At 46.6% G+C, this 69,785-nt stretch overlaps 5 protein-coding genes and 1 long non-coding RNA gene across 6 annotated transcripts; 2 read left to right on the top strand and 4 right to left on the bottom strand.

The window, feature by feature from the left end:
- Positions 1-16,838: 16,838 nt before the first annotated feature.
- Positions 16,839-32,580, bottom strand: LOC309873747 (protein spire homolog 1-like; the record flags this gene model as incomplete). The annotated part of the gene is made up of 16 exons (XM_082751445.1): positions 16,839-17,649; positions 18,485-18,627; positions 19,022-19,049; positions 19,855-19,919; positions 21,245-21,376; positions 21,913-22,064; positions 22,635-22,707; positions 23,989-24,113; positions 24,555-24,684; positions 25,174-25,242; positions 26,877-27,038; positions 29,693-29,758; positions 30,041-30,166; positions 30,941-31,105; positions 31,571-31,602; positions 32,340-32,580. 16 exons carry the CDS (start codon positions 32,578-32,580, stop codon positions 17,463-17,465), a joined length of 1,896 nt encoding a protein of 631 aa, XP_082607571.1. The 3' UTR covers positions 16,839-17,462.
- Positions 32,581-32,944: 364 nt separating this feature from the next.
- RMP64 (ribonuclease MRP subunit p64) lies at positions 32,945-38,037 on the top strand. Its single transcript, XM_082784931.1, has 9 exons — positions 32,945-33,050; positions 33,140-33,294; positions 34,014-34,090; positions 34,197-34,328; positions 34,668-34,745; positions 35,306-35,655; positions 35,930-35,991; positions 36,096-36,346; positions 36,813-38,037. Exons 1-9 carry the CDS (start codon positions 32,960-32,962, stop codon positions 37,177-37,179), a joined length of 1,563 nt encoding a protein of 520 aa, XP_082641057.1. The 5' UTR covers positions 32,945-32,959; the 3' UTR covers positions 37,180-38,037.
- A 117-nt stretch (positions 38,038-38,154) lies between these two features.
- TAF13 (TATA-box binding protein associated factor 13) lies at positions 38,155-40,005 on the bottom strand. The gene is made up of 4 exons (XM_082784932.1): positions 39,940-40,005; positions 39,756-39,834; positions 39,575-39,672; positions 38,155-38,774 (listed from the first exon to the last, which is right to left on the bottom strand). The coding sequence occupies exons 1-4, from the start codon at positions 39,964-39,966 to the stop codon at positions 38,604-38,606; spliced, it is 375 nt and encodes a 124-aa protein (XP_082641058.1). The 5' UTR covers positions 39,967-40,005; the 3' UTR covers positions 38,155-38,603.
- A 272-nt stretch (positions 40,006-40,277) lies between these two features.
- GTPBP8 (GTP binding protein 8) lies at positions 40,278-44,791 on the bottom strand (the record flags this gene model as incomplete). Its single annotated transcript, XM_082751435.1, has 7 exons — positions 40,278-41,556; positions 42,165-42,289; positions 42,715-42,833; positions 43,255-43,354; positions 43,619-43,749; positions 44,229-44,327; positions 44,420-44,791. 6 exons carry the CDS (start codon positions 44,789-44,791, stop codon positions 42,205-42,207), a joined length of 906 nt encoding a protein of 301 aa, XP_082607561.1. The 3' UTR covers positions 40,278-41,556; positions 42,165-42,204.
- A 3,792-nt stretch (positions 44,792-48,583) lies between these two features.
- Positions 48,584-50,020, top strand: LOC309873734 (cell surface glycoprotein CD200 receptor 1-B-like; the record flags this gene model as incomplete). The annotated part of the gene is made up of 2 exons (XM_082751424.1): positions 48,584-48,884; positions 49,656-50,020. The coding sequence occupies exons 1-2, from the start codon at positions 48,587-48,589 to the stop codon at positions 50,018-50,020; spliced, it is 663 nt and encodes a 220-aa protein (XP_082607550.1). The 5' UTR covers positions 48,584-48,586.
- Positions 50,021-50,452: 432 nt separating this feature from the next.
- Positions 50,453-64,302, bottom strand: LOC309874685. The gene is made up of 3 exons (XR_014316885.1): positions 64,070-64,302; positions 51,424-51,522; positions 50,453-51,337 (listed from the first exon to the last, which is right to left on the bottom strand). It is a non-coding gene; the product is annotated as an uncharacterized lncRNA (long non-coding RNA).
- Between the last annotated feature and the right edge of the window lie 5,483 nt (positions 64,303-69,785).

The raw sequence follows: 69,785 nt of genomic DNA, 5'->3' as shown, positions 1-69,785 counted from the left end.
GTGAGCAATGTTCATCATCTTTTCCAAGTGTATCACCAACAGGGTCAGGAGACCCAGCTCAGCACCTCCAGGAACCAGCAGGTAACACACTGACAGGAGTTTCTTGCTGCAGGTAATGCTGGGGAGACAGCGAGGAAAAGGTAAAAGTGGTCTCCGGGATGAAATCCTCCCAAAGTAACCCCACTGAACGGCTGGCTCTCTTCCATCTTGCATGCTAATGTAGAAACATGAGTTTCTCGAGCAGGGATGAAAGGAAAACACATGTCTCATATCGCACGGGACCCCTGGGACTGGGACGTGGGGTAGGAGGATTGGAGGCAAGAAAGGAGATCTTTCTTCTCCTTTCCATTCCCATTAGCACTGAGCACCACACAGGAGGCAGGAGGTTTGATGTCTGAGGAGCCAAGTGCTCTCTCTGTTTTTGCTGATGGAGATACGGGCCTGGTGGAAATACCCCACCAGTCGGCACACCAGTGGGGACAGAGAGCCTCAGTCAGCTCGCTTGGGTGGCTTGAAGAGACTTTTTCAATTAGCTTTAATTTGCAGCAGGTAGAGGCCCAACTGGAGGTCACACAGAGCCTGTAGAGAAAGGCAAGATTTCCAAAAGATGAATTTTAATCCATCTTTGGAGAAAAGTTTGGCAGCCTGCATTTACCAGGGGTTGGACTATATTGTGTCGGTGCTCCCCCCAGGACACCCCATGGCTTTACCTCCTGAGTTCAGAAGATGGGGAATAAAGGTCTGCTTTGCCCTCGCCTTGAGACTTGTAGTTCTGCATAAAACACACTGTGAGAGAGAAATCCCTGGATTTAGAGATGTCATTTAGTGGGAGGGGCTGCCCAAGCCAGTCTTCTCTCTTCCCAATCTGAAGCTCGTGAGGAATGGCTCCACCTGGGAGATGGTTCAGTGACGAGCTAGAAGAGCTCAGGTCCCCCGTACAGCTGTAGCTGGACAGCTTCCCCAGCCAGCTCCTTATACCAAGGTGGAGTTACTGCTATTTACACCAAATTCACGGAGAAAGGAATCAGACTTACTGAAACAGGACAGGGCCAGAAGCAAAGACCACATACATGAACGCTAAAAGTAGAGAACTGTTTAAAATCTGGGTGGAAACCCACACGCTGTCCTGCGTGATTCTCAAGCTTAACAAAAGTAAAGGCAATGCTGTGCTGAAAAGCTTACGAACAACAACAAAAAAGCTATAAAATGCAGTGTGTGGGGATACAACATGGCCCTCCTGTTTCAGCCAAGCTGAGCTTTCCCAGGGTCCCCTCTGGGACACAGGCATCTGCAAAGCTGTGTGGGGAGACACCTTCACACTTGGCTTCCTTGAAAAGCTGTTCTCCATTCGTGTCACACTACAATGACAAGATAAAATCTGAAAGTGTGTTGTAAACCAACAATCAAAAGAAGAAAAAGGTTCCTAAAAATAAACTTTTTTTTTGTTTGTTTTTCCAAATTTAAATTGTTGTGGCTAAACACCCTTTGACCCAAGAGATGAATCTTTTCCTCAAAGAGCGGTAGCAAAAAATGTGCTGGCCACCAGCCTCCCTTGCTTGGCGTGCCGTGACTTTCCCATTGGCAAAAAGGACAGTGAATTTCCTTTTAATTGCTCCTTTTACACTGTGGGAGCAGCCCAACCAGGGCGGGACTGCCACTGTGCCTGCCTCAGCCACAGGTGAGAGAGTAGGAGTAGGAGCAGGTGCAGATGCCACGGGATATTTAACGCTGCGCAGCTCAATTTGGAAAGGTTTCTGCTGGGGAGGTGGGACGTGACGCCCAGCCAACCTGCCCTATTGTGTGTAATTTAAAAAGCACAGGCTCCTCAGTGCGTCCAAGGAGTGATTTGATCTACCAGCACTTCAAGGGGGAGAGGGATTCCCGATATCAAAGAGCCCTTTAATCTGGCAGAAAAGGGGCATGATGAGGACCAGCTGCGGGGAGCCGAGGCCGGACAACTTCAGACTGTGAAGTCAAGGTGCACGTTTTTAACTGTGAAAGTAATTAATCCGAGGAGCACATTACCCAGAAGGGCAGCCGGTAAATCAGGACCAGATGTTTTCCTGGAAGAGATGATATCACCTAGCTGGGGACTGCACAAACTGCGAGGGGGAGAGCCCCAGCAGTCTCCGCCGATGGCCGTAAAGCCCACGCTCTGCACAGGAATGTGTTATATACGTGTGTGTGTGTGCATATTATATATCTCGATGAGCATGTGTATGTGTAGCTTTACACGCACGCACAGCCCCAGCTGGCGCAGGCCAGCATCGCCCCAGCCAAAGCTCTGTGCTGCACAGCCTATTTATTTACCCGCCTGGGTTTTACAGCGGAGCACAAGCGCAGGGACTGAGCTCGGGGGCCTCCGAGGGCGCCAAAATTTCCGCAGCATCCCACCGGCAATGGACGCTGCAGCCCCGCGGGTGCCTTTCTTTGAGCATCGCCCGGAGCCTCCATTGAGAATCACTGGGTTGGGCAAAATCCCGCATTCACCCTCCTTCCCCGCCCCCAGCTGCTCGCCCTCCTTGCCCAGACCTCACAAAAAAATAAAGAGAGAGGGAGAAAACAACCCTCCACGCTGCTGACAACAGCAGCTACCAAGCTCTGAGCCCCGTAATTGATGGCTGCAGCAGAGGGACCCCACTTTCCTAGCTGCCTCCCTTGCTCCCCATCCTCCTCCTCCCTTCTCCACTTTTATTTTTTTTACTGGTTAACAATTGTGCAGTGCTAGCCCTGCTTTGCATTTACTCCCTTTCTTGTGAAATAAGGGCATTTTTAAAAAGTTTCTTGCAATACACACACAGCTTATCTTTGGACATGCCGGCACCTTTTGGTACAGGAGCAGCAGCAGGTTGTGCTGCGGCCCTGAGCAGCACAATGGGGATGGGCTGGAAAGAGAGGGGGGTGAGCCTCACAAGGGGGAATAATGTGAAAGGGAAACGCTGGCGCGCACAGGGCGACCCAGATGGACAAAGTGCAGCGAGGCAGCTTAGTTAATGGGCTGCATTAAAATTAAACAGAGATGGTGCTCCGCTTTCCAAGCGATGAGGCGGCTACAGGAGGGCTTCCCGGCCCCCGTGTGCTCCGAGAAACAAAACCAAAGAAAACCTTTCCCACCCTCGCTGCCCCTCACGTCCCCAGCAGGCGTCAACTGGGGCGGCCCCGCCGTCATCACCCTGCTCGGGTCACCAGGAGCCAGCCCTGGGGGGATCCCAGCCTCCCTTCCTTGCCCTCAGCCCACGTTCCTGTGAAACAGAGGATGATCTCGCCAAAATTTCTGTAAATGTGGGTGTGTAGCAGGTCACTGCTCCTCTCAGAGAGGTGAAGACTACCCAGCAGCTGGGGAGTGGAGAGAGGAATGCAGCAGGCAGCCTTCAGGAGCAAGGCCAGCTTTGGGGAGGGGGTGATGATAACAGCACACATCCATCCCCACTCCCAGCCCTGTCACCAGGAGGATTTATGCTGCTCTCACAAAGGACCTAAGGAGTCATTAGGCTCTGCTCCGGCCACGCACCTGCTTCATTGCTCGCTGTACTGCAGGGTGACTCACGCCTGGGGTTGAGGGCATGCTCAAGGGCTCTGCTCCATCCTAGGCTTAAAGAGGTGTTTAAACACCTTGCTAAATTAGGGCCTCGCACCTGAGAGCGAATGGAAAAAGTTAGCAAAGTGGGACAGAAGAGCAGCTCTTTGAACAGCGATCCCTTTAGGAGGCTGGTCATGAGTCTGCCTTTAACAGCAATAAATGAAAATCTGCAAGACTTGGTGTCCCCATCAGGATGTGGGTACTTGTTCCAAACAGAGTCTACAAGACACAGAATCGACCTCTCTTTATTCCCTTTGAATTGCCAGGGAATGGCAATTGTGGAAACACAACCAATGTGTTTCTGAGAACCGCACTTACTTTGAAATGGCGGTCCTGCAAAGACAACAGGCAAGCTATAAACACTGCCCTCAGACATATGAATCCCCTGAGCATCATATGAGCAGTTATGCAAAGGAATGTCATACCTAAATCAAAAGCATTAACAGGTGTAGAGGATGCTGTTGCAATTGAACTTGAAACAGGTGGGTCCCACTGTGGGACCAGCAGGGGCCCGGGGGATTCACAGAATCACAAAACGGATGGGGTTGGAAGGGACCTCTGAAGATCATCTAGTCCAAGTGCTTCAGGTATTCACAGTGCCTGAACCTTCCAGTATGCCCACCTGCCTCCAAGTTGCCTCTGTTTTTTTCTTTTCCCCACAGTTCAGATCCTCACAGCTGTGAACTGCAAGGTAGCTTTTGGGGCTGGTCCTTTGCAATGCTTCTCCCAGCAGACCAAGCACCAGCAAGGTACGGTGCCCACCAGCGTGCAGAACCAGCTCAGAAACCACCAGGTGAAACCACCCTGGAGGAAGGTGTGCAGCTCCCCGTAAGGCTGCCCTCAGAGTTTAGCCACTGCCTTTGCTGCAAGCAGGGCTCTGCCCCAGGCCCCATGCGGTTCAACAGCTTGGCTGGCTGCAGGAGAAGGGATCATGGGGACAGCAACTGCAGGGATGCTGTAGAGAAAGCAGGGCAGCATTCACGAGCACCGCTGAGCTGGGAGGAGTTGAAGCCGTGGGGTGTGCGGAGGGGAAGGCAGCAACAGATTTCAAAACAATCCGCATAAATTGGAGAGCTGGTCTCAAATCAGCGGGATGGAAATCACACCAGAGCAAGCACAGAATGCCTCAGCGAGGTGCTGGGACTGCGGCGCAAAGCGGGGACTAATTGCACAAAGAGCACGGCTGCAGGACAGGCTCCCGGCACCACAGACAAAAATCTAGTCAATGCTGTCATGCTGTTTCAAAACAGACAAGTCTCTCGATGGGACGCATGAATACGAGATTCATAAGCCAGGCATGGGAGAAAACAACCGTGCTGCAGTTGGCAGCGGGGACGCCGTGGCAGCAATCTCCAGTGGGGTAAACAAACTGGGAAGCGCTCCGAGGTGCAACAGCAAGCACGATAAAAGCTTTAGAAAACAATCTATGAGGGGACATTGAAAGAATTGAGTTTGTTTAGTCTAGTGAAGAGAAAACTAAGTGGGAACATAACAGGATTTCAATACATAAAGGCTCGTGCTAAAGACTAGAGTCCGAGGGAGCAGCACGAGGAGAACTGGGTTTGCAGCAAAGATTTAGGCCAGCTGAGCACTAATGGGGAGGCTTTGGAGCCTATTACAGATACTGTAGGCTCTCCTTCACCTGTACATTTTAGGTGCGGACATCTATGAGACCATTACCAAGTGCCCAGTAGCGTAGTCCTTCCCTGTCCTGCTTTCCACGTGATCCTGCAGATTTTCTTGCAGCCCCTCTCTGATTTCCAATAGGCAAGGGAACGGGGCAACCCCCAGGAGAAAGCTGTCCCATGAAGGGATCATCCATCGCCCTCGCCTCCCCACTCTAACTCATCACCTCCCCAGGCCCCTTTGCACACCCGGGTCTCAGAGGGTTTCCAAAGCTGATGCATGCTCTGTTATTTATTTACGTGCAGTGAACTTGCAAGACCCCTGCAGAGAGATCCAGGAGGTCTCAAAAAGCCACATGCGTACCGAATAACAAGACCCATCCCAAAGACCTTACTTTAAAGACCTTAAATAGACAAGGTAGAAAAAAATTATTTCCCACTAAGAGGTCTGGGGGCTACAGCGGGCCTTGTCAGCAGAAGCTGAGAGAAATGGACCTGTCCAGCCTGGAGCAGAGAAAGCTAAGGGGGAATCTGCCTTATTTCAAGAGACTGAAATCTTCATCCTTGGAGATTTTCAAAATGCAGCTGGATGGGGGCCTGGACAACTTGATCTAGCTTTGGGAGAAGCCTTGCACTTAGTGGGGGCCAAGGCTAGGGCCCTACTGAGGCCAGGGCCCAGCTGAGGCCATGTCCCACCCAAACCATTCTGTGACAGGCACACCGTGGGTACCTCAGATGGCACCTGGGCAACTGCACCACACCACTGGCACTTCATAGAGCACCTTCTCCACCACACACAGGCGTTTCTACCCCTTTGCCCCATCCGCCTTTCCTGCCCCACGAACCTTTCTTAGGTCTTTCTGTTCTGCAAAGCTGGATCCCCGCCACTTGCATCAGGCCCCAGTCCATTGTACAGCACTATGTAATAACAACATTTCTCGATCGTGATTCACAACAATAGCTACCACCCAAGTTCTTGGCTCACGGCGCAGCCCAATATCTAACAGCGTTCAGTTCAACCCAATGTGATCCCTGTCCCCACCCCCTCCGATTCCAGCTTCGGAGCTTGGCCGGCTTCGGGCCCATGCTGCTCCTGCTCGCAAACCCCAGGCATGCTGACTGCTGCTCACAACGAAGGGGGAGCACTCGGAGATGAACTTTTGGCAGTGCAAGCTCTAGGGAAGGCTGAAGTCCCTGCTTGCCTGTCACTGATTTATTGACGCCTCCCTAATTGTGGAATGCCAACCATACATGGAGATCTGCAGAAAGAAAGGACTTGGCTCGAAGGAAAGAGAGGTCATCGCAGGCAAATCAGATGCAGGCACCAAGAAATATTTTTGTTTTGTTTTGTTTTTTCTTTGCTGCTGCAGTGAATGTAATAAATAAATGTGCATCTGCTGAGCTGTTTCTACTCAGAGTTCTCCCTTGTTCCAGATTTGGCCTTAACTTTTGTTAGTAACCTTGATCAGCAGTGGTCTGCCCACCAAGGCTATGTGTGCATATGAATTAGAGAGGGAGAGACAGTGTTCATTTCCAAAGCAGACTTCTTTTCATCCTCTGCCAGCCATTTTTTTGGATGGAGGTATCTTTTTCCTTCATTTTTATTTTTTTGGTCATAATGTAAGCATAAATTTGAAAATGATCTGCAGAAGTAAGATTTAATAAGCTTACTCACAGAGCAATAAGCCAAGAAAAAAAAAGAAAAAAAAAAGAGAGCAAAAATCACAGACCTTTTCTACAAATGGGGGGGGGGTCGTTTAAAAGAAAATTTAATCTTAAGCAAATGCTAGCGAACAACATTTGTTCATTTTGGAGACTAATCTGCAACCATTCCTCACACGCCACTCTAACACATCTCTGCACAACCCTTGTCTTCACTTCCCTCTCCTGGTTCTGGTTCAGCAGCCAGCATCTGTCACTGATTATGGGGGCTTAAGGTTTCACCTCTGAGGAGCAGCGTGGGAGCACATTGAGGTCCCTGCATCTACATGTAGCTGCACACGTCTCTTTGCTGGCATTTCACTCCCACTGTCACTCCTCCCTTCTAGATTTGCTCTTCCAGACTCTCCTCACATCATCCCTGTCCCCCATTAGCCCTCTCAGTACACCATGCCCGTGAGATGGATCCTGTGTTTTCATCCCTAAACCACAGCTAAGAAGCTCAAGGCTCAGTTCTCATTCAGGGCAAGTTAGCTGACACAAATCAGATGAGGTGTAGAGAGCAGGTCACACGCACAGCTGACCAAGGCAGAGATCTGACACAACTTAGGACACTTTTGTTTGAGCATGGTCAGTGCTGAGGAGAGAATAATTCCTTGCAGAGCAGGAGTGAGGAGCTGCAGCAGGCTGTGTGTGGCAAGGTCTGCGCAGCACCTTCCTGCACCAAACCTGGACCCCACGCCTGGAAACCTCTTGCATTCCCCTGGCAACAGATTCACTTTCCAAAACAAAATGAACTCAAACAGAGTCATTTCCTATGAGCGAATTTGGGACGGAACATAAAGCACAGGCGGGAAAATATATATGTGACATACTTGCAACAGCAGGGAGAATGATTTCATCTAGCATCCAGCTGACTAGTAAAGAGAGTCAGCAGCCCCCGAGGAGAAAGCCATTAACACACAAACACATTTTATGCTGGCCAAGGTGAGAAAGGAATGGCTGTAGGTACCGAGGTGACAGCTACTTTAGGATCAAAGGAGAAGGCTGAGAGGAAACTATAAAACTAACTTCAGATCTGGCTGGGGGAGGGGGCGTGAATGGAGGAGAAAACTTAATTAAAGGTGGCAAATAATGACTATTTTTTCTGGGAAAGGGGCAGCGATGATTTCACTTCCAACATCACACCTGAGCAAACATTATGCAAAGATGGCCTGAGTTAGGACTTCATTGCCAGTAGAGCAATGCAGATCCAGCCTTCACTTCAAAGGCTAAGAAAAGTAATTGCAAGGGAGGAACTGTTTTGCCAGTGGTGCTCGCTATCGATTCCATCTCTTCCAGAGTAGCTGCCATGGATAGCTGCTGGGCATCGCTGAGGATGTGACCATCTCATTCATGCATTTCTAACAAGACCAAAAAAAAAAAAAAATAAAAAAAAAAAAAAATGAGGTGGCACAGTGCTGAGGTGGATAGCTCCGTGGTGACCCTCACCCAGATCTGCCAGGTGAAATGCTATAATTAATATAGTGCAAGGAGAAAACGTAAGTATCAACAGCATAGGATGGCCTACAGGTCACCAGATGTAGGCCTCATCACAACAACAGGTCTCCTGCAAGCCAACAAGCCAGGAAGAAACAGCAGATTGCAACCACAGCCCAGGCTTTGATAGTAACGGGAGATTTTTGCACCCAGTGAGTTCCTGGGACAGGAAGGCAGCAAGGTCTACACCACTGCAGAGAATGGAAATGGAATGGGTAACAACCAATATTAGCTTCACAGTCTAGTCTTGACAAACCCATCTAATTTGCTTTTAAAACAAGGAGACGGATCTCCTAGGCTGGTGAGAAGCAGCAGACGTCAGTATCTTTACTTGAGCTAAGTTCTTTGACACTGGCTTGCATGAAATCCTCTTAAACCAGCAAGGAATGCGTGGTCTGTCTACTGCAGAGCAGACGCAGCACTGGTACCCAGAAGGTCGTGAACAGGACCAAATACAGGAACACATCGAAGAGAGATCCACAGGTTTCTCCCTGGGTCTGACTCCAGTCAGTCAGTGACTTGGACTTTGAACTAGAAGGAAGATGATTAAATTTGCAGGATGTCCAAAGCTGGAAAGCTCTGCAAGCACACTGAAGGCAGGAACAGAGTTTTTAAAAAACAGCTTGATGAATTAGAGAAACAGGGGAAAAAAGAACGGGCACAGTAGGAATCCATGCAAGGCTCCACACTGAGGCTGCACAAATATGGATGTGGAACCACTGGAGCTGAGGTTTAGAGCAGATTGAAAACCAAACTGTTTGTCATCAGTGCCATGCTCTTGGAAGAGCCAAAAAAAAAAGATGTGGGCTAATTAGATACAGTTCAGAGGAAAGAAAAAACAAAAAAAAGAAAAAAAGAAAAAAAAAAAAAGAATCAGATGTCTAGAGAACATGATCTTGGGGAAAAATCTGAAAGAATTGTTGAAGTTTAGCTTTAAGCAAAGAAGACCAAGGAGAAGCACAACAAGTCTGCAAGTTCACAAAAGATTGCTGCAACAGGAGAAAGGCACTGGTCAGTCTTACCTGCTTATAAGGGAGAGGTTAGGATACAGTAACAGGCTTAATCTGCAGTTAGAAAGATTCAGGCCTGATGTTATGAAACTATTAGGGCAAATAGATGGAAGAAACGCATAAAGTATCCAGCTGCGAAGCCTCTGTGAGGGGAGAGCTTGAAGAACAGGCTGGAGAGCTGACAGGAATGACATAAGTGTCCTGCCTCGGGGATCTGGAGGGGGAACAGAGATCTGGCGGCCGTCAGAGCCTCCTCTGGGGGAGCTGGCTGAGGGAGAGGGCTGGGAAAGGTCCTCCTGAAACAGAGGGCCTTGCTAAGAGCATTCAGCGGGGCAGGTAGCCAAGGCGTTTCTCCTTGCCCTTCCTCAGCCTGCTCCCCTAAATCACCCTTACCCCTCTGCGCTTTCTCTACTTGCAGTCACTGATCTGCAGTGCTCAGATCTTTTTGCACGTCTGAGGAGCTGCAAGGGCCAGCCCAGACTTCCCCTGCCACAGGGAGGTGAAGGAGGCCAGGCCAGACCTGAGAGCACTGAAAACCCTGGGAAACAGGGCTTGCTGCTCCCGATGCTTTTGGTGGGGAAACAGCTCTTGCTGCTGCAAAAGGAGGCTCCCTGCAGTCACAACTGCCAGCAGTGACAGCAGCAGAGGTTGATGCCCATGGGAGGTGAGAAAACCATGGGTTGGTTTCACACTTCTTCAGCAACCAGCGCCTTCTCCTCTGGACAAAGCAGAGGGAAAGGCTGCGAGTCTGGCACCCAAGGCAAGCGCCAATGTTGTGAGCACCTTAGCGCGTGCTGCAGATCTCAGTGGGAGGCTTTTGTTTGTTTTTTTTCCCCCTCAAAACATTACATGTCGAAGCCAATTGACATCCCTAGAGTGATCTTAACAAGGTTCTGCTGCTGGTTACAGGGCAGTAATATAAACAGAAGATTACTGGTGACCACAAGCAGAAAGAGGAAGAATAAATGGAGGGCCAGAGAATTAAAAGTTATCCTGGGCTGGGTTCACCATTGTGTTACTTCTGTTCCATGAAACACCTGCACTTGGAAATGGAATTGCATTTCCAAAACAAACAGCCAAAAACAAACAAACAAAAAAAACTATCCCCAATACTGAATGAAAAACTAGCCTCTTAAATATTTAACATTAACCACAATCAACAGAAAACTTAGAATGTGCCATTATGTCAACTAAGAACAGACACATCAGCTGAGCAACCTGGCCTTATAAGCCCATCCAGTTCAATCTGAATGACTTGCCTTCAAGGAAAGATTGGTCCTAAGTGTTTTCCTGGCCTTCCAGGTGTTAATCAATCATATATTCAGCAGCAGTCTCACACTCATTGCTAATTATTACTAACAATCTTTTGGCCTTGCATTAGCAACTCAGCAGAAATGCACTTGGTAGTATGTTAGCCTTCTCTTTCCTTTTATGTTTTTACTGGCAAAAAGCATCTCTGATATTTATTTTCTTTCAACTGAACGCTGGTGATAGACGCAGACCACAATGTCCCAGAGACTTCACGACACACTATGCACAGCAGACTGTATTGGGGCCAGCAGAAAGCAGCACTGCAATTCGACAGAGGTGCAATGGTTTCATGTATGTAGGACCCAAGTCAAATACCCTGTCCCCTGCTCCTGCCTTACAGGCCATGTCCGGAGCACATCACGGTGTTGCCCTCCTGTTTCACCTTGGGCACAAGCATGGCATGCTGCATTACTGCAAGATTTGTTAGCCTTGGCTTGTGTTGGCCCACATCTCCTCCCCAAGGACGCTCTCCCCCTGCATACAAAGTGCTGGGGTAAATAAGCACGCTCAGCCAAACCCTAGAGCAGCCAGGGGGAAATGACAAATGCTTCCTTCGTGACAGAAGAGGACCCATTGTCAGGAATCAGAAGAATCATTTCCCGGTTACAGTAGCCTTCAGGTACGTTGATCCAGATTCAAGCCTCCAATAAAGGCGCCGCAAGTGATATATTGGCTATTCTGTTTCGCTGACTGACCACTCGAGGGCAAGAATGCAGCTCCCAGAGGCGCGACACAAGGGCTTGAAGAGCTTGGCTGTATTTTCTTCCACTTAAAACTGGGAGAGGTGAATAGCTGGTGAAAGTGGGGAGGAGATTGATGGCTTTGGAAACAGCAAGGCCCTCTCCCTATGTGGGACAGCTTTGGTACAGGCAGCCAGCTTCAAGCCTGACCTTGCCCTCCCTGACCTGTCAGCAGCCTCAACCCTGACCTTGGTAGGACCACCCTTCTCCTGGGGGAAGGACAGGAGAAAAACTGAGTGGAGATCAGGTTGAGATAATTTTATTCCACAGGAGTGGACAGTCTGTGAGGCGTGTAGAAGCTGGGTGTCCTCCTCAGGCTTTGGTATTCACTGCACAGCCACCTCATGGTGCTCACACATGGTCTGGGACTGCCAACTGATCACACTTCTTGGAGAAACTTCCTCCCATCCTCACTGCACTTTGGATGTCGTGAGAGCAGTCAGACCGCATTCCTGATGGAATGCTTTGAGCCCCTACCTCTTCAAAAGTCATAAAAAATCCCAAACAAACTCTTTCCAGACCCAAATCTTTTGGCAGCATGAGCCCCAAACCCTTCTTGTAGCTCTGCTTCTCCTGCAAAGAAATCAGCCCCTTCCCCAGGAGCTGCCTCCCTTCTGCTTTCCCTTTCCCATAACCAGCCATCCCTCACCCTCCTGTTTCTGTAAAACACTCAGCACACACGGCAGCTGGGGGGGGGGGACTGAGGGGCTGGTGGAAGCCACTCAGATTTCACATTTATTTAATAGCCGTGGCTGTGCTTGTTTGATTTATCTTCACACATACGTTTGACAGATATGGTCTCATAAAAACTCCACAGAGTAAAAACACCAAAAAGGCCTGCAGCCATTCTGTGCTAGCGTGCAGTCTGGCTCCAGCTCTAGAGCTACAGAGAGATCGAGCTTGCTGCGGCTGGCAGCAATGCTCAAATGGAAAAACCTCTTAGTCTGCAGCACCCAAAAATGCAGGGTGCTTGGCTGAAACGGACCAAGGTTCCCCAGGTGGCAGTGTCTGGTCAGGAAATAAAAAAGGCCCTGATTTCCTCTTCCCATGAAATATCCCACTGCGCTTTATATAAATTACTTCATTCAAATAACTTATATTTGGGAGACTAATCTCATCCTACCCCCAAATCCTGGAAGACAGCAGTGTTCAGAATACCTCAAGAAAGTTTATGAATTTTATAGCACTTTAAAAAAAAAAAAAAAAAAAAAAAAGCTTTAAAAAGCTCTAGCAAGCCACAGCAGAATACGCTTGCTTCACCCTTAACTCATGAGGAACTTAGGAGCTTGATGTATTTGTTCCTAAAAGTACCTTAAGATTTGAGGTCTCAGAAAGTCTGCTTCAAACTGTCATAGTTCTGATAGTGGAACTGGCTGTACAATTTGTGCACAGAGTGGCTATTATATAGTCTGGGTAGACTCTACAAAAGCACAACCTCCTGTAAAATATGCATATTTCACAGTATTTTTTTTTTTTTTTTAAAGGAGAGCACACCTGAAGCTCTCATTCCAAAAGAGGCAAAGTGAAATAACTGTAAATGAAGTCACTGGAGTGTTAATGGTGCTCAAAGGTAGGATTCCAGCTGCATTCAGGTGGTGTTTTATTATGCATATAAATAACAAGCCCCCAAGTCTCTGAGCTGGCAACACGGTCTGGAAGAAGGTGCTCAGGGCTGAGAGTGAAAGACCCTGTGTTCCAGCCTGCTACTGCGGTGGCCACTTTGCTTCTTTGTACATTACTCCCACATATAAAATAACACTCTTAATACTTAACAGTCACAGAGAGATAGCACAGCTCTTGTCTGTTAACAAAAGAGAATGGGGAGGCTTGCATGTCTGCCCCACGATTATCTCAGCTGGTTAAAACCACTGCAGAAGATAAGTGGTAGAATCTGTGACAGCTTCTATGTGGGCAGACAAGATACTTTTGTTTCCCCCTTTTGTTAGGGGCAGTTTTTTCCAGCTATGGAAACACCATCTTTTTGCTTTAAGCAAATAACCAAAAAGTTTGCAAATACCTCTGCCTCCAAGATGCACTCACCAGCTCATCTGATTTCCAAGAACTGAGCCCACTAGACAAGGACTGCAGAGCCTTGCCATTTTCTCCCCAATCCTCACTCCATTACTAGCAGATGGAAAACTCAACTCACCTTTATTTGTAGCTTCAAGGGGTGGTAGTATATGCTCCCAGACCAAGGGCCAGCCCCACACCACAGACTCACCTTTTCTAGGCTTTGTGCCATTTGAGCAGAGATCACCTGTGGACAATGTATTAACGCCAACACCTGCTGTTACACACCTTAGCATTGTCATGCATAAGTGCCCACACATGTTGGGTAGCTTCTGGGCTTGGACACTCCCTACTTGCCCTACAACAAACCAACAGCAGGGAAGAGGCCAACCTTTGCTGGAGGTGGCTCTTTCCTCACCCTGTGACAGAGTAGGATACAAGAAGCTCCCCAGAAAGCTACAGTGGAGTGGAAAGGGAGGTTGCTGGGGTGCAGGGCAGGCACTGAAATAACTGTACGCAAGTTCAGGCCATTACAAGAAAGGGGACTGTATCTCCTACATAAAAAGGCATAAAAGGAGGCCGCCCTCCCCCTGAAGACAGCCACCCGTATTTGTTATTTCTATCCCTTCTTCTTCTTTTTGGATATTTACAGAGCCACGAGCAAGGTACTGACAGGCAGTCAAGGAATTCAGCCGCTGGTTGGCTGTGCAGGACTCAGGAGCTGGAGGGTGAAAGTGATGCATGGAAATTAAGCTAATTTTAAACCGCAGGCAAGAGAAGAGACTTGCTAGCAGTTACTTAAGAGAAGCTGCTGACTGTTTAAATACCATTAAGAAGATTAATGTTGGCCCGCAGAACCACTGAAAAATTAGGGCTGAAAGGGACCTCAAAAGGTCAGACCAGTCCATCCCTCTAACCCAAGGCAGCATCACCTAAACCTCGGGCATCCCTGACAGATGTTGCCTAACTTGATCTTAAAGCTCTCCACTCCCCAGGCAGTCTATTCTTTATTATCCCTGTCATTAGAAAGTTTTTCCTAACATCTAAATTGAGTCTTTCCTGCTGTGATTTAAGCCTTTTATTTTTTTTTTCCTTCTTTCTCTTTTTCCATCACAGACAAGGAGTAAAGATTGTGCCCTTTTATGTGCTTAAAGACTTCAGTTCTCTCCTCCTTTGGGATGGGGAATTTCAGTTCTTTCAAGCTTTCCTGGCAGGTAATAGTTTGTAGGCTTCCGGTTGTTCTCCCTGCTCTCCTCTGGGCTGGATCCAATTACTCCACATCTCTTCTCATTTTCCATCACCTCAACACCATGACATAGCCGACTTGCATTCAGCTTTTGATCCTTTTTCTGAAGAAGTGCTAGTTAACCCGCCACTCCCTCGCTGGGCTTTGTGGAGCTCGTATTGCTGCTGAAGTGTAAGACTTTCCACTCACCCGTATTGAATAGTCTCCTGTTTCTTCCAGACCCTTTCCCCGCTTTGGCTAATTTATTTTTAAAATTTAATTCTGTCCAACACTATATCCACAGTTTTACTTCAGATATAAAATGTCACCCTTGACTTTAATAAGAGAAGGAAGAAAATTAAGCAGGTCTCAATTGAACAGGGGGTGAAAGCCCACTGAAAACAACCTTTCATTTAGCTGGCACAGGCTCACCAGGTGAGGTTATTAAAGTGGGTTTGTGTCTACAAGGGTCAGTCCCTATGTTTTCCCAGCTGGCTTTTGGCATCAAACAGAGAAAGATGTTGAAATTTACGCAACGTTACTGCAGTAAGGCCTCTCCTGCTGGCTCGCCAACACCTAAAACATCCTTTTTGTTCGGCTATCTCCATCCCCGCTCCCTGGCCTTGCACACCTGTGTGTGTCGCACCCTGTCACCCCTCAGCCCAACCACCCCTCGCCTCCCGCTGCCCCACCCAGCAGTGACAAACAAAACAAAACAGAGGCCGTTTATATATGACAAATATATCCTTTATTTTTCAAAAAACGGCCAACACCGGGCCGGGGACGAAGCCAGGCGGCCGCACACCGAGCTCCGCCCGCTCCTGAGGCAGCTCCACCGGCGCCATCCCCGGGGCCAGGCCCAGCCCCGCCGCAGGCCGTGGCTGCCCCCTGCCGGGCCCGGGGCGGCTATATTCAGCGTATAATTATATTTAACCCTTAAAAAAGGGCTTCCCGCTATCGCCAGTTGTAGTAATTAGACTTCTTTGCCCCCATTTCACTCATGGTTCGCTACTGGGATTGCACTGAAGAGTGCAGCTGTGCTTTGAGGGACTGCGTGAGGGGACCTAAGGCCAGAGGCTGGGCACGAAACGCTCCCTGCAGCTGTGTGAGGATACCATGAGTCCCAAATCCCACAGGTAAGTTCCACCACTACATAACGCAAACACCTGGGATCAGTTAACTGGGAGCAGGGAAAGCTCAGGCCTGTATAGTGAGAAGAACAAGCAAAAGGCTAGAAGACGGATCAAATCCTGCTGCATCTTCACAGAGGGAATGCTTTCCTCCAACCCTGATGAATCACCTACATCAGCACAATACAGACACCTTTTTCCCCATACTACTGCACCTAGGCCCTGAGAGGCTCTTTGGGCTTGCAGATTACTCAAGACAGGCTGATCTCAGCTCATTTCTTGCTCTGTCTGTACTACCTCACTCAGCAGGAATCCAAGAGCACCTCATGCCCCTGGCCCCACGCTGTGTGCCCATCTCGCCAGCAAGCGCAGCTGTGGCTTGGCTGCCATTCCCTGCAGCCTGCAAGGAGCCCACCTGCCTGATATGGATGTGCCTCCCAGCAGCACCAGCAATTAGCACATGCAGGAGAGGACCCAGGCAGGCAGGCAGGCTGCACCCTTCCTAATTGACTGAAGGAAGAACACTTGAACTTGCTCCAAAAGGAAGCAAAAGCTTCAGCCTCCCTGCATTCACTGACTTGCAGAGCTTGCCCAAACGTGCATGTAGGCATCAGCTTGCAGACAGGCAATTTAGAGGAAGCAGAGTTAGGCTAGCACAAGTCAGTTGGAGATATTGACCCTTCTGGCAGTTTGGAGGCACACCTTGAGCTCAGCTTAAACATGCCTTTATTCCTTTCTCCCCTCTCTGGGGAAACTGGCTCTTCACTTCCCTTTGCAGTCATTATTTTCTTCAGCATGACTCATTCCAACTGCAAATCCATTGTATCCTTCAGCGCTGTCTATCCAGGCCCCATGAGCCACACCACAGAAAGTCCTGTGGAAAACAAATCAGAGCACCTACACCCCTTCCATATAGGCAATTCCTGGGGAGAAAGAGGCAAAGAATTTACCAAAGTGTTCTTTATTGTTCCAGTGTCACACAGGTTGCAATAGTCCAGTTTAGCTTAGGGCAAAGCTGTAGACCAATACAAAAAGCAAGATCCCCTAGAAAACAGCCACCCTCCCTCAGGTGATGATGGCACTGAGATCGATTAGTGCCATGAAGAGCTCTGCTGGCAAAGCACAGCTAGCACACACACACAAAAGAAATCAAGAGCAATTCCTGAGCAAACAGCTGGAGCAGGCTGCCTGACAGCCTTCACTAGTGTTACATTCATCACAGCAGTGAGTTCGGGTGCTTTGCAGTGAGTTATCGGGGAAGAATAAGTGTTTGCAAAATGAAATAGAGGTTTTAGCTTAAAAGCCTGCCCTATGCCATGAATATAGGGAAAGTCAGCTTAGCAAGGAATGCAAACAGTGCCACAAAATGACAACTGCAGGTGCAAACGAGGAAATGCTAGAGGCGTGATAGTGCTTCAACATTTATTTTCCCCAAAGACACATAAAAGAATTAAAACAGTTCTAAAAACCACAATGTTTTATAACACTTCACAATACATAAATACTAACTGTGCTTCCTGCTTAGACTAAGCAGCAGGGAAGTCTTTTATTCAGGCCTTTATGTCAGAAAGTGCATAAAGCTGTTTAAATTATTCAGGTACAGAACAAGTGACAGGAGAAATGTATGGCAGAGTCATTCCAGTTTAGTCCAAGACTGGGAAATTCTCCTGAGTGGGATGTTCTGCTGTTGGTTGGAAGCCACGCTCAGCAGATACTGCTCACACTGGGTGCAGAGGTCTGCAGTCAGCCAGTCCGCCATGGTCCTTGAGTAAGAGCACAGAGGCCGTGCTAGGCAATGGGGCTCCAAAATAACAGGCACGCTGGAGCAGGAGAGGGGAAAAAAAACAACAGGAAAACTGACCTGGGTATCTGTTAGAGGGTATAGAGCTTTTCCACCCTTCCCCCAGGCCTGATCCAACATTAAGTGATTTAGGTAAATGCAGGAGTTCAGTGGGGCTGTCAGCTCCACCTGGGGAAGCTACTAAGCATCAGAGCAGCTTCATTTACTGACACCTCTGTTGACTAAGACAGCATTTCAGCTAAAGGGCTAATGGATATCTGATTGATCCAAGGTTATGACTGAATCCTTAGAGCATGTGCTGTAGGATGTTTCTTTGACATCTGGAAGGATGGCAATAATGCCATTACTCAGATCTCCTCTACAGCATCTGCAAAGGACTGTCCGTGATGATGTCAGTAGTGAACACTGAGGTAAGAGCATTTGAACCAGAAACCACTGTGGCTATTTACTTACATTAAAGAACAGTTTCAGAGAGAAAATATATCTGTTCACCCAGTAGAATATGTACAAACATGTATTTGGAAAGAAGAGAACAGAACATATGTTTCCAGTCCTAGATATTACACTTACACTCACAAGGTCTGCCTTTTCCACTCAGAAGCTTATTTTGCAAAAATTCCCTTTCCATGGACAAAAAGGAAAGGGTATCTGTATGTGTGGGGGAGGACTCTCAGGAAACCAGTTGTTGCATTACTCTTCAGTTATACCTAAAGGAAGCTAAATGAATCATCCAGCATAACATGCAGTTGACCAGCACAGGACTACACAGAGCAGTTGCTATCATGTTTGTTGATTTGCATGTACAAGTAGCAGGTACCACCTTTCAAGGTGAAACCGTATCTGTCCCAGCTTACCTAGAACACTCCCAGTGCTCTACTTCATGCAGCAACTCCGAGTTCTTCCTCTCCTGTGTAGCTGGGTCTTCCTCTCTGGAGAGCCTCACAAGTTTTAAGAAGTGGAGTGGGAGATGAACACACGTTCTGAAGGGCACAGACATCTACAATCACAGCACAAGTCACTCGAGTTCTCAAGGAAAACCTCCTCCTTAGCAAGAAAATTTGCATGGCGTGTAGTTGATTTATTACCGCACTTACAAGATAAACATTAATGCAGTGAACTCCCTGACCCTTGTATAAATAGAGCACGGAGTAATCCCAACCACTTTACACAGGATCAAAGAAAGAGGAGCCAGAGCTGTTTCAGCTGAACAGCCTGTCTGTCCTGGCTGCTTTTGCACCTTGTATTTTGGCCTCTTTTCTTACAAAAAAAAAAAAAACTAGAGGGTAGATTTGAGGTATCAGTGGGGTGAAGGAAAGCTTTCTATGACTAGGTGAGGTGCAGGAAAAAAAACAGAAAACAAATAAATTTGCTGTTGTAAAGACTAGACTTGCCTTGATGCAGCAGTCACAGCAGACGACACTAAGAGAAAAAAATTCCCAGCATTATCATTTGGGTAAAGCTCAGCAGACAGCAATGCTGTAGCTAAGGGTGACTTTCCCAAAGCAGCCTTAACATGTGATCGTGGCACAATCACTTGATGGCAAAGGGAACAAGTCTAGAACACCCCGCTTGGTTTTCCAGCCCTCCTGTTTATGGTAGTTTTAGCCAGCTGAAGCACATCAGCAGTCATAGCTTGAAGGCTTTATCTGCAAGTACCCACTGCTTCTCACCCAGCACCATCAGTTACTAAATTCCCAGTGGTTTGCTTGTAACCAATTCAATGCTTTGCTGCTGCTTCAAATAGATTTAAGTGAGCCTGAATGACCTTGGAATTCTTCTCTCCCATGAGAAAAACTAACAAATAAGTGGATACTTGTGGGTCTAACTTCATTCCCAGTCACAAGGTCTGGAGTCTGCTTTTTCAGTCCTAAACAGAAGGTTCTGCTGCAAAGCCTCTCCCAGAACCTCTCAAGCCCTTGACTCAAGTAAAATGCAACCTACAGAGCAAAATGAAGGGACTAATTGCTGAGAAGAACCAATAGCACAGTAAATTTGGTTATTGCTAGCTTAATACTAGGAGTTAATATTGATACCACTTCAGAGGCAAGTTTTTCCATCTCCTCTGCAGCTGTAGACACTTCAGCCAGGCTTGTGTACTAAGGCAAAACTGAAAGGCTAAGGAACCTGTTCCCATCCAAGTGCTCCAACTGTTTGAATACTGAGTGTTTCAGCACTGTTCTTTCACTCTTCTCCCTCCTCCTTCAGTCCCTTTGTAGCAGCTCACCTGCTGCAGAGGTAACAGCTGTAAGGCCACTTCAGAAACATCTGCTTACGGCAGCTGAAACAGATCTGTGGAATGGAAAGTTATTTGTGAATGCCAACTGGAAATATCTTCCTACCAACAGCATCCACCGCCTGCCAGAGAGCAAGCACATAAACTAACCTTCCAAAGGCTTTAGATCCACATACAATAACAGAGATCCAATGAAGGATAGCAGAGAGACAGGAATTAAAGGCTAAAAAGGCAAAAAAAAAAAAAAAAAAGCCTTATTTGTAAGCCTGTGTTTTTATGATGCAGAGGTTTGGGGCAGCTGCCAGACAACAGGAGTTTAAAAAAAGGCTCTTGAACAAACAATAGCTGTATTGTGCAAGAGTGTAACAGTAGCTAGTTAAGAGAGGGAAGAAGAGAGACATTCTTTGAGGTAGACTGCAGCAATCCCAAAGAGATTAAGTCAGGGCAACTTTGAATCCAATCCTGAAGCCAAAAAAAAAAAAAAAAAAAGGCATAAGGAAGCTGATGAGTCGCTTGAACTTTATAAAAAAGAACATTCATACACAGCTGGCAGTCAGAAGTGATATTATCTTGAGAAACAGCTTGAGAAAGCTAAAAAAACTTCAGCAGCAGGAACACAAAGAGGGTAAGAAAGCTATTTTAGCATAGGCAGAGAGAGGCAAGTTAAAGCAGGGTCAGTGAGCAAGGTGAGAAGAAAACGGATCCAGGAGCACAAGATAAAGGGGGTGGGGAAGTATCAGAGCTGCACTAGCAGAACTGTCTGCTAAATAAGTGAGGGCAAGAAGCTGGTCCCCAAAACAAGCAGCATGAACTTCTTCACACCTGTGTTGCAAAGGGCTTGCACCGAAGGCATCTGCTCTAGAGGGGCTCGATGGAACAAGCCCTCTAGAGCAGACTGGGTGAGTAAACAGCCCAAAAAAAGGGGGCAGCCAGCAGGCCGGTGCTGCAGGTAGTTCCCTGCCCCTCATCTCCCCAGCCTGCGCATCCACCACTCAGCAGGGTGGTTCACATCAACACAGCTCAGTTAACTGTGGGAGTTAACAGCCTTTGCTTCACCATGTACCAAATCCCAGTCAAATATCTTTGTGATTTCAGAGCTGGCTAACAGGAACAGTTCTGCTAGCACGGAAACAACAGTCAAGAAGTATTTAGCAATGGCTGGGTTACTTCCTAGGCAACTTACACAGCTTATGTTTGATTAGAAGTCATCACAGCACAAGTATTAAAAGATTTCATGCAGCTGTGGGCCAAACTCAGAACAGCTGCATGAACAGGATAAATTGAGGCAGAGAGCACCTCAGCAGTTCAGCACTGAGGGACATGAAGGCAGCCAGCTTTAGCAAAGGCACGGACAGCACAACAACAAGGAAAAGAGACTTACCTTTCCTCTTGAAGAGGCACCATCACTGCCTCCCTGGGAGGTGCCTTCCCCTTCCAGCACTCTCACTGCGTATCTGGTTCCGATCAGTTCAGCAATGGTTGGTGATGGCCACATGTTAGGAAGGTGATGGTCCTATCCAAAGACAGGAGTCAAGCATCAGAGAAAGCTGAAGGCACACATATTTGGGGAAGTCATCCTCAAAATTGGGTCCCAGCAGGCTCAGCAGCATTTGTCTCAAAATTCAGTTCTGCTAGCGATAGGCAGTAGGCGTTGACTGACAATACTAGTAAAGAACATGCAGGGAATCCTGCTTAGTTCTTGAGCTTATAGACAAGAATGCAAGCAGCTTCCTGAAGCAGGTCCTTCAGTCCCCATAGCAGTTAATCCCATCCCCAGAGCCAGTCTCTTGGGACTCTGAACAATATGAAAGAGTTCTTCCTCATGTAAGACAAATCAAACTGAACAGTAAGAAACTCCACAAGGACACCACAGCAGCCTTGTTTTACACCACCTCCAAGGAAACAAACGTCCCAACTGAAGATTAGCATGCGATGTGGCTTAAGTAAAACCCATATAACGTGACCACTGCATGCACAAGGTTCAAGGTGCCTTCTGGAGTCACCACCAGATGTATCAGAACAGCTTGCCAGCTGGTATGCCCCACTTACACGTTCCCTGCTTTGAAGGCCACTCTCTAAAGATTTGGATCTTGCTCTGTAAGGAGGCAGCTGCTGTTGGCCAGCGTTCAAGGAACAGTCAGAGTTGATGTCTGCCAGCATGGGTGCACTCACGGGAGGACGTGTACGATCTGCAGTGAGACCTGGGCAGGAAGAGAGAGTTTCTGATTGCAGAAAGAAAAGAAGGAATATCAACTTCTAAATATTCTCCCCAAAAGCTGACTGCTCAACAGCATTACCCCTCCTTTCTGAAAGCACCAAGGCCTGCTTTCCCCACCCTCAACCTCCATCAGCCCTGATCACAAAAAGCAGAGGTTACAGTAATTACAGTTGTCAGTAGAGTGATGAGTTTTTGATAGTTAGCACCATTTAGTTTAATAAAATCACATGGTGCACTTTCTTCTTGAACATTCAAAATGTTCGTTTAGCTTTTACTGTGATTGCCACTTATGCCTTCGGGGACACGCTATCATTGCTTTGAAGCCACAGGAGCCATACAAGCTTCAGTCAACTGCAGAGGAATGGTTCCCTAAGTGCACCTCCCTAAACTCATTAATTGATGTCAGAGCTTCTCCTCCATCAAGTGTCTTTAGGTGATCGGAGTGATGTAGCACAGTTAGCCCCAGCCTAAGGCTTTGGCAGCCCAGCAGGCACTGACTCTGACTGCACTTTATCACCACCGGGTTTGGATTTGCACCAAAAAGGAGACTGACCTGTGCTCTTGCAGGACACTGATGACCTGGCTGAGGCAAGGTGGGTGCTGGAGGACAGCTTGGGAGTAGGCTCCTGTGGATCAGAGGACAAGGTATTCTTAAGCTGCACACAGGAGAGACCAAGCCCACTTGTTCAGAAGCACTGCTGCTAAACAGAACCCAGAACCCACCAGAAATAGTCCAAGGCTTAGTCAGAAGTGGAGGGGAGAAAAAAAAAACTGTGGTACATTCAGAAACTTTGTGTCCCAAGAAGCAATTACAAGTTAATTGCCCCCAGCAAGGAAGCTCTGGTCAAGCTGGTGAAATTTCAGATTCCCGTTATCTCCCTCACACAGCTCAATGCAGATTTTAGCTTCATCTGGTCAGGAACCAACTTCGCTAGATTCTCCCTTCACAGCTTTCAGAGTACCTTGCCATTTTCTTGGCTCCAGCTCACACACAGCAACACTGGAGAAGAAGAAACTATGCCCCAGTAACCCAGTTCAAACCCAATGCTGTACCTAGGCAGCATTTTCTAGCTTCTCTAGATAAGTAGGAACACAATTCAATCATATTGCAGTCTCCATAAAGAAGGTCCTTCCAGCTTACAGTAATACACCAACCACGTGCTCCTCAAACACCAAACATTCCTCCAAGTAGCACAGACTTGTGCAAATATAGCTACATTTTTCTGCTTTTATTAATTCATATCCGTTTTCCTCAGTTAAGCAATTGTATTCCAGGCTGATGTTTACAGAAAGCAGATTGCTGATTGTTTGCCAGAGCATCTGTGCTAGACACGATGTGTTAGGGCTCAAGTTCTGTCCCACAGAGTTTCCGACTAGGCTCAGACTGAATCCCAGAACCAAGCAGTGGAGCTTTTCAGTCTGTGGAGTTAAGGAACCCAGGGGCCACATATCCCAGTTTACTGAAGAATGGCACTCCTTCAGTTGCTCCACAGGCAGCAGAGTGGGAATTCACCAGTGAAGTTGCTTCCTGAAAATAAATCACGTGAAATGCAAATATTCCTAGCATCAGCTGCCTCACTGTGAGGTAAAGTGGGAGTAGTTTTGGCCCATATTGGTCAAACTTCTGAGCATATCAAGACTTCTGCAAGCCCTAATTTTAGAGACCAGATCAGAAGTTAGCTTTTATAGGCTGCAGTCATGCCACAATGAAGTGTTTAAACATCACATGAGCTTCTGTAGAGGCAAGGCCTTCAGTGAACCTAATAATGTCATGTTTATTCACTTTAGATAGACAAGATTACTCACACTAAGATTTAAACCTCATGTTCTAGGATGTGTGTGTGCACAGATCCAAAGCCCAGACCAGACTATTTACACCTCTCCAGTCCCTTCATTTAAAGCCTTACCTGAACTTCTGGTCCCAGCTGCTGTGCTACAGCACTGACAGTTTTAAACTCTGGACTGGCATCTTGAAATGTTAAGGAACGATCACTTGGAGATCTCAAGGTGATTTTAGGCATCACAGGCATTTCTGAGGGTTGGGAGAAGGGAAGAAAAATACACACACACAAGATAAGACATTGTGCTGTAGCAAGAAAATAACAAATTTTATACCCACAGAGCAGAATTTGGTATTTGGTTCGACTTTGTTCTGTTAGATAGTCTGGTTTCAGGTGATGGTTAAAATCCTGTTCTCTAACTTAGCTGACAAATTTGAACTCCCTAAAAAAGGGTAAGCTGAAACATTTTCAAGTCTTAATACGCCACAAGTAGATTTTCTAGAGAATTCTTGTGCCATATCACCTTTATCAACATAAAATTCACATTCCCACCTCTCTTGCATTATATGCTATGGGGAAAAAAAAAAAAAAAAGAAAAAAAAAAGGTGGGCTTCCATTTCAAAGGCCATCCATTATTTTTAGCCAGCCATGACTTCCCTTGCATGCTTGATGGGCCCCTTTGCAGCAGGTACCTGTGGGCCTGCCCCCGCTTTCCCTTGCTGTGGATGGCTGCGGTGTCTGTGGCCGTTTTGTTTCTGCCAGGAGCTGTTGGTGCCACCTGGACTCCTGTGGCACGCACTCTCTCAGCTTCCTCTGCAGCACCTGCAGGCAGAGCATAGCACCAGAGAGAGAGACGGTAAGAAAGAGTGAGACCAGTGGTGACAACTGGATCTTCAGCAATGGCGCTGTTCTACAGCTGCCTCTCCCTAAGAGGGCTCTGGGCCCTGTGCGCTTGTGCTTTCTGTACCTCATTTCTAGTTTCTGAGGCACGTGAGAAGCTTCAGATAATGTGTTTGCTGTCGAATACTTTTAGAAACTCTCAAATTTGAGACAAGGCTTGATCAAAGAGTGTGGAGTATTTTCAGGACCACAAAATGTTCCAGATGGAAGAAACAGCAACAGAAATAGGGAGACTGATCTTTCTCCCCTGAAGATTTGTCACCTACCATATTCCAGACATCGTGTGTTGGCAGAGGGTCTGCCCAAAATTTAAGTATGGCTCACACATGCCTCTCCCAAACCCAAGCCAGTAGCTAGGACGTTAACTCCATATTCCTAGAAAACATCCCATCAGCTCTGCAGGTCACCTACAGGCTTTAGATGAGGCTTGGGAGCAGCTACATCATCACTGGGAGTCCTGTGTTTTTGCTCGACGATCACCTGAAAGAACAGAAATTATGCTTAGGCAGTGAGGTTTCCTCTGCTCCTCGTACATCTTTCTGATCAGTGGCACAGTGAATAACTCAAGTCAGAATTTGGGAGCGAGGAATGTGGGGAAGGCTTAAAAATGGCACAGGGAAATACAGAACGATGAGGTGCTTGCTGCAGAAGGGAGCACCGCAGAAAAGAAGTCAAGCTGCCTCCAGCTGCCTGGTTCACTTATTCTTGCTCAAAGGCGATGCTATTTAGTCTGTGTGTACAAGTGGAGAACACGTGGGAGTGCAGGTAGAACACCACAACAGCTTCCCACACTTGCTGGGCTCTCATTCATTTGCAAATTAGACCACTGTTCGCTACAGGAGTTTAAAGTAGCTTTGCAGATGGGGAAATCCTCGCTGAAGAGCTTTCACAAACAAAGGCCTAAGTAGTAAGTACTCCGTGCTTCCTTCTAGCATTTGGGACTTCAGATTGAAGCTTGTGCTTCTCATCAACCCCAGGAAGAAAAAAAGGAATCAAAAGCCAGTTCATCCTGCCACCTGGAGCTACAGTTTTGTACTGCACAGTGCAACGATTCTGTCATGCACTGAAAAAAAATACAAGTAGTTGTGATGTATTTTCTCCCTTCTGTTACCATCCATTTATTTATTGAACAAATTATCAGTTTCCAGACAAACGCCAGAGCCTTTTCGGAAGGCTGGAGCCACAGCCAAGGAAAGTGAGAACTTCTGTAGGGGCGCATGGTTTAGCTGCAGCTGTTAACCCCCTGCACTCAAGGAGCACCATCAAGGGGAGGAAAAAAAAGCTGCTGTCTAGCGTGGTAAGCAAACTTTACACTTTCTAAAATATTGCTCTTTATTACAAGTAGAGTCGTCTCATCTCCTGCCAAGATGTCTGTTTGCAAAGCACGCCAAGGCCACGAAGCCTCATGCCAATGTTTTAGATCTGCTCATCGCTCCCAGCTCAAGCTGCAGCAAGTGAACAGCATCCCAAACCTTCAGAGGCACTCAGGCGTTTTTGTATCCGGGCATCTTCAGCACCATCAACATTGCTGGAAGCCCCTACCTCTTGAGTCAGCACCACAGCCCCTGGAAGCAGTTTGGATTTATTTTTTTTAAACCCTGCCTAAATTCCTGCAGCAGCCTGTTTACACACTGCCTACAGGCCTCTGCCCCAGGCTGAGCAGAGCACTCGCTCAAAAGTGATTTTACACTTTCATGCATCCCGCAGCAGCTGAAAAGGCAAGAAAAACTAGTAAGAAATGCCAGACAGTACAACTCAAGGAGCCTGTGAAGACATAAAGGTCTGAGGAAGAAAGCGTAAGCAGGCAATGGTCTGTTTCAAGGAGCTGCTGCCCTGTATGGAGAATAAGTTTACCATCTAGCTTCATAAAACTCTGGCTACTCCTGAAATAAAACAGTGCTGGAAATAAAGTGTTTGGGGGGATAAACGTGGTGATCAAATATTGAGTTATAGCTGAGAGGAAGCTCCAGACAGTTCTGGACTAGGAGTACCTTCGAGAAGGACTTTAAAACAAGATTTGGGGAAGAGGTTTCAGCAAGGATGGTTTAGAAACCAAGTAGTTAGAGCAGGTGGTTGCAAAACTGTCTACCAACTGTAGTCAGTCAGTCACTCACCTTCCGAAGGTTGTACCTCCTGTGCTGAATGTCATCCAGAAGTCGTTCATAGGGGGAGCAGGCACGCTCTTTGAGCGGGGCAGGGCGCTGCAGTCGCTCGGTGGCCTTGCGCAGCCTCACCCCAGCCTGCAGCTCGCAGATGATGCTGGGCCACAGGGGTGCCTAGGAGAAGCCAGCGAGGGACAAGTCACCAGCAGGCAGAAACACACGGAGCAGCATCCTCGCCCTCCCTGTCACAGGGCACACTTGGCAGCTGAGGTCTTGCAGAAACACAGAAATGTGTCCTTAACACCCCCTTCAACCCACTTGTGGGGCACAGTACCAAGATGGAGAATTGCTTCTCTCTACAGAATCACTTTAAAATAAGTGAGCTGGCTCCCCAGTTCATTCCTGAATGTTGTCATCAACTTTATGAATGTATTTCAGCAAAACAGCTTTTCTTACTAGGTACCTAGCCCCATTTTCTTGAATAAGTACTTCTTGGAAGTACTGCAGGTGCTAGATGATTTTGTTGTTTTGTTTTTTCATCCTCCTCCATTGTACTACCTCCTAGGAAATGCTGATAATGAAATCCCAAACCTTACCATTAAAATCCTCTGAATTTTCAGAAGCCAAGGATTGAAGGGCCCACAGACCAAAGAGGAAGACAAAGGGAAAAAGATCTCTCACTTCAACCTTTGCAGCGGCTTATGCTAGCTTTTTCAGCCTGGAGACACAATCTGATAACACTGACATCTGCTCATCCTCTTCCTGTATTAATACCTGTTTCCACAGGATGCTCAGGCATGCAGGATAACCCAACAGAAGTTAAGACAGGAAAAAAAACATAATCCACTCAATAGCCTGTTTAGACAACATTGTAATGGAAGTGCTAAGTCAACAGCTTATCTGGATCCCAAAGGCAAATTGAGTAAGAACGAGTGATTGTATTATAAACAGTGAAAGGGAAGTAAAACATTTTTTAAAAACTGCCTCAGAACAAAGCTTCTGACTTGAATTCCTCTCCCTCTTTCACTTACAGGGTGAAGCACCTTCTCTCAACTTATCCCTTGAGATATCTTGGTATAATATCAGAAAAGTCTTATGCAAGCTCTGACCGATGGGCTGCCTTCAAGGAGAAGGACGCTCAGTTGGATTGTTTTAGCCAGGCTTTGGAACAGCTGGATCTCAACTCCAGACCAGCAGGACACTCAGACAGTAGCCAGACGCTAGCCATATCTCCTGGATTAACATAAGTACTGTTTGGGAGAACACAAAAAAAATAAAAATCAAAGTCCTTCTGAAGAAAGCTGGGTAAACTGGTCAGCGTTTGCTTGCTGTACAACACTAAACACATCTCATTCTTTTCATTCATGGGAAGACAGCTGTTCCTAAGAGGTCTCAGTGCTTAGATTTCAAGGTGAAGATTGTCCTCTGACACACACGGTCAGCTCTGCTGAGATGGTACAGCCCTGCACGATACCAGCTTGTGGCCTGTGTTTCAGAAGCCCTTTTTTCAGAGCAGCCAGGATGGAAAAGCCTGGTCCACAGACAGCGTTAACTGCATGGCACCGCTCAAGGCATCAGCTCCAATCTGCGGGCTCCCAGCAAAGCTGGCACCCTGGTTATTTTAAACTCAAGAGTGTGTCAGAACGATGCAATCGAGTGGTGCACAGGGAGTTGGAAACCAGAGGCAGAGGATTTGCAACAGACATCCTGCTTTTGGAATTTATGTCTCCTGAAGGAGCAGAGGCCAAATACACTGGCCTTCAGGCCACACGGCAAAGCCCATGTATTTATTCATGTATTCCCTGCAGAAAAGAGCATCAACTGCTGTTGATGAGTTTGTGGTTTGAGATAGCTTGCCAGTTTATTTTAATAGATCACAAAATTGAGAATATGCCCAAACACACATTTCACAAACATTTTCATACGAATAGTTTGAGCACGCTTCAAAGCGAGTGCTATTTAGACAAAGGGAGCGAGTCCACAAGTCTCTCGGGGCTTGCCGTTTGTCTCCACAGACTCCAGACTACACTGCATTTGTTTATGCCGGGCAGAGCTCCAGCCAGAAGAGTTATTTGTTTCTGATTGAGCCCTAGCTATGGAGAGCCTTGAAAAGAACAGAGGGAGATGCTTTCTCTGCCCCAAACACACAGTCCAAGATCCATTCTGTCCTTCTGTAGAAGGACAGGAAAGATAACGAGCAGGAGGTAGGAGCTACATCTCCAGCCTCCCCCTCCATTCTGCCTTTTTTGAGCTGCTGAAGCTCAAAAGGATGGTCAGAGCTACCAACTGCCTTTAGCCTCTCCAGCCCTGAACCAGCACAGACCCCACGCAATAAAATGATCTCATCCACCTTACTCCTGCCACCAACAGATCAGCTTTCTGGGAGCTGTCAATCCAGCTGCAGAAGGAAGCAGATTGCTTCTGGCAGGTATCAATTCCTGCCAAGAGATGGAGTTTGGGGCTCATTTTCAGGAAGAAACAGCATGAGAAACTACTTGTGGACACTTATTCCAAAGAGTGCCTCCAATTTCACTTTTAGAAGTGGTTTAAGTTGAACCACAAAGAGGCTCTTTGTGCAGAATAAGTGTCCGCATGAGGTAAGCACATGAAATAATTTAACTTCAAGTTCACTCCCAGCTTGTTTTGCAGACAAGTCTTTAACTACGTAGTCTCTTGAACAACCTAAGAAGTTTTGTTGGTGTTCAAGCTCCCTTCTTTGTTTTATAGAGAGTCATTGGAAAACCTCAGAGAAGCATGGGTGGACAAAAAAAAAAAAAAAGAAAAGAAAAAAGCCCAACCTACCATAATGAAGGAATTAAATCCCTTACCCTCTGTTTTTCCTTCTTCTGCAGGGGGGTTTCCAGCAAATCTTCAACATCCATTTTTCTCAGACTCTGAGAAGCGAACAAATGAGGTCATTACATTGGGCTGTCCAGTGCTTTTCCATCTATCCAGTATGAATTATTAACGTTGAAAAGCTTAGAAGCCCCAAACACCCAGACATTCAAAAGCTACAATAAATCACTACTGTGTTGCAGAGACAGAAGCCATTCATGTCATCAAAATAAACCTTCATCTAGGTACTCCATTTCTAGTGCAACAGGAAGAGTACTTTATAATTAGATCAATTTATGCAGGTAGAAGGGATAGTAGCTAAGGGGTGATCTCAAATATACCTCTTTGGAGGTCTGGATGATGGACACAAGCTTCTGAAGTTCCATAAATTCAGTAAAAAGACTCCTACAGGTCATTTCATAATGGCTCTTAGCCTCAGAAGGCACAGACAAGCGCTCCTCACAGGCCTGAAAGAAGTGGAGCTATTTAATAGAGAGATCTTGAAATGAAAAAACATGGAAGGCTGGAAGAAAGCAAAATTCAGTTTCTTGATGTATGGTTAAAAATCATCTTCCTCAGTTTCTTTGTATCTTTTCTGTTTGTTCTATCGCAGATGCAGAGGAGCAAAGAAGCAAGATGCCTAATCTCACACGTACAATAACTTAAGTAGCTGTGTGTAATTTATCTATCTTGTTCTCCATAATGTATGCTTTGAAATAAGTGCCTGGAAGGGAAAGCTTCCAACACACACACACCACAACAAAACAGCAGGTGCAGTCACTTCTCATGTTCTTTTTCCCCCTTGCTCCCCTACCCTGAATAGACTGGGGCATGGAAAGTGTCTTGTACCCTTCATTTATGGTTGAGAGGAAGCTCGTAATTTGAGTTGTGACATCCAAGTCCTCTTGCAGAGACCAAATCTTAGGGATATTGAAACAAGTCACTTGTCCAGTCATCTAGCTATTGAATGCTGCCTTTGGTGACTATGCACAGAAGGACTTTGTAGACAGAGCTGCAAGAGCCATGCTTAGTCTTCTTTATTAGTTCTTTTCCATAGGCACTTGAGCACACCTAAAATATTTTTGCCTTCCCTTTCTGATAGGAAAGCCGTGTGTTCCCTCTATGTCCTCCCACAAGCTACCCAGCTTTTCCCCCTAAATGGTCTGTTATCTTGGTTAACAGCATTGTTAACCTTCAGCTCCTCCGAAGCTGCTGCATTTACTAAGCAGGAAGAAGGAAACCTTGATAACATCCTGCAGGGTGACCGCTGGCTTCATTGCCTCGTCATCCAGCTTCAACATGAGGCAGAGCAGCTTCTCCAGGGGCTCACTCAGTTCTCGCTCCACTTGGCTGTCGATTCCCCAGTCCAGGGCTTCATAGATCACCACTCCCAAGTACTCCAGCAGCTGCAGACAGAGGCCAAGGAAGCAGTGCAGCACCAAGTGTTGTGAATGACCTGTACAGCCCTCACTTCCCAGCCATGGGGGGCCCTCTGCTGCCCTCACAGCTGAGCACAACGCTCAGGATGAGAAGGGCTCTAAAAGCAACCTGGTGCTCAAGTAACCTGAAACAGTCCCCAGATACGCCATTTTACCCTTTTAAAGGATTTATCTAGCACCTCTAAACGATCTGTTACCAGGACAAAAAGTCTGTGGGCTATTCCAGGGTACACAACATCTGTGCACATTGTCTTAATTGAGTTCACTCCTAGCATCTTGTTTCATTTTCCAGATTGCAGGGGACAGTGACTCCCGCAACGCTCAGCAAGTACAGACACCTTGGCAGTTTTAGATACCGGCATCTCCCAGGCTGGCCTCCTACTGCTGCAGGATTGTATCTGCACACATAGGAAGGCAAAGAGACGGGCTTACCTTGTCCTCTGACTGCTGAATGCTGCCAACATCTGAAAGGGAAACAAGAGAGGAGGTAAGGGGAAGATAGCTGCATAGATATTGATACACTGCTTTTAGAATCTCTGTTGAGACAGAGAAATTGGGAGAGCTCTTGGTAGCAAGGAAACAAATCCTTCTTGGTAAGGTCAATCCCACCCGAGGAAACCAGGCCTGCATTTGGATACTGCTGCAGAGCACTACCAGATACTCTTTTTACTTACTGTGGGCATTAGCCCCAAACTAACTGCTACTGGTTGCTTCCTTTTGCCTGCTGGGAGATATCTAACCACAAGGAAGGCCATGGATATTTATTTATTTTTTTTTTTTTTACTACATACACACTCTTGCCCCCTCAGAGCAATGAACTCTGTAGCAGTACAACTACGTAAGACAACGCTTGTTGCTGTTTGCTAGCTGCACATAGTGATAAAAAAAGTCAGTTTTAGATTTGCCTTGAGAGTTAATAGAAGGGAGACATAGCTCAGAGATGAACAGAGCAGGACATGAAACAATCTGAGGCTTTATTTTAAATAACAATTTCTTTCAACATAAGTTGTAATAGGCTTTCATCTCAGCTATTCCCTTGGCCCTTTAAAATAAAACATAGGCAACAGAACAGCCTATACAGTCAGAACACACTGAAAAACATATAGAGGAGGAATAAAAAAAAAATTTCTCCCACTTTGCCCCTAAGTTTCAGCCAGTTATAACAACAACCCCTAGCATCCTCAGCTGGTCTCACTCTTACCAGACTTATGGTACACCCTGAAGGAAGCAGTGCCATCAGCGTGGATAAAAATGCTCCCAGGGCCTTTTATGAACACAGAATGGAGCGACGGGGACAGCCCCTGTGCCAACTGCTTCATCTTGCAGCAGCACTGAAAGCAAAGCGCCCAGGCTTGCTCCTCGCTTATGGGGTGCTCGAAGCACCTCAGGACCTCAGCCAGAGACACCTTGGCAGCCCTCTGCTCGCAGCACGGGGGCTCCATGTGCACCCTCACACCTCACATCGCAGGCTGTGCCCCCAGCCTAGGAGCTCAACACCCCATCCAGGACAAGGGGCTGCTGGCGCAGCAGCCTTTTATCAGCTCTGCTCTCCCACAGCTCCCTCCCTCCCTCCCAGGTGCCATCGTTAACGCCAAATTTGCTCCACATTTTTTTTTTTTTAAAGGGACGCCGCTTTGACAGAAACAAGGTGAAGTGCATAGCAAAGGGGCTTCCGAAAAAATAAAAAAAAAAAAAGACACAAACTAGCGAGATCTGCGTTTAATTCAACTTTATTCCTTCAACTCTACAGCAGCCGCTGGAGGGTGCCCGGCTCCCCTCAGCGCGTCCCGCCCCGCTCTGCTCCGCCCTGACGGGGACAAGATGGCGGCGGGGGAGGCGGCGTGGAACCGGCTGGAGCTGGCGTGGCCGGCCGGCGGCCACACGCTGCCCATGGCGGCCCCGCACCCCGCAGGTCCCCGGGGGCGGTTATGGCGGGTGGGCTGGCGGTTGTGGCGGTTGGGCTGGCGGTTGCGGCGGTTACTGAGTGCCTCCCGCCCGCAGTGAGGAGCCTGCCGGAGCTGAGGCGCCGCTGCCTGGCGGCCGTGCGGGGGCTGCGCGGGAAGGGCCCGGCCGTGGAGGGCCGCGTGCTGAGGGGGCTGCTGTACGCGTACCGCCGCAGGCTGCTCCGGCACCGGCCGTACCTGGCCCTGCAGCAGGTGAGTAAGGGCTGTGGGGGGGTCACAGCGTGGGGAGAAATAGAAAATAGCACAAAGCCATATGCATGTTAAAAAAAAAAAAAAAAAAAACAAAAAACTACCACAGGTTTCTTCGTCTTTGCGTTTTGCCCGTCGTTAAGTCGCGTCGGATCAGTCCCGGGTGGGTTTCCAGGCTGTCCGCTGTCAGTGCAATGTGTAGGGTGGAAGTGAGGAGATATTTCTCCTCAGAAAGAGCAGGCAGGCACTGGGATGGGATGGGATGCTCAGGGAGGTGATTGCGCCACCGTCCCTGAGGTGTTCAAGAACAGGCTGGACACGGTGCTGAGGGACATGGTCAGTGGGTGACACTGGTGGTAGGGGGATGGTTGGACCAGGTGATCCTGGAGGGCTTTTCCCACCTTAATGATTCTGTGATCCTATGAATTTGCACTTTTCCAGCCTTTTATAACTAGTAGTCAACCCTCTCTTGCTTGTACCACAACCTGAAGTGTGCACAACTGTGTACCATTGAATACAAGATTCGTACAGGGATTTGAATCCCAATTAATTATAATGGGGAGGGGGGGAGGAGCAACCACAGGCCACTCTCTCAGGTACTTTGCTTAAGACAAAAACTGAACTCACCATTCACAGTAGTGCTTATGGTGACAGTTTTTAGGCCAAGGCGCTCACATCTCAAAACACCAGTTTTGAGATGGAAGGAATTCTCTTTTCTCCAGGTGGAACAATGCTTGAAGCGCCTGTGGAAGATGAACTTGGTGGGCAGCATTGAAACCCTGGCAGAACTGATTCCCAAGTAAGCATCGTGATGCTGTACATTATACTGCCCGTTGACTCAGTCTTCAGAGCTAAACGAGAAGGTGCTAGATCATAGCCATCTCCTTGTCTTTGTATTGCCACAGGAAAAATAAATTTGAGGCCCATGCAGAGTACTTAGTTCCCAGCCAGCCTATGCTGGAAACGGTGGCTGTGAAGGTACTGGGAGGCTGCAAGCTCATTCTGCGTCTGCTGGACTGCTGCTGTAAAGCATTTCTGTATCCTTTTCTCACTGCTTAAACATTCCTACAGGTCACCAGTTTATGAGACCAAAATCAGGTCTGCTGTAGCACCTGTATTGCTGACGGACTCAGCAGTGCAACTCATGTATGCAACTTGAAGCTTCTTTGATAGCCAAACATCTCATTTTCAAGTTATTAAGTGAGAACCCCGGGCTGTTGGCTGGCTGCTCTCCTCTCCTCGAGCAGCCCGAAGTTTTGATACTCATCTCCCCAAATGATCTAGGATATTGCCTTGCGAGCCGCCTCTAGTTGGTGTGCTCAGCAAGTTTCATTACAGGCTGTTTGTTTTTTAGCCTTAACTGGTGTAATCTCCAGCTTGTCCGTTAAGCACCTCTGCTCACAAGAATACATACTTCTGAACACCGTGGCTTCGGGGTTGTTGAGCCGGCTATGGTTTGTGTAGTCAAGTCTTGTTTGTTGTCTGTTTGACTTGCCTGTCAGGGAGAAGGGCCTGTAATTAAAGTCTTGCTGCTGAGTGAGCTTTATTCAGCTGGGAGGAGAGGGGGGAAAAGCTTTTATGAATCAGAGATCCCTCCGTCCTTTTGGACCTGATTCTAGGGTGCTGGTAAAACCACAGCGTTAACACCAGCCTGCCACAGACCCTGGCATCTCGTACTCCTTGCAGCGAGCAGTAAGCCTGCCTCATGCTGAAACGGAAGGGCTGTGATAAAGTTGTTCTGCATCACTGCTGAATTTTTCAGGGAAATCCTCTTTGCTAGTCCCACACTGATGATAAACGTGCCTGAAAGGTGGAAGGTGTCAGCGGGGGGAGCTCCGACTGATATTAAAGGAAAACGTGGTGGTGGGGTGTAAAAAGTGTATTGATGGGGAGTAGAGGGGAAGGGCAGCTTGGGATCTTTTCCGTGAGCTCTTCGTCTTGAGTTGAAGGAGCTGTTCCGTGAGGATAAGCACAAGGTCTTGCTAGAGGAGACTCCCACCTCTTCTCTCCTCAGGATTCAGTACAGATGCATACTGCAGAGCCTCATTTCCTTGTACGGCGTGCTGTCAGCATCACTGCGTCTGGTGTCCGAGACCCAGCAGATGCCTTACATTAAGGGGTTTGCCTTCCCGTCTGATATCAGAAACTTTCTTGGAGCTGACCTTTCTTCTGAGGTGAAGAAGCAAAAGGCTGCAATACTAACAGCAAAACGACCCACCAGCTGGGTGAAGAAGCTTTTCCCAGACGTGCCAAAGGCAGAGTCAGAGGCTGGGAATGGTTTTGTGACCTGTGAGAGTGCTATGAAAAACCCGAGCGTCCCTATGGATGTTGGAGAGCCAGTTCTGGTGACCAGAGAGAACAGAGGTAAGGCCGTGTGCCGCGGTGCCACTGCTGTCTGGCAGCTGAGGTGACAGCAACCTCTGCCCAACACAGCTGAGCACTTTGCTACACAGAGGGGGCATTTCGAGTACAAACTCCCCTCTCCTGTCCTTGGAAGAGGAGGAGAGCGTTGAGTGCAGGCGTGAGCCTGCTGAGAGGGCAGGAGAGCCGAGAGCCCCGCAGGACAAAGAGGTAGTGTCTGTGTGCAAAGGCGTAAAACTCGAAACCTCATAACGGGAACACTGCTCTCTTCCTCCAGGAAAGCAGCTGGGCTTTGACGTGAAGAGCTTACTTAGACCATCCAGACCTCCAACACAAGAGGTGTGTGTGCCACCATTTTACACGTTCTTTATTTTAACTTCAAAGCTCCTAACACTGTGATGTAACTTATAAAAGGTAACTATTTCTGTTATTCCTTGTTTCAGGATAGATACCTTACATCAACACCTTTTAAAGAAATGCCAGAGTCGCTCTCCTCTTACATGGTGAAATTGCAGCACACTGGGTCTCTCCTACAGATGTTCCAAACAGCTGCATCTTTCAGGGAGCTGTCAGAGGCACTCAGAAAAGCTATTCTGTGGTGCAAAGGCCACAAACTCAAACCAGCAGCTTATTTTTTTCGTAACAAATTGTTGAAAAGCAACCGGCTACACCACGTGGAGGCGCAAGGATGCAGGTATGTTGCACATGCAGGGGGTTCTGGATCTGGCACTACATCTTAATGTTGTGTTTTGCTGCAGTGCAGGGAAATGCGGTGATCTAACCCCTTTTCTTGAGCTTCAACAGGATCACTACTTCAGGTCACTACATGCTGTGATGTGAATATTCTGTTTGGTTTCATTTGTGAGAGGATTTAAAAGGTTAAGAGATGCACAAATACAGAATAAGGAGGGAGAGTGAAAATGCAGTTTTAAGCACAGGCATGTAAGTGGCAACTACTAGATGATGTTAAGGGTGCCAGGCTTCTTCAGAAAGCCCTAGCTAGTATTCTACAAGATGCTGTTGTATCTCATGGGTGTGACAAGTAAAATGGTAGAGAACGCCAATAACCAAATCTCTGAGAGCACCAGAAGTAACTGCTTCTGAAAAACAGCTGCTAAAAGTTCTGTTTTGTTTCTGTTTTGCACCTTCCTTCCCTTAAGCCTGCGGAAGAAGCTGTGCTGCGTCAAAACCTCTCTCTGCAAGTACCTCCTGTGCGGCTCACAGCGCAGGCACTGGCCGAGGCAGTACCTGGGGGCACGGCTCTGGCAGAGGAAGGTGAAATCGTCCAGGCGCTTGAAGAGAACTCGGACTGCACGGCCAAACCAGGCTGAGCTTTTCGGAGTCTGTGAGAACAGGGCTTTGCTCAGCGTGGGGCCTTCAGGTCAGGCTGGACCTCCCATCTCTTGTACAGCTGCTGACAAACTGAGTGCAGCAGGGACCCCAAAGCGGCTGCTTCCTGGCTCCGTGCAGGAAGAGGTTTCTGACAACATGGATATCGATTCTATTTTTGCTGCAATGGGGGTCTGATCCTGGACTGGGAAGATGAGGGGGCGTCTTCTTCTATGTAAAACTCTCAGAATACTTACAGTGTTTTGGTAACTCATACCCTACATTCTGATAAGAAAATAACTATTTTAGTATATTTTTATAAAATAGTATTTTTTTATTGGAACAGTGTTCAAAACCATTGAGCAATCTGTATCCTTTCACCTAGACCTTTCAGGAACAGCAGCTTTGAGTTACCTCTTATTTAAAATCCTCTCTCTGTTGCTGGACTGTCAGCTGCAGTGCAAATAATTACCACCCAAGGCAGAGGGCTGCAGCTGAGCACATGCTGTTGCTTCGGACCAGATTATACATTATACTCTTCCTTCTTTGCTGCCTCATTTAGGTGAGGGCCTTGTCTTGCAGTATTACCACTGTTCAGTATTTGTTACCCTTGTCCTGAAATGGGGAGTTACCTGAACCCTGCTGCTCCGGAAATGGGGCAAAGCACAGCTGGGGCCTGTAAGAGTAAATTCCTTACCCACGAACTTGTCTCCCACTGCCTGAAGTCTTCTCAGTGTGCAATTTCTGCCTGCTGGGCAAGGTAAGGTGGAGCTATTCCACCACGTACTTACGAAATAACGTTAGAACACGCAGTGAGGTCAGTGCTTTCCGTCAGTTACAAGCCAAAGCCTAAGTCTCAAGATCAGCATCACCAGGAAACTATGTAGAAAAAAATTCTCAGAAGAAAGACTAAGCAGCTTTATTGCTGTATTTACCTGCCCAACAGGGGTAAGAAAGATGTCTAAGTGCAAGTAAAGCTAGAGCTTCAGCTTCCTAATTTAACTTAGGGTAAAAAAAAAAAAAAAAAAAAAAAAAAAAAAAAAAAAAAAGCTGTGTCTACATGGATAGAACCCCAACAGCTGCTTAGGTGTTTTTTAAAAAAACAAAAAAAAACCACATTATGCACCCAGTGTGAAGTGATCCTTGTAAATTTTTATGAAGAATGAGCACGCGTAAACTCAAACTATTTTATTAAAGGAGTATATACAGAACAGACAGCAAGAACTTATCAGAGTTTGGTTAAGTGGATAAACCAAGTTTTCTAGCCCAAAACCCATTTTCTAAGTTTCCTATAAACAGAATACCTAGTGATAACCAAAACGGGAAAAAAAAAAAAAATCATTAGCCCTCTAGGTGTCTGGTTCATCACAGTTCTACTTAAAACAGAATTTTGCCCTTCAAAGAATCTTTACAGCTCATTTCTTGAAGTGATAGAATAGTACAAAAACGTATACCACATCCAGTCGGGTAACATTCAGCTGCCTGAACGCCTCTCCGAAGGGGCAGGACTGGTATCCCTCAGGGCTGGTGTCCATCCCGAGTGACCCCTCCAAACAAGCGACATTGCTTCCTGCTGGGCAGCAGGTGCCTGAGACATGCCCCAGAGCAGCCTGCGCACAGGATCAGGACCCGTAGTTTGCTTCATCGAAGGCCTTCCTGGCTCGTTTCAGTTCTTCGTTCATGGTCAGGAGGTCTTTAACCCTGGCAAACTTGCGGGGGTCCTTGCGGATTAGAAAGACGATGTCCTCCACCTGTACGCGCCCCTGCCGGCCGATTGACATGGCCTTGTGTGTCTGTAAGAGACAAGACGAAAAACAGCGTTCCTCTGGCCCCTGAGCATTTTTTCAACTCAGTGCCACTTCATTCCCTGGCACTTCTATAATCAAGCTGGCAATTTCAGGATCTGGGTACCACTGTCCTCGTCCCTAGTCACAAAACTGCTAAGTGCTGTCACCCCCACTGTGCATACAGCTCTATACGTAATAGTAATGGCATCAAACTAAACCCAGATCACATGTAGGGGGCACTGGGTCTGCACAGTGCTTGAGCAACAATATCATCAAGCAGAACTGGCATGCAGGGTGCAATACCTGTACCAGGAGGCAGTTTAGGGCATTCCGAGCAGGGCAGGCAGGGCTAACCTTTTGAGAGAAAGAGGGTCTACAAACAATAAGATTTCCTTTTTAAACCACAAGCTTTCAGACAGCATCCAAACACCTTCAACAGCAATGGCTCCAGGCCCCAGCAGCCTGCATTTATTTCGTTGCATGGAATTGCTTTTCCATCTATGTAAAGGCTTTGAGAAAACCCAAATAGATAAGACTATGAGGCCGAGCCTCCTTTTTTTGTCAGCTGTGTGTGCAGCGATGCCACGGTCAGCTGCAAAGCCAGCTGTGGATTTTTTTCCCCCCTACAACATTAAGTTAAAGGTTTCGGCACTGTTCTAAGCCCCCATGGAGCAAAACACATGAATTTTGTCTGAACCTTGGCAGAGCAAAGCCTGAGCTGAGGCTTTTCCCTGTCACAGCACCAGTGCTTTCTCCCTTGGGAGGCTGAGCCCTTCCCGAGGAGGCGCTGCCCGCCGCCGACTCACCATCTCCGTGATGAACTCGATGACCAGGTCCTCCAGGATGTCCACGGACTCGGTGTAGGGGTTCTGGTCGTCCCCGAAGCCGTACATCATGCACCTGACTGCGGGGAGGCGCGGGGTGGGGTGAGCCCTGCTCGCCTCGCCCCGGCCCCGCTCCCCTCTCCCCGCCGCAACCCCGACTCACGCTCCTTGGAGAAGAGCCGCTTCCTGCGGCCCTGCCCGCCGTCCAGGCCTCCGCCGCCCTCCTCCGCGTCCTCCTCGAACTGGGCTCAGCGCGGGGGAGAGGCGCCGTCAGCGCGGGGGGCCCCACACGGGGCCCCGCACCCGAGCCCGAACCCGTCCCCAGTCCCGGCCCCGTCCCCGCTCACCGGCGCGTCCTCCTCCTCGTCAGCCATGGCCGCCCGCCGCCGCCCCGCAACGCCTCCGCCCGCCCCGCCCCGCCCCGCCTCGCCGCCGGCCGCCATCTCGCGGCGCGGAGGGGAACGGGAACGGGACTCAAACACCATTCCGTACACACAGGCCGATGCGCCTAGCAAGATTAATACTGAAGTCCAGCAGAGGACTTGGTTTCATTTACCTGTCTTACCTGCCACAGGGGCACCGACTCCTACATGTAACAAACTGATGAGTGTTCTCTCTTCAAATGGCTGAACAAAATAAAAGTTCTTGTAGTATTTTAAGCATTCCTGAATGAGAATCTTTTGGCCAACACAGCAGAAAACCCAAATACATCCAGAGGAAAGGCTGTTTTTTTCCAGGATAGGACTCTGCCTACTGACTCTAGTATGGCTCTAAGAAACCGTACAACCTAGCTTCATGTTGGTGCCCCCAAGGACACCTCGCAGCAACCCTACACACACACTCAAGGATCATAGGGTCTGATTCAGTCTGCTGCCACCTTAAAGCACTTTTTATTTTTACAAACGGACTTAACAGACACACTTGATGTATTTAAATAGTTAATAAAACACTTCCTAGCATTGTAAAGGATTTTGCTCTGAAGAGAGACTAAAACCAGAAATATGCTTTCTTTTACACGCACCCATTAACTGCACAGGCTTATTTTTAGAAGCTCCTCAGTCAAGGCTGAGGCCTCGAAAATTATAGCCTTGACTATGTTGATGCTTTTGAAAGATACTGGTCTTTAAGATTTGCACATAATTCCATCTGTCTACATAGTACTGTATTTACCCCTAGGATCAAACATCCCGCAGGCTGGTTTGCTGTGAGGTAAGATATCACAGAACTACAGGCATGACCTCTGCTCAGGTGTGGAAACTAGAGATACTCAGCTGTCTCCTGCTTCCCTCACACACTGCCACTTCCTATGTATGCACTGGAAACAGACCTTACTTCATTCCAGTCTAATCTGAGCGTTACAATAAATTCTGTAACATAACAAAATACTAGAAATCCTACCTTCTAACCCTCAGCAGTTTATAGAGCTACGCTTTACCAAGAACTGAATGTAAGTAACTTTGAGAGCTGCATGCACACAGTTGGCAATCTTAAGACTGGACAAGATGAGTGCCAGAGTTTAACACAGGCACTTAATAGCATTGGTCTGAATTCCCTCATACAGCTACTGCTATTTAATGGCAATCCTTCTTGCTGATTCTGTACCTGGTAACCAGCCAGCTCTGGTCTCCCCCCAGTCAGGTGTTCATAGCCACATTCAGCTGCTGTGGTACACCAGTATTGTGCTCCAGCTTTCAGGGTAGGGCAGATGCAGAGAATGGATTTGTCTCTGGCAACTCGTCTCAGTGCAGCTGCAGAACTCCCTACGGGATTTAACTCAGAAGGTAGACGCAGCGCTGACTGATGGTAATGGGCAGAAGGAGAGGCTCCCCCTAGGTGTCATTCATCTATTGCACTGCTTCAAGCCACCAGCAACCAAGAGGCAGATCCCACTAAATGTTTCCTTTCCTGCGTCCACCTGGAACAGGGACAATTGGATGCAAGCGAGGCACGCTGTAATGCTGAACCTATGGAATGCACAATGCAGAGAGGTTACAAGAGCAAAAAACCACAAACAGTTCCCCAAAAGCCCCGCACAAAGCATTGGCCATCTCCACTCGACATAGCCTCAGAGCAGGCAGGGTGCCCACTTGCTAGTTTTCAGTCTCTGCTACATCAGCTGAGAGAAATATACCTTGGGGTATCATTCAGTTCAATGTGGCAAGTACAGTCTGCTTAATATTAGAGCTTTAGTTTGTCTTTGATACAAAGACATTCAATTTCTGAATAACATAACTAGACTCCCTCTGGTACCCTAACTACCGCAGAGCTTCTGTATGCAGTGGTAGCTTTTTGAACATTTACCTGGAGGGAGAGGAAATGCTGTATTAAAACCTAGCTTGTCTTTGGAGGTTCTGAGTTTTTTTCTCTGCACAATCACGTAGGTTTGTAAAATAGTTCTGAAGTACCCTGGATTAATTCACAGTGCAAAGTTCCTGCACTGATGACTTTATTAAAGAAAAAACTTATCCTTACAAACATTAATTTATCCAACATTTTATACAAATTTATCCAGAAATAAATTTTAGTGCTTCGTGTTATTTACAATGAAAGTTTAGACCTGTAGTTTTGGTACCTTTTGTTTTGGATGAGCTGAGCAGATCAGGAGCCAGTCTTCAGCTGTCCTCTACAGTAGGCAGGTTTCCAGTAACATGGGCTATAAAACACCTTAGCAAGTGGATTCCTGAAAACTCTACAGAACTGTGGAAACAAAGACACGTATATTCAGTCCCTGATGCTGCATTACCTTCACGTACTACAAACAAGCTCAGCCACTGGCTGTATTAAATTACTTTAAGGTTGTACTGCACTGGGGGGATGCAAGCACTTCTACAGTGTGATCAATTATGGCTTGCTGCTGTTAGCACAGCTCCAAACAAAGTGACAAAGCCCGCTACCAGGCAGCACAGGTACTGCTGCCCTTCTCAGCAGCCTTCAAAGCTGAACTCAACTCAGCTGTAGAGGATGGGGAAGAAGGAGAGGGGTGTTCCTGTGCAGGCAGCCCACCTGCCATCCTTGGGGCACAAGGAATTGTCATCCCTAGTGCAGAGAGACCCATTTTAGGTAGCTTGTCCAGTGCAAATCATCACCTGAAAGCCAACAGCAGCAACGAAGAAGACCTTTACCTGACCAGGAATAGCTGAGGAAAGCATCCTTGAGTTTTCTCCTTCACAAACTCCTGGATCCCCAGTACATTCTTTAACAACAGTCCCTTGGAAGCCCGGTCAATTTTTGTTAACACCATCTGCACAGATAAAGAAACGGAAGATTGAGACAGGAAAAAGAGATTATTTTGCTGCTATCCTGGAACATCTTGCAAGGCAGACTGAAAGCTCCGGGTCTTATCTAATTGGGAAAAATTGTGTAATAGAGTTTACCAAAACACTTCCATAGCCTGCATAAAAGCTGTGGACTTTTTCACATTCCTTGATCTAAGCATTGAAAAAAGCATTCATTTAATAAATCAAGCAAAAGAGTCCTTCAAATCCCCCCAGCCATACTTTAGGCCTACGTAACTAACAACAAAGGTGGGGTAGAAGGTATTCTACTTAGGTGGGACAACTTGCAAAAGCTCAGGCAGAGGGTACACAGCTGCACAGATTGCCTTTAGCATAAAACTAACACAAGTTTTTGTTCTACCTTTTCAAGAACAAAGCATCACTTACCACATACGGAATCCCAAACTCTTCCAGCATCTCTACTGCAATATGGTCTGTTTTCTGCAGTCCTACTACACCATCAACTAATAGAAAAGTCCTCTTCAAGCTGTCAGAAATACAGGCAACATTAATCACCACCATTATATCATCCCATTGTGCTACTTCCAAATTCGTAAGCATGAACAAGTAATGTAGGATTTGGGCCACGCACGGCAACTGAGAGGTCAGCATGGAGCAGCACCTCCATCATTTTTTTCTGCACTACCCCTGAAAGCAGCCACCTCTGCTGCATTTCTCCATCCAGCCCCACGATGCTGCGTATGGGTGTTCAGCTCTCACTGCTGAATGGAGGTGCAGTTATGTTCCTTACTTCTGCCGTTTCTGCAGGTAGGCCTCCACCATCTCCACAAAGTCTTCTGGGGCCCGGTAGCCATATCCTGGCATATCCACCAGCGTAAAGTACTTCCCGACTTTGAAGAAATTCATCTTCTTTGTGTGGCCCTGGGGAGAGGATTTAAAAAAGGGAAAAGTTTAAGACAGAGGGTTAAGAAGTTGCTTTAAGTAGCAGAGCAGGAGATGCCCTGCAAAGTATATCCATACTATACCCTACGCCCCAGAGAATGCTGCAAAAACGCTAGTGCTGCTTTAAGCTGTTTTATCCTTTCCGCAACCCCATATGGCTCTATCCTTAAAATAACCAGCTCAAAATACCTACGCTCATCTCTGTGCCTGGTGCTTCCCAAAGGGCTTAACATCACGACTGCTTGGCTTGCAAGACTTTGCTGCACGTGCCAGCCCTGGCCGAGGTGTAGAGCTGGGCACTTTTCACCTTTTCCTTTGCAAAAGCCAAGCCTGTGCTGGCTGCGAGCTGGCACGCTCCCCTGTCACCTCACGTTTCTCCAGCCCTTGCTCCCTCCACCCTTCTCGCCCGCCTTGGCAGCGGCTCCTGCCCAAGCAGAGGGCGGCAGCGCGGCACTCACCGGCGTTTTCGACACCCGGACCTCCACTGCTGGCGACAGCGCGAACAGGGCCCGGATCAGCGACGACTTGCCCACGTTGCTCCGGCCGATGAAGCACACCTGGGGCAGCGGGACAGCAGGGCGGGCGCTCAGGCTGCGCCCCGCACTCCCGGCCCCCTGGGTCCCCGTCCCCCCGGGTCCCCGTCCCCCACCTCGGGCAGGGCAGGCGGCGGGGCGTGCTCCATGCGCACGGCGGAGCTGAGGTAGCCGACGGCGTGGCCGGGCCCGGCCGCGAAGAGCCGCTCGGCGCTGCGCAGCGCGGCCAGGCCGGGCTGGAAGAGGCCGAGGGCCGCCGCCTCGGCGCCGGGCAGCAGGCAGCGGGCCAGCCCCTGCAGCGGGAACACCAGGGCCGAGCCCGAGCCCGAGCCCGAGCGCCGGCTCCGCTCCAGCCGCAGCGCCTGCGACAGGGCCGCCAGGGGCGGCGGGCGGCGGCCCGGCCCCGGTCCATGCCCCGGTCCATGCCCCGGTCCATGCCCCGGTCCATGTCCACGTCCCCGGCCGCGGGCCGCCCGCAGCAGCCGCATGGCGGCAGGGCACAGCACTACGTCCCCTTAACATCTGCTCCTCCTGCAGCAAGGTGGAGCTCTAATGCTTTGAGCTGGAGACAGGCCACAGCCGCTGTCTGCTGCACGCACAGCGCTAGGAAATAGAGGCGTGATTGGTATGCAGGCAGAGCACGCCTCTCTCCTGTCAGCCCCCTGGTGCGAGTAAATCACAGGTGGGTACGGAGAGAAAAAGCAGAGGAACAAACATCGCAAGGACTAGTTTAGGCACACCGCTAATGCCTTATGGTGATTTAACAACCTAGCTTAATTAAACTCTGCGGTGAAGCCGGTACCAGAAAACCCACCCTGGCCAGAGATCAGCTTTGTAACCATCCTGGTAGGCAGATTTCCACATTTTTAAGCCAAAAACTTAAAAAAAAAATAAAATATAAAAATAATAATAATAAAAAAAAAAGCAGAGTGGGCGCTTTTAGGTATTTTTGTCCCACACAGCTCACTGCTGCTGGCATTCCCCACGGGGAGTCCCTGTGGGGCCATCCCAAAGGCTCGCAGACAGACAGAGCTGCCACGTAAAGCCTCGCTCACCTGCACACACCCCGTGTGACAGACGTGCCCTCGCTGTGCAGATGTCCCTCTCTGTGTGGCCGTGGCATTCCCAGACCTTCAGCAAGGCTGACCATGTTCAGGTGGGAAGGAACAACCTTGTCCGAGTGGTTCGTTCTCCCCGTGGTCGCCTGCTGCCAGCTTTTTCCTCCGTAGCCAGGTAGGTCTCCAGGCACCAGCTCAGGACTGCCCTTTTCAGCATACGGGAGTTTTTGTGGCCAGGGCATCCAAAGGCCATCGTGCGACATCATTCAGCGGTACTGATGGCTCGCACAGGCCACAACTCCGAGACTGCTCCGAGACTGCCCTTGTAAGAGTTGGCTCCTGCCCCTCACAGATCTATGACATGGTTGCTCAGATTGCCATGTTCTCTAGTGATCCGTCCAGAAACCATTTCAGGTGAGGATCTCGGCAAAGTCCTTGATAATTCATAAATGCAGTAAGGCTGGAAAGCAACACAGACCAACCCTAAAAGCAAAAGGGCAGGCTTCGTTCGGGACCCAGCAGCTGCTCGCTGCAGGAGCATCTCCAGGCGGGTGCCGTTGCCCGCCTTGCCCAGGAGATGGAGATGAGAGAGCAGCAGAGCGCGGCCTCTTGCAGGAGGCAGCCCTGAGGGTGAAGTGGGACCAAACTGCACCTGGCACATCAGTGATGGGGCTGGGAGGGCAGCAGGGGAGGATAAGGCCTGCTGCTGGAGGCACGGAGCCCCTTGGGGAGACGTCTTCTGAGCTGAGGAGGAGGTGGCAGCAATCTGAGGTTGAAGGACACTTAAAACCAGCTCCAGGGCTGTGCTGGAGACAGACAACAAAGCCAGAAGCTCAGAGCAGCTGCCCAGGACACGGCAGTGATGCTCTTATCACAGTATTACCACACTGTGTGGCTCCAGCTCTAAAGGCAGACGGAGTTTGGGCTTTCAGAAATGCAAAAACACCAGACACCTCCTACCTGATCTCAGTCAGATTGCTAATACACAACCTTCCCACCTGCTTCTTGCTGCCTCCACCATCTAGTGCTGAGCTATATCACCCAGATGGATGTGGCTGAAGCTACAGTACCTCCCGTGCTGCAGGGATCTCTGTCTCAGAGAGACAAATGTGATGCTTGCGTCTCGGACCCACCTCTAAACGTGAGAAGCTTTTGTTGCATGTAAGCTCCAAACCACACAGCTGAAGCTGCATTGACCAAGATAGCTGAAATCGTCAAAGTGAGTTTCAGAAAGAAAACTGCAGCGACAGCAGCCGGCAGAGACGAGGATTTCATTATGTCACTGCTGCTGGCTTCTCTCAATATAAGAGCTGCAATCACAGGATGCCTAATTTCCTTTTTGATCTTACCCAGCTTTACCTTTGTGTTCCCAATAGGTGCTCTGCCTCTTCTCGGTTAACCTGTACCTACTACCTGGAGGGGGGCCGGGATGTTTGCCTTCCTCCAGTGATTCTCTGGATCAGTGACGCCTTGCAACCATTTGGCCAGGGAACGGAGGCCCTTCCAGGTGGGCACATTTCAGCACAGCCACAGAAACGCATAAACCAGCTGTGCCTGTTGCTGTGTCTCCTAGCACAAGCAAACAGGCACCACCTCACGTCAGCCTCGTGGCTTCACAGTCTGGGGAGGCTAACACTGTTCTGATTAAATTAAGTTTAGTGCATTAATTTCCTGGGAAGTTCATCTTCTATCCAGAGAAGGTACCTTTGCTGGTAGAAGACAGCAGTGTTATCACACAGAAAGATTCTACCCACCTACATTCCCTGCCTGGAGGGAAGGAGGGATTGCCAGTATCTCCTAGAGGAAAGATCTTAAGCTGTTAGGTAACTTTTTTTTAATTATTATTATTGGATAAAATCCTCACTGTCAGATCAGAACCAGGCATGAAAATCACTCAGTTTATACTTTGTGCAAGTTCTGCCATAGTTTTTCTTGCATAGTGCTACTGTGAGAAGAGAAGTGTACAGAAAGCACACATCGATACCATTTCCTCTGCGTTCACCAGTTCTCAGCACAGGAAGAAGCTCTGTGCTATGAAGAAGTGTTCTTTGCTATTTGTAGCTGCAGTCAGGAACCTTCAGGAGCCTAGGAAGAGTGGTGGCTCTGACTGCTGAGGATCACTGGCAGGGGATGATGAGGATCTCACGGCAAGCAAGATGGTGCAGGAGACCTGCATCATCCAGACACGCAAGAGCTGCCTTGGAAGAGATCTGGAAGACCATTTACACCGTCGTCCTGCTCACCATCACTGCAGTCACAGGAGCCACAGGTAGTTCTGGCGGCACTTTGGGACCAAGCAGCTATTAAGGGCTAAGGAGGAAGGGGGAATGCATCACAGTCATGTTTTCTCAATTCTTCTTTGGGGGAAGAAGTCTAGGGGAAAGAATCTTTAGAAAGCGCTGAAGGGCCTTTTCTGATGCAGAAGCAATAACCTGCAAGAGTTTAAGATTTAATGGGAAGGTTCGTTCTTCTTCACAAACTCTGCTAAATACTTTAAAAAGATAAAGCCCAAAGACAATGGGATCTGAAAATACAGCAATAACCTTTCTCCTCCCTACCCTACATTAACTATGAAAATTCACATTTGTTTTTATTGGGATCAAGTAAGACAGGTGGTTATGGGGCAGAGATCATGAGTCGATTAGGGATCTCTTCATCTGACAGAAAGCAGGCGTGTGTTTTATTTCCAGTTAAAAGTCACACTGACTCTTCTACTGTTCCATTTGATGGCACCAGAACCAGGCAAATTGGTTCATATAAACAGGACAGAATTTGCCATTTGTGCTTGACCTTATTAGGAGGGCTGCTCATATCCAGCACAAAAGTAGAGTCAGTGTCTTCAGTCATTTTTCTCCTGTATCGGGCAGTGATGTAGAGAGAAAAGCAACCAGAGATCTTCCCGTACAGGTGGGCTCTGCAGCTCAGCCAGGCTCTGCTTCCCAGTCATGTTGTTTATATAGTGCTTTAGGGAGGAGAACTCTGCATAAGAAAAGAGTAAAACCAAGGACCAACTTTTGCAAACACAGCCATGAATTTGGCTATTTCTTTCTGTCTAAAAAAGGAGACATGCAGCTCTTGGGCTGGCACAGACAGGACCTCCCTCTGGAGTGTAAGAGAGCTGACATTTCCCTCCGAAGCACAGGCCAGAACTCCAAGGCTGTGAGTGACATCCTTGGGCACCTTTTCACACATCCTTCTCCTTCTTTGTCTCCTCCAGGAAACAGAATGGCAGCACAAGCGGGTCACAGCGCTGTGATGACCTGCTCTCACAGAACAAGAGCAACTATGGTGACGTGGAAAATAAGCCCCAAGATAGGAGGCCCTTGCACCTTGGGATTCAGGGCTGATCAGAACCTGGTGAACAGAACAAACTGCAGTGACAGCGTGAAAAGTGAATTCAAACCAGAACAGTTTTATGCCCTTGAGATACAGCAAGTGGGAATGGCTGATGAAGGAAATTACAGCTGCGAACTGGTAAATCAGGAAGGGAATTTCCACGAGATGTACCAGCTGACCGTGCTAGGTAAGGGACTCCTTCCTCATTTCTCTCTTTCCCAAAGGACCACCTCCAGCCCCAGACAGACAAAGCTCCTCTCCTCCCGCACAGGAAGAAGCGTGCACTGAGAAGAGGAGCTTTCTCAGTGGCACAAATGGTCACGCAGTCATTTAGTAGCTCTGTTTCTTCCCTCTCCTCATTTGCCAGAACTCCCTTCTGCTGCCCCTTTCTCCCCCACAGAGCTACAAGTGATGGGTGTGAAGCAATCCCCAGTACACTACAGGAGTCTGCATGTGCATCTTGTTTTCCTGTAGTCACTCACTAACACGCTACTTTAATATGACAAAAACACAGCAGGGCAACACCTCCGAGTACTGAGCTATTCGATCAAACACGGGATGTTACCCAGACAGGAGGAACAGCCCCAAGTCCTGCTAGCCTGGCATTCAAATCCATTTTAAGCCACATGCATGAAGGCTGGTTGGGACAAAAGTCTGATTCAGCCCTGTATTCTGGGCAATTCCCCACCTCCACCTCCTGAGGCCCTCCATGCCTCCTCTAATGGTACATGGCTGTGGTAACTCACCTCAGTGTGGGAGAGGTGTCCAAAATGAGAAAGAAAAAAAAAAAAAAAAAGATAAATCTTTGTCCTTGTCACTTTGGCACACATTTCTGTGATGGGATGGCACCTCCAACCTGACTCTCCTCTTCTCATGACATTCCTTTCGGGGTAAAGAATAAGAACAGCCTCTGCCAACTGCAGCAACCCACACGTCTCCCCTTCCTGATGTTTTTCAGTGCCCCCAAGGCTGTCCCTGTACTGCGAGAACCACAGCAACCCCATGTGCGAGGCAGCGGCGGGGAGGCCGGCTGCTGAGATCTCATGGGTCCCAGAGAACAGCTCCACAACTGAAATAGACAGCCATGACAACGGGACAGTGACCGTGCTCAGCAGGTTCACAGCACACAGCACCAACAGGAAGACTGTAACCTGCAAGGTGTACCACGCAACTCTGAATGAGACCATGTCCACAGACTGTTCCTCATGTAAGCACCCCTTGTGTGTTCAGCATTCAAAATCCTGCCTAGCCCTCTGTTCAAGCACTATGACAGGCATCAGTGACCCTAGGAAGATTGCAGCAGGAGCCATGCAGCTGAGCTGAAGTTTCTGGGGAGAAATTCGTTGGGGTCAGGGAAAGATAAAAATGCTGTGAGAATTGAAAAGTGCTCTGTGAAATTTTAGTCAGGAAGATAGATTTCCGTAGTGATTCAAAGATCGAAGCCGAAATTCCTTTAAGTGGTATATTCTTTATTGCAGCGCTGGATGCACGGGGGATCTCTCCACCTATCGTGCATACCTAAAGCGGAAAGCAGTCTTGAATTTATACAATCAATCTATCAATATTCTACAAGCACCTATACATATGCATTACCTATCCCCGCCTTCCCTCGCTTCTCATGCTAATTAGTCTTTTGGCACCTTGCGCCTGCGCAGAGCCTTCCAAGAACTGTGGGCAGGGGTCTTTGGGAGGAAGACCCCGAGTCTTCCTCACAGTGTACTTTTCACCTTTGGTCAGGAATCTGCTGAATTGGCATGTTTCTTAATTGCAAGAGCTGGTTGTTGCTAATTCTCCCGTTTGTTGTATCTTTATAATGAATTCCAATGTCCAGTTTTGAGATTTATAGTCCTTACGTTTGTTTCTCTGTCCATCTGCCGCTTCCTTATCATGAGTTCCAGTGTCTTGTTTCGAGATATACAGTCCTTGTCTGGGGATTGTCCTTGCCTCCCCAATGCCTCCCCAATACCTCCTTAATCAGTAGTCTTCCCTTCCACAGATAGGGCTGTGAGAAGACAAGATTATTTAGACATACACAAAAGAGTGTTGTCTAGAAGGTATGATCCTGAAAGGGGCACACAGTAAATGATCTGTGAAATGTACCTAAAAGAACTGTTTCTTTTCAGACAGCGTCACATGGTTTCTTCACCATGTCATGATCCTTGGTTGTCTGCTGAGCCTCATTTTCCTTTTTGCTTTTTTTCACCTCTACGTATTCTGTGATAACAGGTATGTGCAAGACCTAGTACACACAAACCCCTCTGGCCAGTCCTAGGGAGGTTTAGAAGGGCTTCTGGTACTCCACGTCATGTGCAGTCACCTCAGGCTTTCACAAGCAAGCTAGTTCAGTTTGCACAGCTGGTCTTAGAGGCCATTCATGTGGTGTTATAGATCTGCTGCCATAGTTCTTCCAGCAGCAGAAACACAACGGGAATGGGTAGTTTTATCTGTCTGGTTGATGGATCTGAACATGGATTGCCAGGCTATGAAGAATAAGAGGCAGCAAATTGCCTTTCTGAGGTTGGAGCCAGACTTCTGGATGATCTTGTCTTACTCAAATGAAACTATGGAAGGCGGGGGCAGTGAAGTGCAGGAAGTACGAAGGTGAGATCTCAAATAAAAAGCCTTCTGTTCCTGAGATCCCTATGAAAATAAGGGGGAGGAATTCTGTTTTAATGTTCCTAGAGCCCAAAACTGCATTCACGAGAGAGACTGGTCCTCATACTTACAGTATCGATGTCTTGTTTCCTAGGACAATGAGGAAGCAGTAAAGGCCAAGGCACATTCCATCTGCAGAGCTGTGTCTGGGGCTATTTGTAACGCAGCACCTGAGGAGAGATGAAAGAAACTCCCAATCAGCACTGCGAGATGCAGCAGGGACTCACCAGTGCCAAAGCACGCAGGAAGAAGAAACAAGCATCCACAGTGCAGCCAGTGTAACTGCACCGAAACATGGCATGCAGGGCAGACCATACCTGACCTTTGTCAGCTTTTTTATACCATTTCTCTAGTGCAACTGCAGACGTTATCACCCAGACAACAAGCTGATACTTAAAAAATATGTATAATTTTTTTTAAAAATAAAACCAAATATAACATACATGCACTAAGAAATTAATTTGCCTTGGATGAAAACAAGTCACTCTGTTTTAAATAGATTATATCCTAGTATTTAAGTAGCCTATCTTATTGGTTAAGATAAATCAGAAGTTTTCTTGCATACTAATGAGAAGTAGCTTTCCAAGTATGGTTACGCAGCACTGAAGCTAAATTTGTGCAGCATTCTCATTTTCCCTGTATGAGTTTTAAAGATGCATCACTAAGAGCTAAAAATAAATTAAAAAAAAAAAAAAATGATCTTGAGCGGTTATGCCACCTGAAAGATGGCATAACTGAAGATATTACAATCCTGAGATCTAAGCCTCACACTTGCACGTACCTCTTTGCATAATCTAGAGAGCTGCAGGCCATGCAACACAGCTCTTTAATAACCAGTTTCTTTAAACACATCTTAGTGGCCCTAACGCAAGCGAGTCCTTGAGCGTAATCTTCCAGTTGATGACAGGCTGCCACTTCTAAGCCTCTAAACATAACCGTGCCTGTTCATCATTTCTGAACTTCTATTTCAGGTAGAGCTGAGTATTACTCTGCACCTGAAATTTCAAAGAAGCAGCAGGTATTTCACACCCACCTCATTTCTCCAGACTCAGCAGAAATCCAGGTCTCATCAGCATCACTGTAAAGAAGACCCTGTTCCAAACTAATACACCTGGAGACCTTTTCCATCTGCCAGCTGTTAGGCCTCTCTATCCTCTTTAAAACTCTTCTGATCCCACATGATGTTAATTACACCCCCCCTGCCCACCCCCCACATCAACAGCTATTCAAGCATTTGTTTGTTTGGAGTATCAATTACACAGATCTCTAGCTCTCAGCCAGCAAGTTGTGCTTAAAACTGGAGCATTAATATATTACAGAGAAAGTAAAACACAGAAACTAAGTTATTAAACTCCCCTGGACCTTGGAGGCTCTTCAGGAGAGTGGCTTTTCTCCACAAATGACCACAAACCTCTGGTGTTTTGAGGGCATTGATGAAGTTCAACCAGATTTACTAGGTTTGTTCTAGCACCTTGTGTACGAACACTAGGCTTAAGGCTGACAAAACAGGGTGATTGCCAGCACCCCCTGGGCAGAATAGCACCTGACTGGGCTGAGCTTGAACTTAGGTAGTGGGAAGAGAAGGCAGAGAACAGGGAACTCCACGGCTTTCAGAAATCTGGAAGATGATCTTGATCTGTGTTCTTCATTCACAGCTTCTGTGCATGACTGACCACTTCTCAAGCTTTGCGAGCCTTATTTCATATCTGAGCCAGCACCAAAACCTCATATAAACTTCAGTGATAAGAAGAGCAAGCTTGTAAGTCTCAGCACATGGAGAACAGTCATCTAGCTTTATAGAGAACACAAAATGCTGTGTCACCACACACTTTGTGCAGCTTTTCTAGCAGCATGGCCATCTGACAGTCCCTGGCCTCCCTTAGGCATCAGGCCTGCCAATTATATTTAGATATTAAGAGTCTCAAGATGGTTTATGCTTATTCTTGTCTATTAATAGTCTTGCTCATAACCTGATAACGTGGAAGATATCTTGTTTCCTCTCTGAGTAGCAAACCAGCTTGGCTCCCACTTCGTAGCTGAACAGCTAATTTACACACCACTACCCTGCTTCTCCTCACGCTCTTCACGCGTGGCCAACAGACTCCTATAAATGGCTGTTTTGGTGTGTTTCTGGCCATGACACTGTACAAACTCAGAGTGATTCTGCTGGCAGAGCACAGTGAAACTGCTCCTTTCACTCACTGATGTGGCCCTGTTGTGCCCGTGTGCTGCTACACACAGCTGCTTGGTGACAGAGCTTCAAACGCTGCACAGCTGGCACACGATGCAAATGAACTCGGAGATGAGAGCTAGACGAAGAAACGCTTGGGATGGCTGAGTTACTGCTAGTTCTTTGTGGTGACTGAACTGCCTTATCAAAGGCCAGCAGAAAACCACACTGACTTTAGTAGATATTTGTAGTTATCCTGGCGAGTTGGTTTCCACAGCGCACATCAACTGACTGACTGCACGCACATCACACTCGGCTAAGTCGCATCTCTGCAGCAGCTGAGCAAGCTCCGAGCACCCATATGTACAAACCTGCCCACAAGCACACAGCTTCTCCACCTCTGCATTTTATGTTGAGACCATCTGCAAAGCTGCAACTCTGCTTGACTCTTACTAAGTATATTACAGACAAAGAGAGTATGCAGAGATCTCTTTCTTTCCTCTCTTTGCAAACCGTAGGCAGGCAAAATTTCAGAGATGCCAAAGGCAAGCCCTAAGTTAACAATAGCCCACCAGTGTCAGTAGTACTCAGGACATGTATCTGAGACTTGCTGTACCTCTTGTCTGGGGCTAACCTACTGTACTTCCCTTCCTGTTCTCCAGACTGCTCAGGACTCTAGCCAGAAAGAAAAATCATTTCCATTCTCTGTCACCATTTCCATTCAAATGGCTCAGGGTCCTTCTATCCTCCTTTAGGGGTGAAAGAGATCAAACCCACACAGCAGAGCCCACAGGATTGTGTGACCAGCCTTGCCCCTATTCCTTGGTCAATTTACTCTCAAAGCCATCACAAATCCTTCTGCAGGACAGAGGATAAAGCAACCTAGGCTTTCTACAGTCTGAGTTTCAGCCCAGTCTCCTGGGCAACTACAGGAGCAACCGAGAATGCTTCTTCCTTTCCCTCACTGGACGCCCCATCCTCTCATCGGTGTGTTCACTGCATAAAGAGCTTTGGCAGGAAGAGATTGCTTGCCTTTTTCTTTCTTTAGCTATCATTGGGGTATTTTTATATACCAGTTTTAAGCTATTCTCCCCCCCCCCCCTCAAAAAACAAGCAAACAAAAAAACAAAGGAGGAAAAACTTCTAACAAACTCAGACTGCACCAATTTTTCTCCCCCACCTCCACCCCTAAGTAAGAACTGACTTCTCTAAGTTTCAGTCCTTCCCCATCATGTTCGCACAACTGAGAGACCACAGAGTCTTATTATTTGTTGCTTGGTGAGCTTGCCCCAGAGTGTTACATAACCCCCCTCTCACATCCTGTTCTTTTGCGGAATTCACTCAGAGCTCTCCAGCGTCGCCAGCTGCATCTCTTCCACATTACTAGTCACAAGTCCCTAGCACAATTCTCCTCATATCCCCCCAGTGCTGTCTGAGCACAGCAAACAGGAACACAGATACTGAAAGACGTTCTCACTTCCACAGAGCGTTTCTGAAGCTCGGCACAAGCATACACACCCACGTCATTCCCCTGACAAGCTCTCACACCGACCTGTAGAGCACTCTGCTTTTCTTCTACCTGCTACGATTTGTACACCTGGAAAAAGCAAGATAAAAAGAACAGGAGAGTGTGATTCTCACAGTGACTTCCCATTCAATGTATAAACATGTGAACAAATATGCAGAAAACGACACGTGTGTTTCTCATTGCTGGTAGTGTAAGACTGGGTTACTTCAGAAAATCTTATGAAGCGTTTGCATCCCTGCTTCTGTCTCCCAGATCTGCGTAGAAGTAACCTGGGTGCGAGAATGACCAAACTGACAGAACACTGGGAAAAACAGTCCTCTCCTTCTGGGTGTTTTTGGGGTGGCTGCCAAAACTCCTCACTTTAAGCCAAGAGGGTGACTCAAAAGGAAAAAGGTACTAAGGGAGCCAGAGCTAGAGATTAAAGCATGAGACATCCCTGCTCCCTCTTTTGATCTAGGGTTTGTAGTATTGGCAGGATACGTACAAAACATGGTTGCTCCTTGGTTGTGTGCCATAAATGTCCCATCACTGAAACTGGTACCAGTTTATGCAGCTCCTCAATGAGCAGTCGGGCAACTTGGTAGGTAAAAACGAGTCAGCGTTGAGGTCTGATCTACCCCAAGACTGCCATAAGGGAGGAAGCAGCACAGCAGGGGAAAGGACTGGCCCGGGAGGCAGCAGGGCAGGTGAAGGCATCTGCTTAAACAGCAGCGGCTGCTTAGTCCTCTCAAACGCCGGTGGTGCTCCAGCACAAGGGAGTTGTGTTCTAGTTAGAGGCAATATCTCTACAGCGGTAAAGAAACTGCAAAGCAGACTGCAAGGAAAGACATGGCCACTCATTTTAAGGAGCTCTTCTGGTGTCTAGAGATGAATAAACAACAGGCATTTCTACTTAACCCTGCTAGTCAGTCTCCCCCATTCTGGCACAGCTGCCTTCTCCAAAAGCGGTTTTGAAAGCTCTGTCACTATTTTTCTGTCTTTGGACACGTTCAGGCACTGGCAGAAGATCGCACTGTAAAGAAAAGGTATCAGGTTATTATTTTTGGGGGGGAATAAGCCCGGGTCATGCCTGGACAGTGATAACACCCTGTCATTACTAGAGGAAAAACATTTCCTCCAGTTCCGTAAAATCTAATGCAAAATTTATCTTCACCCGGCTGCGTGAGAAGGGTGGACAAACAGAAGTCACAGTCACTATATCTATTTCCACACGCCTTCCTAGACTGCCAGCACAGGAAGCTTGGTGCTGTGAAGAGGGATCTCCAGCTCCAAGAAGCAGACCATTTGGGAGCAGGCAGTTCAGGGTGATCTGGCACAGCAAACAGCGATGCCGTCTCCTGAGAGCACAGCAACAAGGTCTTCCTACTCAGCTGAACGACTCATCCACTTGAACCATGAGAGAAAATTTGGCATAAATTTTGTTGGAAACTTGCCTGAGCCTTCCCACTGCTTGCTATTGGAGCAACAACCATGGCAGACTGCCTTCAGGAGCAAGCAGCTGTTGATGCTGGAGGTCAGGAGAATGTGCACCAGTTGTTCCTTAGCTTGGTCGCACCCATGGCTAGATAGCATGTTCACATCAGGAACAGAGTATTGATCTAAAGCTGGATAGAAACAGGACAGAAGAAAGTTCACTGCAGGAACTGCAATATAAATACAGTACCTTGTGTTCCCCCCTAGTGGGAAGTCTTTCAGAAAAATGGGACCAAAAAAGCGTACTCCCCAGGTTTTCCTGTCATGAGGCCACACAGCAAACTCTCAGCTGAGAAAGCATCCAAATGGCCTTTCCTGGTTTGCTGCTGGACAGAGAGGGAGGAAGATAGTGAGCTTTGGTGGGTTTTGAGCGGCTAGGGGTTGATGTGTGGGAGAAAGTTGGCAGGGAACAGCATAGAAGATGTTTAGCTTTTGACAGGAAAAACAAATCCCTATCTAGAGGTTCCAAACTATCCAGCAACACATGCCAGTGGCTTTCACTGGGCTTTTTGTTGGTTGATATAAGCTGGTATTTCCCCTGGGTTCAGGCTCTCTTCAAAACACTGCAGACAGATTTTTTTTAGAGAAAATCCTTTGATGAAAGCTTGCTATTGAACCTACTCAGAGGACCATGCATCAAAGCAGGCTTCTTTCTGACATGTAAGGCTGAGTACAGGAGGTTGTCTTGGAGTAGACAGCAAGTCCAACTGGCTGCCTGGCCAATCAAGACACAGGCAAAGGCATAGCCACCAACGTCCCTTCATGAGGTGTACCAGAACTGGACACCATCCAGAAGGAAAAACACTTTCTGGGTTAGGAAAACAAACACATTAAGTAAAGACAATTGTGTTGCTATCTTCCTTAAAGCGCTTAAAACAGCACTTGCCATCATGATTGCCAGACAACATCACAGAAGAAAACCACTGAACCCCACATATCTAGCAGTTAGATTGCTCCTGTGTTTGGAGGGGAATAGCTAATAAGAAACTGTGCATGCACTGTGGTTTCCACAGCTATGCTTAGACATCTGTTGTAATGCTCCATCCATGCACAAAAAGCTCAGGGCACCAGATAAAGCACATGTTTGCCACTGCAAATCCATTCAGAGTTAAACTGAAGGAAAAACAAAAACACAAACAGAAAACAATGCAGAAGAGTTTGGAAAAGAATTATGTACCAAAGACAGAGCTGGGAATATATTTATGATGGTTGTTGAATTTCTGAATACTTCGGTTTGTTTCAGCCAATGAAGCCTCAGAATTAAACATTTAGATTCAACGTGTAGAAAACCAAGTCTTGACTGATGTCTAACAACAACCAAAAAAGATGCACAGGAAATCCTCACAATGAATCAAGTGCTGTTTTGGCTCAGTGAAAACTCTCATTCCACCCTAAAAGTTAAGTGTTACTACTTGCTTGACGTGTAAGATGGAGATTAAAGAGCAGATAGTCTATTTTGGAACTGTTACATTGGTTTTACAGAAAAAAAAGCACATGAGAAAGTATATTAGAAATTACATTAGCATATCATACCTCATAAAGTGTATCTCATGCACCGAGATGTGAAAAAAAAAAGATTAAAAAAATACCTGGAGGTATATCAAGGAGTGTATTCACGTGGGAATGTACGAATAAAATAGCATTGTCATAGCAGTCCACATCTGAACGAGAGCAGTAACACCTTGAGGATGAGACTTTGGAGGCAAACACCAGTCAGGTATTAGAGTTGCCTGCACATGGTCCTGAACCCTCAGCCAAAAAGCTGGAGCTGAAGAGAAACATGGATTTTGCCACAGATCCCCCTGTAGTAGGGGTAGCAGACATTATCCTTCATGACAGAAGAGACTAAACCTATCTTCTTCAGAGAGATCCAGTAGGAACAGTCTTCCCCATAAGAGCTGTTCTGTTGGCAAACATTACTACTAGACCAAGCTTTAGTCTTAGGGTAAGACTAAAGGGAAAATAAATCTGTACCTATTTTCCTGTTAGAATTTGTTTGGCTATGATTTCCAGCCATTAATGGACAGCACACATTTCTCACAAAAGTCTCCTTTAGTACCTAGTATTTCATCTTGAATGGCTTTGATAGATTATAAATAATCAAATCTTTGTCAAAAGAACTAGTTTTCAGACATGAACTTTTCAACAGAGAGAAAGAATTAAGCCAGTGCCAAGCCATGAGGGAATTAGGAATGAGGTGAAGAGAGGCACCTTTTATTCATAAATGGACCTTCAAAATTTCAGCACTAAACTTTTTCTAACAAGTTGCACTTCCACTGGGGAGAATGCCGTTATTCTCACTCACACTAACAGAAGTTTTTCTTCAATTAGCTCAGTTTCTGAGATGGGTTGAGTTGGAAGAAGTTGTCAGGGGAAGAAAAGTTCTGTGTCCCACAGCTCTTCTGGTCTCCACAAAAACTTGCTGTCTTTAGCACCAGAAAATCCCTCGTTAAACTTGTACAACTTAAGACTAACCATAAACATGGATTTCTCTTTTGTACACTTGGGCACAGTTACTTGAGCCATCAAATCATTTCAATCTTATGGAGCAGGAAAAACATGCAAATCAACCATAGGCATAAGAAAGGACTTCATTTTAAACGTCTCTTATGGTTCCGTTACTGTTTCACGATAAGGAATCTATATTGCTGAAAGCCACAGGAGGTCTAGACACAGAAAACCACTCTGACCCAACTCATGTTTGTTCTCACGCTAGCGAGCAAGGTGCCACAGTAAAACAAGCTGGTTACAATGGAAGACGCTCAGCTGACCTGAATGAGGGGAGCTTTGCATGCACTTGTCAGGACATACCTCACCAACAGGCACACTTACGTCTCATTCGACTTTATGAGACCAAGCAAGACTCTACAGCCAGGTATCACTGCTAGGTCAGGTCAAAATTTCCTAAGTGCCACAGAAAAGTTGCTCTGAGCACTCTCCACCACTTCCTGCCAGGCTTTATTGAAGCAGTAACCGTACTGTACTTTTGCAGGAGTCCAGCCAGGGCACAACAGAAAAGAAAGAGTTAACATCTCATTTAACAATTTCTTTCTACATACCCAGCCGCAGGTTTCACTCCCCTCAGGGCTAACCAGGCTCAGCATTGCACTCTGGATACCACAGGATCAGGTATCCCCACAACTTGCAGGTAACTCACACTTGAACTGATTTTGGAGGAGAAAAAAGAGCAGAATCCAGAGCAGCAGATGCCACTCTGAGTTCCAAAGTGCCTCTATGTCAAGCAAGTAAAAACAAACAAACAACCCTACAAAGCTATCACCAGCACTTCTAAGGAAGCTGTTCCCCCCCCCCAGTTTCTTCTCTCCTACAGACCCAATTCATCTCAGCTGTCATCCATGCAAGCAACTGCCCAGCCACAGCTGGGCAAAATAATGACACCCGCCATTAATTGCTTCTGGATAGCCTTCCCCTTTGGTCTGTGTTCATGTCACATTGTTAGGAATTACAGACTGTAAAATAATGCTCATATGCTACATTTGTAGATTGGTTGGGCCTTTTCTTACATCTTCTATTTGCTTAGTTTTCAATACCTCTAATAATGTGTTTTAAACATGATTTTCATGTTTGTTTGTTTGTTTTGCCTTTTTTCTGTTTGCATTACTTCTTGGTGTAATATATTTATGCTAATGCTATAAAGCGAGCAATAAGTAGGAAGAGCTTTTTGTGAGAAAACCAACCATTACTTCTAACTTTCCATTACCAAAACAAACTGAGATCAGTAAGTTTCAAGTCTTCCTCTGCCACACATGCTTAGTTGCAAAACAGCAAATCTGTGACCACACAGTCTTTATTTTTTACTCAGTGTGTCTGTCCATCAGAAGATTATGAAAAATCCACCTACATCTTCTCAGCATGTGAGCTCCCCCGTGACCTCCGTTCTACCTATCTCAAGTTAGCAATACCTTGCTATGTAAGCACCTCTTCATCTTCCATGTGTTTACTCACACAACAGACCTTTGAATATGTATGTGCTTATAGCTAGGAAATTACAAGCAGCTACCTGCTCAACAGCAAACAGGAAGTCTGAAGTCTGGAACAAAGCTGAGCTGAGGTTATGCTACAGACAGCGTGGCACCTTAGTCCCTAGGCCTCTTCTTTCATGCAACATGACTACTGGAAGGGCATGAAATGGCTTAGGGACATTCTGCTAAGTGAGACTTATTACTTTGGAAAAGGATTAGATAAAAAGAAGAGGCAAAATAGAATTTAATCATTTATCAAAAAGTGAACCTCCTGAAATGAACCTCCTGAAACCATCCTGAGTAGTAGGCAAAGCCTTTTACATGGAACTAACTATGTTGTTGTGTTTGTCTATGTTGTTGCTGTTTTTATTATTTTTATACAAGTAATCGTTAGCACAAGTGCTGTGCAGAAGGATGTGTGGGCGCCTGTAAGCAGGAATGATATGGTCAGCCCTTAAGAATGCGTGACGGTTCCGTTATAAGAATGTTTCCTACAGTTTATTATATTGCTAAATGTTTATGCTGTAATATCTGTGGTAGATGTCTGCCTCAGCATGGTATTTGATTTTATTCCTTTACTTTTTAGCTTAGGTCAATAACCTCCAAGAACAATAACCTCCACAAAAGTGTGGACAGGCTTTTATTTGAAAAAGCTGTAGCAGCGATGTATTTTAGATCAGGGGGTAAATACATGTCAGCATTTACCTTTCTGTTAATGACATGCTGTGCTGAGTCCCACAAAGGCCTGGTCCAAATTAATCACGGGACAAGACTTTATAAATGTACACTTCATACATGCACTGCTCTATTCACTGAACCTTTCATCCCAAATGAACATGCAGGAGTTCCAGAGGCCGAAAGCACAGTTACAGCCCAGTGCTGCTGCACATCTTTATTCACAAAAATGTGAGTGCAAGCCCAGACCCTGAAGTCCCTGCAAAGGGCAATTATATTTTGAAACAGAAGTATTTCTAAAGATAGATGAATGTATCTGCATAAATTCAAATTCAAAATAATTCTAATCTTACGGGTATGAACAGAATAAAAAAGAGCTGGGCCTGCCATTTCAGAAAAGGGAAATGGAGTGAGTGGAACACAGCTCATTGTAAATCTGGACAGAGAGGAACAGTTGTTGTATTTAAATCGGGGATTTAAGATTGCTAGAGTTATCATGACAGGAAAACACAGTAATTTTCTGGGGTTCAGAGGAAAAGTCCAGCAGAAGAGAAATGGCCTAAGAAAGAACCTTATAACCATGACCAATCCAAATTCAAACAACTGCTGAGGAGGGACAAGGAAACTGAGAGTGATAGACAAGTCACTTTAGTCTCTGTTCTCTGTGAAGTCTAGAAGAAAGAGCTTGGTTTAGAAACCTGTCTGAAAAATCTCTTTGTACTTCATGCTACACTGAGAGATAAAACTGTACACCAGGAAGATCAGAAGGGTGAAGCACTGGGAAAACCAAGCCTGACTTTTGGCTGCCCTGTGTGGGTGAATAGCTGTCCTCTGTGGGACCTGAATCCTTGGGTTCCATTTACAGAAGCAGTCCAGGTACAGAGATGGCTCAGAAAATGGGCCAAAGACAGCAGAGCCAGTTACTGAAGAAAGAAGTCCTGGACCAGCCTTTCTGCTTTTCAGCTCTAGCTGTATCAACACCACTATGTAGCAGACATAGCTACCACCAGGTTCAGCGCTAGAATTACCTGCATACAAAGTAGAAAAAACTCCATTTTCGTAAGTATGTAATATTTCCTTCAGTGTCTGGGAGGCCTTATATCAATCACAGTAAGTCCTTCCAGAAGGGAGAAACTGTTAAGAAGTATTCTAAAGAGAAATTCGTTATTCATTCATCTGGGACATAAGTAAATTAAGCTATTCTTTGGGAACAAGCAGATACTATGGGTATGGGAACAGTTAGAGCATGGAGAGGTTTCTTTCACTTGTATTCTGTTGTACACCATTGAGACATGTGAAGTTGCAAACGGTGTTGAGAATTTCCACAGAAACTGTTACATGGCTGCTCTGGATAAAAACATTTGTTTTGTTCTCTTTGCCCAGCATAGTCATGTGCTCTGACATACCAAGCTCTTACCCTCTAACGGGCAGGAGAATGATCATTGTCCATGACCATGACCAGCAAGACGTGGAGGCTGAAAGAAACCTGTTATGGTCTGACTTTGAAGGTTCTGCTATTCTCTGTCCTCCAAATATTTTCTCATGCTCTCTTTCCCTCACAGCCAAGCTCTTGTCAGCAGTTTAGCTGGAGAACATAGGTACGGGTCAGATTTCAACCTGATAAGTCAGTAATTTTGACCATAATTTTTGAACAGACAAAAGCCATGTCCATGTTTTTGGTTTTGTTTTTTTATTTTTCTTTGTGAAGAAAAATAAGTTAAACCTACTGAGAGGTACCATCTAGACATACAAGTTTATCTGTGTGTGTCTCTGTAGGCAGTACAGTTTCTACATGGTCTATATACAAAGCAAAAATGTGGTGTAAATAAAGCCGCCAGACCTAAAAAACTTTTTCCTTTTGTGCTGAAAAGTGAGAAGCAGCACAATAAGCACTTCACATGACTAAACTGGTGTTGATATTAGTTCTTGTGGTAATATAACTGCATAACTGAAAGCCACAAAGAATTCAGCAGCAGAAAGCTACACTAGCCTGAATATATATTTAAATTATCATCAAAATCAAGTTCATGCCATCAAAGTGATCCTGCTGCAGTTGAAACGTGCTCGGTTATTACAGATCCTTTTTTTTTTTTTTTCATCAGAACAACCTGAGCTCACATTCAGTCACGCAGTGGATGCACACCTAGCATTGCTCATGCACAGGGGGAGCCACTCCCTGGTCACAAAAGCAGGTTATGCTTCAAGACCTACTGAGGCCTCTCTGAGACAAGTTACAAACCTAGGGCTCTGGGGGTACAAAGGGTGTAGTGCATATTTTGTGGATATCATTCTTCAGCATCCTCACTCATGAGACTGTGGACCTTGCCATGGTTTCAGATATTATCAGAGAAATATATTTTACTTGCAGAGAGATACTTTGTCAGCAACTTCCTCTGAGTACCAGCCATATTTGTTTTTTAGCCACTAGTGTTTTTTATCTTCATTCTATTTGCTACTTAGGTTTCTCCAAACTGGTTAAATGTTGTCTAGACAAGCTGTAAGAGAAATAAATAGCAGACTTTTCCCTGAGAGATCCAGAAATTGCCTTCAGTTTTCCCCTACCAAAAATGTCCAGTCGACAAGTTTCAAGACTTATGTGAACACAAATAGATTTACGTAGGAAACAACAAACACCTGACTACAGACTCATTATTACTACTCTAACCATCAGTACTTGCCAGCTTGTCCCAGGCTGAGCACGTCTGTGCTGGAAAAAGCATCAGCAATGCAAATGAAAAACAGGCTTATATTGTTAGCACTTTGCAGAAAGCTTGGGGAGGTGCTGGTAAAATTTGAGCTTTTTCAGTGCTAAATGGAGAACTTGTCTCTTCCACTAGCTCAGAACAGTAATTCTCTTTGATAGGAAAGATACCAGAAAAGACTCCTACCCCATCTGCTGTGGTGGTTATCAGCCGCAGGTCAGCTCTGTGAGGAAAGGCAGAACCAAGAAGGCACAGGAAGCCCAGCTCCTTAAAAAGGCAGGGGGTGGAAGCTCTCCAGCTTCAAGGATCTGGTCCACCAGAAGCGTGGGGAGTCACAGCACAGAAGTGAAGAGGGAGCAGTTACTCTGCTGAAAATGTACTGACACAAACCACAGTGAACAGAAAACCCGAGACACAGAGGCAAGAGCGGGCTCAAACATTGCTGCAAAAACTGCTCGTGCCTCGTGTGAAGAAACCACGTGTGCAAAGGGATAGATCGGACTGTTCTTTGGAAAACAGTGCTTGTACATGCCAGGGCCAGGGCTCTGTGCCCAGGCTGTTTCTTTCTAACTTTGCCATGGTCTTGGCCAGACACCAGATTACATCAGAGAACAGGTCAGAATCCCAGGTGTTCAAATGAGGCATCAAGATGTAGGAAGGGAAGCAGAAATTGTGGAGGACAGCAGAAGAAGAGTCACATTTCTTTCTAAAATGACATAGGTGAAATGCCTGTTCTGATTCTCATGGGAATATGTGCTGCATTAACCCAGTATATTGAAAGTAGTCACAATGCAGAACTGCTCTTCCAAAGCCAAATGTGCTCCAGGATAATTGGATGGTATGACAGGAAAAGCTGGCCAGAGACCCACATCCTCTGGAATTTGGCCATCCTCTTGCTGACATTAACATAACAAACTTTCAGGGAGGAGAAAAACAGTATGAAAAATAAGTATCAAACTTACAAAACTTATGAACAAAATATCAAACTTTGCAAATATACAATTTTTCTGTAAGTGCCTGAAAAGTGGCTCTAGGGATTGCATCCTTTTGGAATATCTCTTCTGTTCAGTGCTGAATATATTATAAGTTTTTCTGAATATGATATTTATACACAAATAGATGACATCGCTCACCAATGGTTCCTGCTCCCAGCACAGCTGTATGGGAGCTCTAAGATCTCATTCAGACATGTAATTCTGAGAGCTGATGGAAAATTATCTCCTGTTATCATAGAATAATAGAATATCCTGAGTTGAAAGGAACCCACAAAGATCATCAACTCCATCCTGGGCCCACCCAGGACCACCCAAAAATCAGACCATGTATCTGAGAGCGTTGTCCAAACACTTCCTGAACTCCAGCAGGCTTGGTGCTGTGACCACTGCCCTGAGGAGGCTGTCCCAGTGCCCGACCACTTCTGGGTGCAGACCCTTTCCCTAACCCCCAGCCTGACCCTCCCCTATCCCAGCTCCATGCCGTGCCCTCGGGTCCTGTCGCTGTCCCCAGAGAGCAGAGCTCAGCGCCTGCCCCTCCGCTCCCCTCGTGAGGCCGCCATGAGGCCTCCCCTCAGTCTCCCTTTCTCTGGGCTGAACAAACCAAGTTATTTCAGCCTCTCCTCATACATTTTTCCCTCTATTGCCCTCACCATCTTTGTAGCCCTCCTTTGGACACTCTCTAACAGTTTTATGTCATTCTTATATTGTGGTACTCAGAACTGCATGCAGTGCTCGAGGTGAGGCCACACCAGAGCAGAGTGGGACAATCCCTTCCCTCACCAGCTAGCAGTGCTGTGCCTGATGCACCCCAGGGTAGGGTTGGCCCTCCTGGCTGCCCGTGCACAGTGCTGGTTTATATTCAACATGCTGTCAGCCAGCACTCTCAAATCCCTTTCTGTGAGGCTGCTCCCCAGCCTCTCATCCCCCAGTCTGAACACACAGCCCGGGTTGCCCTGTCCCAGGTGCAGAATGCAGCACTTGCTCTTGTATTTTCAGTGATTTAGATGCAATAAAAAGTTAGGCTAAGGAAATCATGCTACAAAAATGCTTCTCATCATCAAGGAAGATTACAGTATCAGTAAAAAGATATTTTTTCTAATGTTCAGATGAGCAAGACAGACATAAGGTTATGAGGTATCTATCAGGGTTTGTAGACGTGCCTTCTTTCAGATTTCTCTCAGTTACGAGATTGCAAGCCTGATAGCACCGTTGGAGTCAGAGTTCCTACTTACAGCAAAGCAAAAGAGCAGAATTTCTCCTACATATTAAATGGAAAAATAACCACTTCTTCCATTTGACTAATGCTTAAATATATTACTTCCATGGCTATGAGCTGAGCTAGATTAGAAAGACTGAACCACCCTAATCTGTCCAAGAGATGATCCTGCAGTAAGTGTCCCTGTCAGCCCCACACATTACTCTGCCTGGAGGGAAGGACATTTTTGGCATTCTGCTGTGACACACTCCACATTCTGTCAGGCTGCTAGAACATACAAAATAATGCCACAGACAGCAGGCATGAAAAAAGCATGATGGGAAACTGGCAGGGGAAACAGCAAAGATAATTTCCTGTGAGAAATGAGGTATGTCAGCTTCTTTACCCAGTAAGTGCTGTGCAGCACCAGGGGTGGACTGCTGTAGTCAGATAATATGTTCTGCAATGTTACTCCTTCCTTCCCCCATGGGATTGACTTCATACCTACCTGACGTTGCAGGGTTGAAGGCCAACACAGAACAGTATGTTGGATGTGGGCAGAAAATACCTCAACCATTTCTCACTCTCTTCTTCATGACCTTATTAAGGAATTTGATAATTATCTCAATATGTTGTATTTCCTTCCATTTTTTAAGGGAACAGTGGGAAACAAGATAGCTGGTATACTGAACAACCCCTTTCCCTACAATAGAGAGTTCAAAAATATGGCACTGAACGTTGTCATTCGATCAGACATCCCAGGAATCCTGGAAATGTTGCTCTAAAGAGAAACCACCAACTCTGTTGGATGACTAGGAGGAGGAAGTTGAAGAGCAATTGTTAACTAGATTTTAACCTCACTCAAGGCTACTAATGGATTATGTTTACTATTGTCATTTGAGGATAAAATAAATATGAAAATGTTGAAATATATACCAAGTATATTTCTTGACATACAGATTGCTATGTAGTATGATATTCAGAACATATTGAAATAATAACAATAAATCACCATAAGGGGAGAGAGATACAGTTTTATCTCTGTTGAGGCAAGGGAGTGTTCACTATATTGCCAAGATTAAAAAATAACACTCCACAAAATAGATATCTGCACATTCAAGGAAATAAAATCATGATTATTTTAAATTAGGGCAATTGGTCACGTCACCTTCTGAAGAATGAGAAGAGACCGAGGAAGTCAGGAAAAAAATTCTGTCTGTGGGATACTGTGGGATCCCTGTGCTGGCTGAGGACAAGGAATTTAAAGAGGACAAGGAATTTAAAGGGCAGAGGTGTCACAGAGCAGCAAGAGTCAGCTGCTCCCCAAGGGACAGAAGGACAGTGAGGCTGGCAGAGCAAAAGCCAGGGCCCATCCCACACTACCTGAGTGAGGTGAGCAGAGCAGTCCTGGGGACAGTAGCCAAGAGCCCAGATCATCAAGTTCATGGTGGTAAGTCTGGTCCAAGGTCACGCTAGAAAGTCCATCCATAAGCCAAGATAAGACAAGATCAAGGTAACTGGGGTCATACATAGCCCAGTAAGCATCACACATATTCACAGTGACAAGACAGGTCAAGCTGTGAAATCAGCCCATAGCGAGGCAGGGGCATGACCAAGTTAGAGATTGGCATTCCTGCATCACAGCTCAAGCAGGAAGCAAAGGCCCCTACCGGGGTTTGAATGGGGCTCCTGGGCCTATGGGCAGAGAGTGGAATTGGAGGCTCAGGTGAGGCCTGACCAACAGTGCAAAAGGACCTCCTAGCTGGCATGGCTTCAGTGATGGGGGACTGTCCAGTGCCAAATCTGCAGGATGAAGTTGCAAATATTCACAATGCAGCTGGTTTAACTATGGAAAAATAAGTAGGGCCTGCCTAATCTTTACTTACTACTATCTGTCTTCCATCAGAAGGCTGGACAGCCCTTGCTAATTTTTACTACATGTGATATTTCCACTCATGCATACTAACTTTTTCCTATTAAGTAATTTGCTTAACATCTGTGCATCTGAAGGTTATCTTAAACTGCATCAAGAAGAATTTGTTCATTTCATATGTTGCTGATAGTGTCATCAAAATGGAACATGTTATGAGACAGGTACAAGCACAAACAACCCTCTAAACCAATGAATCTCAAGTTTTGCAAGGGGGTAGCCCATTACACCCAGACAAATACAGAATTATGGAACTTCTATGAAACCTCTATGAATACAATGTCACAGTAAAAGATGTGCCTCAGACATGGACTTGAAAACCACATGGGTTTTCAGTGTATGTGTATGAGAGAATCTTTGCAAGAGAGAGAAGAATGTGTGGGAAGAACTTGAACGTGAAATGTTGACAGCCCATGAAAAGCAATGTAAGATTATGTGTAAAATAGGTATTGGTACGGCTTTTCCACCTGCTCACTTTCTGTGATGTATCAGCAGCCCACTGTGCACCATTTGAGGAGCTTCACTGCCTACTTATCGTAACTTCATGCATTTTACTCCAGACAAATAGCTTTGGTTCTTTTCAGGATTGCTGGACTGAGTAGAGAAAGAAATTATAGACAGGGAGACAAATGTAGCGTCAGGATCGCTCATATTCATTGTCATATGGGCTACAAACCACCTGAGCAAGCAAATCCCTTACTATTCCATAGAACTGGGAAAACACATGGCCCATTTGTACCCACTGCGTTGAGAGCCACTGCAAACTTAGTCTACTGTCGTCTGTTAGAACAGGGAGTTAAATCACAGCTGTCAAGTACTTCCAAGGTAATACAAGTACATCGTTACAGGGAACTCAGTTCTGCTTATTTCATGTTTCATGCCATGGGAGCAAGCAGCAATTTTCATCATATTAATTTTAGTTTTCCATTTAATGAGGATTTTTTTTCCTGTTAATCTTGTTGTCAAATATATAAAAGAATGACATTACATTTCTTAGACAAAGACAAACCTTTGCAGGAGTCTTAAATGCAGCAGTCTAAATTAAATAAAACTTTTTGATTGAAATATTTTTAAATAAACCTAAAATAATGATGACCAATCATTATGCTATACCTATTCAAGTAATTACATTCAGTAAAAAATCATACAGTAGTGCAGACTTTTTCTCCTAAAGTTCCACAGAAAGTAGACCTTCAAAAATACTTTTAAAAATACAAATCCCACTCCCTTGAGCAAATTAAATCTTTTACTTTGGGCTGAATAACATGTTTCATTCCATCCTAAAATGTATTTCTGAGAGAAGTATCATCTTGTTTGATCACAAGGTGAAAATGAAAGCGCAATAAGAGTGTTTTCTGTATCTTTAATCTATTGAAGTTACCCACTGGTCAAATGTACATTATCAAAATTGTCTAGTCTTACAGACTGGACGATGAGAAAAACAAATAGGACTATCTGACACTATGTTTTGAGACATCTGGGAAAGAGATAAAACAACAATTCAGCTCACTGTGAATTCTAAATAAACTTGTGGGGTAGAATGGAGAAAAACAGTTTTCTCCATAGGAGGACATATAACACCAATCTTTTAGATCTTACTGCCAAAGTAGCTGAAAGAGTAGGGTGGAATATAAGTAGATACAGAGGTAGAACCATGCAACACATATGAGGTATTCCTTGTAAAGTCACTTCTAGTCTTTCAGTATTTTTGGTGAAACAGGACCTTGTGACATGTTTACAAGTACAGAAACCAAGCCAGGGAGAAAAGAAGGCTGGTAGGTT

This window comes from Aythya marila (genome assembly GCF_965140915.1).
Source record: "Aythya marila genome assembly, chromosome: 1".
Classification (NCBI taxonomy): domain Eukaryota; kingdom Metazoa; phylum Chordata; class Aves; order Anseriformes; family Anatidae; genus Aythya; species Aythya marila.
The sequence above is the reverse complement of the archived record's forward strand: the minus strand, read 5'-3'. Positions and strand labels throughout refer to the sequence as shown.

Coding starts and splice junctions, on each gene's coding strand:
- RMP64 (XM_082784931.1), top strand. CDS start 32,960: ATGGCGGCGGGGGAGGCGGCGTGGAACCGGCTGGAGCTGGCGTGGCCG. Junction 33,051..33,139: donor GGCGGCCCCGCACCCCGCAG/GTCCCCGGGGGC, acceptor TCCCGCCCGCAG/TGAGGAGCCTGCCGGAGCTG. Junction 36,347..36,812: donor GTGGAGGCGCAAGGATGCAG/GTATGTTGCACA, acceptor CCTTCCCTTAAG/CCTGCGGAAGAAGCTGTGCT.
- TAF13 (XM_082784932.1), bottom strand. CDS start 39,966: ATGGCTGACGAGGAGGAGGACGCGCCG. Junction 39,835..39,939: donor ACGAGGAGGAGGACGCGCCG/GTGAGCGGGGAC, acceptor CGCTGAGCCCAG/TTCGAGGAGGACGCGGAGGA. Junction 38,775..39,574: donor TCGAGTTCATCACGGAGATG/GTGAGTCGGCGG, acceptor TGTCTCTTACAG/ACACACAAGGCCATGTCAAT.